Here is a 72,089-nt window from a genome sequence, read left to right on the forward strand (position 1 = left end):
AAGAATTAAAGTGAGAAATTAAAGACTTCCTAATATTCAATGAAAATGACCATACAATACTCACATTTATGGGACACAATGAAAAGCAGTGTTAAGAGCAAAGTTCATAGCACATTTTAAATGCCTACATAAAGAAGCTAGAAAAATCCCACACTAGTGAATTAACAGAACATTTGAAAACTTTAAAACAAAAAAAAGCAAACTCACCTAAGAGAACTAACTAGATGGCATGAAATAATCAAATTGAGAGCTGAAATCAACAAAATAGAAACAAAAAAAAATACAAAGAATCAATGAGCCAAAAAGTTGGTTCTTCTGGAAAATCAACAAGACAGACAAATGTTTATCCAAACTAAAGGCAGAGAGAGAATATCCAAATTAACAAAATCAGAAATGAAAACAAGGACATAACAGATATATAGGAAATCTAGGGAAATCATCAGGTCACATTTTGTAAACCTGTACTCCACAAAATTGGAAAACCTAAAGGAAATGGACAACTTTCTGAATAAATACCACTTAAAATTAAATCAAGACTAGATAAGCAAATTAAATAGACCTATAACTGTTAAAGAAAGAGAAACAGCCATCAACAATCTCCCAACCAAAAAAAAAAAAAAAAAAAAAAAAAAAAAAACCCTCAGGACCAGATGGTTTTAGCTCAGAATTTTACAAGATTGTCAAAGAAGAATTCATATCAATACTCCTCAAATTGTTTTATACAATAGAAAGAGAAGGAACTTCGCCAAACTCTTTTTAGGAGGCTACAATTACCCTGATATCAAACCACATAAAGACATTAATAAGAAAGAGAATTAAAGATCAATCTCAGCCATGAACATTGATGCAAAAATACTAAATAGAATACTGGCAATTTGAAACCGAGAACATGTCAGAATCATCATCTACCTTAAACAATTTGGTTTCATCCCAGAGATGTAGGGATGGTTCAAAATATGAAAATCTGTCAACATAATCCATTATATAAGCAAACTGAAAAATAAAAACCACATGATTATCTCATTAGATTCTGAAAAAACTTTGACAAAATACAATATCCCTTCATGATAAATGTCTTGGAGAGATCAGGGATACAAGAAACATACCTAAACATAATAAAGGTAATACATAGCAAACCAAATGCCAATATCAAACTAAACAGACAGAAACACCCAGCGATCCCACTGAAATAAGGAAAAGATAAGGTTGTCCTCTCTCTCCATTTCTATTCAATATAGATTCTGAGGTCCTAGCTAGAGTAATAAGACAACGAAAGGAGATCAAGGGAATACAAATTAGAAAAGAAGTCAAACTCTCACTATTTGCTGATGATATGATAGTTTACATTAGCAATCCCCAAGATTCTACCAAGAAACTTCTGAATCTCAGAAACACTTTCAGTAATGTAGTAGGATACAAGATGAACTAAAAAAATTAGTAGTCCTCCTTTACACAGATGATAGATGGACTGAGAAAGAAATCAGAGAAATATCACCCTTCACAATAACCACAAATAGCAAAATATCATGGAGTAACTCTAACCAAATGAGTGGAAGACTTGCATGACAAGAACTTTAAATCTCTGAAGAAAGAAAATGAAGAAGACACCAGAAAGTAGAAAGATCTCCAATGCTCTTGGTCAGGTAGAAATAACAGTAAAAATGGCAATCTTATCTAAAGCAATCTACAGATTAATGCAATGCCCATCAAAATTCCAGCAAAATTCTTCACAGACCTTGAAAGAACAGTACTCAACATCATACAGAAAAGCAAAAACCAAGGATAGCCAAAACAATCATGTACAATAAAAGAACTTCTAGAGGCATCACAATCCTTGACTTCAAACTCTACTACAAAGGTACAGTAGTGAAAACAGCCTAATACTGGCATAAAAACAGACAGGAGGACCAATGGAACCAAATCAAAGGCCCAGATATTAATTCACACAGCTATGAACACCTGATTTTTGACAAAGAAGCAAAAAATATAAAGTGGAAAAAGGAAAGCATATTCAACAAATGGTGCTGGCATAACTGGATATCAAGATGTAGAAGAATGAAAATAGATCCACATCTATCACCATGCATGAAACTCAAGTCCAAATGGATCAAAGACCTTAACATAAAGGCAGTTACACTGAACCTTGAAGAAGAGAAAGTGGGAAGTATCCTTGAACACATTGCCACAGGAGACCACTTCCTAAATATAACTCTGGTAGCACAGACACTGAGAGAAACAATTAATAAATGGGACCTCCTGAACCTGAAAAGCTTCTGTAGAACAAAGGACATGGTCAACAAGACAAAACAGTGTTCCCTAGAATGGGAAAATATCTTCACCAACTCCACATCAGACAGAGGTCTGATCTCCAAAATATACAAAGAACTCAAGAAATTGGTCATCAAAAGAACAAATAAGCCAATAAAAGAATATGGAGTGGAGACCTAAACAAAGAACTCTTAACAGAGGTATCTAAAATGACTGAAAGACACTGAAGGAAATGCTCAACAGCTTTAGTCATCAGAGAAATGCAGACCAAAACAACTCTGAGATTCTTACACCTGTAAGAATGGCTAAGATCAAAAACACTGATGACAACTTATGCTGGAGAGGTATATGGTAAAGGGAATAATCCTGCATTGCTGGTGGGAGTGCAAGCTGGTACAGTCTCTTTGAATATCAGTATGGTGATTTTTTTAGAAAATTAGAACACAACCTTCTTCAAGACCCAAAATTACTACTTTTGTGTATATATCCAAAGGATGCTCAATAGTACCACAAGGACATGTGCTCAAATATGTTTACAACAGCATTGTTTCATAACCAGAACCTGAAAATAACTTAGATCCCCTTGACCAAAGAATGGATAAAGAAAATGAGGTACATTTACACAATGGAGTACTACACCACAGGGAAAAAAAATAATGACATCTTGAAATTTGCAGACAAATGGATGGAGCTAGAAAACATCATATTTACTGAGGTAACCCAGATCCAGAAAGACAAATATCTTATATACTGACTCATAAGAAAACCAGCCTACAAATCACAATCCCAGAGAGCCTAGACCACAATGAAGATCCTAAGAGAGGCATACATGAATCTAATCTACATGGGAAGTAGTAAAAGACAAAATTTCCTGAGTAAATTTGGAGCATGATTACCATGTGAGAGTGTTGAAGGAGAGGGGAGAGGCAGAAAGGGGAGCAGAGAAAAATGTATTGCTCAATAAAGTCAATAGAAAAATATTTTTAACAACGAGAATGTCTAAATGTCCTAAGATGACTTGTTGAATAAATCGCAATTACTATCTACTGATAGAATATTAGTTTGTGTGTGTGTGTGTGTGTGTGTGTGTGTGCGCACGCACATGCATGCACACACACCAAAGCCCCATACTGAGTGTCTTCCTCAATCATTCTCCATCTTGTTTTTTGTTTCATTGAACCTGAAACTCAACAATTGGTTCTTTGTGTCCAATTTATGCAACAGTCCAGGCAAGAGCAGTTTCTTGCCCAAATGGCTATCAAACTCCATAAGAAGCCTCTTTTAATGCCCATCTTCCTCAGGAAGTAGCTTAGTGCTGCCAGGAGCAGATGTGTCTCATTGTCATGAAAACCCCTAAGTTAATAAAACATTTTAAATGCCATATTCTGTAGTCTTTGAAAGATATGAAGAATGCCTATCTGAAATATATCTATGCACATCTAGAAAATCTAAGTAATATGACTTCAAACTTGACTATTACATGATTATCTATTAACTTATATTTCTTAATTATACATTATATTTTTAAATGAACTATATAATCACAATACCTTAATCAAGAGCAGAAATATAAATATAACAAGATTAACCTTAAATTTATACCAATAAAGCAAAATCCATAAAAATGCAAATTATTCATATCTATATCATATTCCCCTTTAAATGTAAAAGAACATTTATAAACAATATTTGAGAATATGGGCATAGTTTTTTCTCTTCAAACTGCTTTGTGCTGTATGGGAGCACTGTTAATCAGGTCTTTCATGGTATATCCTGTATGCTAGATTCATCTCAGTCAGCAGTTGAGTAAAAAAGTAATTTTTGAGGGTGTTTACGGCAACCTTTCAGGAGGGTGTGGTCTATCAAACCATATTTGTCTAGAAGGAATCCACAGGGTCTCATCCTCTATAAAAACAAATGAAGAACCTCTTTTTCAAAGCATCATATCCTTAGACCCAAAGTCTGAAGTCAAGATACCTTTATAACACACATGTTGGTTTAGTTTAGCAGCACATACAATGAAAAGTCTCTCTGTACTTAGCTCCTTCATAGTCAAAAAAATTAAAGAAAACACAATAATACAAACTGTGAATTTTCCATTTTTATGTGGCTTATTTTTCTTTTTTTAAAAAATCTATGACTATCTGTACTCTGTCCCTTTAAAGACTTTACCCTTTCTTTTAAAGCATTAACTTTATTTTATCATTCTTTATACTCTTTTTCTTTTCTCTCCCAAGCCTAAGTACACCCATCCAACACTGTGACCCATTTAGAGGTCGTTTATCTCTGAATTTGTCCTATTGTGAATCTGTAATTCTTTACTGTCCAGGAACAGTTTTGTTTTGTGCTTTTAAAATGCTAAGCTCTTAAGAATCTAATCTGTGACAATCCCAGGTCTAATAAGGTACTGCCTGCTTGTCCCACCCACTCCAACATGATGGAGCCGCTTGTGCCTCTGGGCTGTGTACTGTACCGCTAGCATGGCAGAGCTGCTTGCACCTCTGAGTCACGTGTGCCTCTGAGCTGTGGCGTGCGATGCCCCCTTTGTAGGCACATCATACCAATTTACTCACAAACCCCATCTAAATGCTTTGTCTCCCACAAGAGACAGAGGTCACACTAGGAGCATAGCCCAGAAAGCCAGCATTTTAAAACTGCACTGATTTTTTTTTTTTTACTGCTGAGTCAGGAAATTCTCTCTGCAGCACACCACCAGCAAACAACAAAAACTTGTGTTAAACTCTCTCTCTCTTTCTCTCTCTCTCCCTCCTTTTTAAGCCCTCTCAGGTTTTTAAGTGGATTTAGTCCACCACATTGGGTACCAATCTGTTGTAGGGAGAGCAGGTCCTTTTGTTTCATCCCACCCAGCTAGCTTACACCCGAAATAACTACACAGAAATTGTATTCATTTAAACGTTGCCTGGCCCATTATTTCTAGCCTCTTATTGGCTAACTCTCACATATTAGTTTAACCCATCTCCATTAATGTGTATTGCCACTTGACTGTGGCTTACTGGCATGAGTCTAACTAGCGTCTGTCTCAGGCAGGAGAACCATGGCATCTGTCATACTGCCCTTCTTACCAGCATTATGTTCTGTCTTCTCCACCTATCTAAGCTCTGCCCTATCAAAAGGCCAAGGCAGTTTCTTTATTCAACCAATGAAAGCAACACATAAACAGAAGGACCTCTTACACAAGGCTGGCAGCTGATGTTAGTTGTCTTCATGATTGTTTTCTACTATATTTACTGGGACATGGTCTCTCTTCTGGTTAAATTTGCTAGCCAGCTAGCTTATTCTAGGGAAAATTTATGGTCACCACACCATCTATGGTTTTTATGTGGCTTCTGGGGATCCAGATTCTGGTTCTCATACTTACAGAGAAAGTGCTCAATGCACTGAGTCATCCTCTCAGCCCTGGAAGTATTTTATTTTATATTGAAAGAGATATTTTCTTCACCTCACTCTATTAAATCCATTCTCCTAGTACAATGCTCATCTCAGGAAAAGAGACATCAGTAGAGCATCAAGATTAGCCATTCTCAACCTGTGGGTCATGACCCTTTTGGGGATTGAAAGATATTTTCACGGTGGTCACCTATGAGCATTGGAAAACACAGATACCTATTTATGATTTATAAGAGTAACAAAATTATAATCATGAAGTAGCAACAAAAATAATTTTATGGTTGGGATCATTAGCACAATATGAGGAACTGTATTAAAGTATTGAACCATTAGGAGGACTGAGAACCACTAGCTACAGCCTTCCATTGTGGAGAAGAAACTTTTGTTGAGCAGCTTACTGTATCCCAAAAGGCAGGATGGTCTGCAGCTCACATCCTTGTGGAAGCACAAGCTTGGATACACAGAGGAAACTGAAGCTGAAAAAAAAAACAAATTCTTTTAGATCTTTCTTAGAGTTCCAGGGAATTTGTGATAAACGCCGGCTGTCAAACATTTTTAAAATAACAGAAAATCCTTGTAGGATGTTCAATATTCTACCCAAAGTCAGCAAGCAGAGAGGGCACAGAATAGAAGGGAAGTGAGTGAAATCTTCAAATGGTCCAAAGGCTCTTCTATGTCTGAGAACAGCTGCTTAATCAGTCATTTTAAGGAAAGCACAGAAGCCCTATGAAGAAACAGGAAGGAAGCTGACTTCCTGGAAGTACTCAGCTTAAGGGAAACAGATTGATGACCTTCATATGTCTCCCGTCCCATGTTTATCCTTCCAATTATGAGATTCACATACACATACACCAAATAAATCCTGGAATCCATTTTAACCTGAAAGAAACAACAAAACACAGGTTATAGAATCAAGTACTTTCTAGGTCCTTCCTATAAAACTTGTTTAGAAATTGCTCTTTTCCAGAAAGTGTTTAAAATGAAGATCTTGAGCATTATTTCAACATGAATGTCTTGAATTAAGTTAATATTTCTTCCCTTTGGTCCTCAGGCTGGCTTGAGAGTCCAAGCGTAAGTACTGGGTTTGAAAAGATGGTTGCTTGTGAAGTGCTCACCACACAAAATGAAGACAGATCCCCAGCACTAACACAGGTACTGGATATGCAGCTTTTGTCTGTAACACTAGCACTGGAGAGACAGAGACAGGAGGTCACTGGAGCTCACTGGTCAGCCTAGCTAGCTAAATTATTGAATTACTGAACAAGGTTCAGGAAAAGACCTTGCCTCAAAATAAATAAATAAATAAATAAATAAATAAATAAATAAATAAATAGAGGCACACTGGGAAACATATCTGTTATTGGACTCTCGCCTCCACATATGCCTGCACACTTGTGCACACACACACACACACATCATACACACGCAAACAATCAATATGACTCAGTGTCTGCAACTGGCCAGAAAGCCCCTGAGATATGCCGGTCTCTACCTCCTCAGTATTGGGCTGACAATAGTGTCACCACAACTACATTTTTTAAAATATTTATTTATTTATTATGGATACAATATTCTGTTTCCATATATGCCTGCTAGAAGAGGAAAGCAGATCTCATTATAGATGGTTGTGAGCCACCATGTGGTTGCTGGGAATCGAACTCAGGTCCTTTGGAAGAACACGCAATGCTCTTAACCCCTGAGCCATCTCTCCAGCCCCCCACAACTACATTTTTTATATGGTTCTTGGGATAGAACTCAGGTCTTTGTAATTGTGTAACAAGCACTTTACTGACTGACCAATCTACCCAACTCCTTTCAGTTTTAAAACACAGACTATGCGTACAAACCCATCACTGCCCTTGGTAAGTCACTTTTACGTTGTAATCATAGGGCACAAGAAAGAAAGCAGTGCTTGTACTAGCATAAAAGCACTAAATCTAGAGGCTATCTTAAGTCAAAGGGATAGTCAGTGCTTCGTTCCTGGCTTCTCTTAAGTTACATTTGAGATGAAAGACTCAAGTAAGCCCTTTAAGATTTAGGACTGTAAATGGAGGAGAAATCTAATGGTTTTAATAAAATGCACAATAGACAAGGAGAAGAGAGAAAGCCATTTTATTGGTTCAATTAAAATGGAGAGAGGAGAAAGGGAAATCCCTTAATTGTGATTTTCTTATGAAATATTCCACAGAGAGACATTAGTCACAGTGCTTGTTTAGAGATTACAATCAGCAAGCTTATGGATTATCTGCATTAACACCAGGAATTAAAATGAATGGCTTTTAGCTTTATGGATTAAATTTGCAGGTATGCTGTCTTGTTAGCATAGGAATAACTTTGTTTCTTAACATTGATTACTGTACTGGGTGATGTCTGCAGAGGGACTGGTTCCTGATGGAGGATTCCTCCCTGCCGGGTCTCAAAATGAGGCTGTCACTGTTCTGCCCTTCAGGGGCTGGGTTGGACGGTGGTTGCTCAGAATAGGAACATCTGCCTCTCCCTCTGCATTTGAAAGAACACTGCGGAGCTGTGCCAGCTGTGGGGTGAGACATTTAAAGGATGAAAAGCTGTTAAAGTCCAAGAAAGCACTTTGTTTCCAGAGAAGTTAATGCATTGTTAAAGACAGTGGTGGTTCTTTTGGTGGGCAGGAAGGAGGCTGCAGTAATGTCCCCGCCTCTGCACCAGGTATTAACTGAGGCACAGTTAGCTCTGTCAGAAAATCAGCTTTCACTCTGTTACTTGGGAGCTTCTGCAATTGATTTGTCAGTTCAGCACCCCTTGATTTCTCACAGCATTCCTTTTGGGAGTTGTTCAGATTAAGTGGGTGACAAAGGGCCTGTAGGAGTGCTTGGTGTACAATGCCTCTGCTCCACAAGCATCAGTAAATGGCAGGGCACAAGGCTGTGAGAAACACAAAACAGTTCGGGAAAGGAGCTCTTCCATCCAACAGCAGCAGCATCTTTAGAAACAATAAGCCAGAAGGTGCTTTAATCGATATTTTAATTTTAACTTTAGCTAGAAAAACTGAGACGATTTGACCAACTGTTAAGTTGGGCCACCTGAGAGCCATTGTGGAAGTTCCAAGGAGAATTCACTGTCTGTTCCTGACATTCGGAGAAGCCACCTAACAAGTTTTGACTTTTCTTTATGAAGAACATCAGGAATTTGGAACCTCATAAGTCTATTCTCTACATAGAGTAAAAATAATTATTGGAAGGACTTTATCTATCTATCTATTTATTTGTTTGTTTGTTTGTTTAGAAAACTCAGGGATCCTTCACTAGAAATAAATTCATTTTAATTGATACCTGCTCAGGGCTGGCAGTGATGCTCTCCTTGAGGATGAACCAGGTCACACTTTCATGAAGAGGAGGGTGAGTCAGAGAGCCAAAATAAGTCCAGTAATCCCGGGATGAAGGAAGGAGACAGGATGGATCAAAATTTGTGAATGGGGCTCGTTTTCCCTGAGAACAAAAGCAGTATATATTATGCTATAAAATGTATCAATCTATGCCCCTTTATATATTACCTAGAGATTTTTGGTGCATTTAATTTTGACTTTTCTTCTATACTTGTTTAATGTCTGATATGTTTGTGAATATGAACAACACAAATAACATAAAAATACTATGTGGAAGTTTTGGACATTAAATCTTCCTCTTCATTGGTGGATGATGAAAAAAATCTAAAAATTTTCTGTAATTTATATTTATCAAAAGATACTTAATATTCATTAGGAAACATCTTAATTTCTTTGGATAATGCTCTGTCCTGGTCTAGGGGCAAAGGCATTCAGAACAAGCCCATCAGTTACATTTTATTCTTATTTATTCCCATAAGTATTCCTGATCAGTTATTATTTGTATAAAGAAAATTAACTGATATTTGTAAGGTAATTTTTATACAACTAGTTTTACCAGACTGTTTTTTTAGTCAATCTAATTTTTTATTTGACTCCTTTAAATTTTCCAGGTAGATATATCATCGACACATAATTTTGTCTTAGTTTTCCCAATATTTAGCTTTATGTTTTGTTCTTTATTTGTTTAATAGTTAAAGTTTTAATTATGTCAATTGTGATGGTGGTAGACACTCTACTATTCTTTTTCTTGACTGCATTAGAACAAAGTCAGCTGGAGAAACTGATGATATGAATTTTCATGTTTAATCCGATAATATAATGATCTAATCAAAGATTAGTTTTAACACTATCCACATCTAGAGTGAACTCTACTTGGTCAAAAATATGACTCCATCAATAACGCTGTTGCAAATGATTTGCTGTAATTTCAGAGTTATTTCAGCCATACTACTAGGAAAGGCTGTGCTACCCGCTGAGCCATCTTGCCAGTCCCTCTAGTAACATTTGGTGTTTGTCCCAGCTTTTTTTTTTACCAAAACTGCTCAAAAGATTCATTTTTGTCATTGTTTATTCTATAAAGTAAATTCTTCATTTATTGATAAAAGTGTTTTGTATTCATCTGTAATTTTATTTCTTTTTTTTTTTACTATTTTCTGCTTTTATCCTCACTATTCCTTCTATTTTATTTTCATATATTTTTGACATCCTTGAGTAGAATTTAAAGAACATTCCACCTCACTTAATTATATGCTCATTCAAAGTTCTTTTCTGAACTCAGCATAAAACAAACTTATTTTTCATAAAATACAATTATTCTACTCACGGTGAAAATAATGATAATTACTTTGACCTTCAAAATAAGGTCAAACAGTGTTAAGACAGTGGTGCTAAGAATGAATATTTCAGAAAATCCATTAAGGGTTTTAAGTTTGGTTCAGAATCAGAGTTCTCAAATAGGCTCTTCAGGCCCATGTTTCATGTTCCTAAAGAATTCAAGATGTTCCTCTTCATGAAACAGAAAGCTCTCACTAGAGTGTGATTGGTTTTTAGCAGATCAAGAAGTGTCTGATCAAAAAGTCACTTTTTTGATTGGTTTTATCAGATCAAAAAGTGTTCTACTAGGAACAAGCACCAGGAAAACAAAACAAAACCAACTCCTACATCAATTTCTCCAGGACAAGAAAGGTTTCTACGGCACCTTGTGTCTGCTATGCTTCTATACCTGTCTTCCTGTTTCTCATTTCAAACAGGCAACTGGATGATTTATGTACTTCTGTGTGTTCTTGTCTTCAGAATTCAATTAACTTACTTAGCTTATTTACCTTAGTTTTAACTGAGTTTAGGGCATCGAGTACTTTCTGCAGGTTTGGGTTGGTTGGACCAACCTAGAGAATTAAAAGATAAAGAAGGTGTGAGTTGTATACTGATACTTATAAAATATTCTGTAGTCAAAATTTATTTTTTTCAAGTAACATCAATAACTGGAGAGTGACAATTATGTAACTCTTATGACTCACCTTCACCAAGACACCAATGATTGCTAGCCCATCAGCCTTTGAGATGGCTTCAGCAGCACTGGAGTACTTTGCTGAATTCCAGTGAACTATGTGAAGCTAGAAGGGGCAACATGTAAATAATTCACTATTAATATTGTTGCAAAGGAAAAGACAGAAGATGAATTACATCTTAATTTGTTATATTTGAGATATTTCATGGTAGTGGTAGACAAACTCCATGTGAACCCTCATCTTGTGGGCAACTAGCTTTAGGATAAAAGGTGAAATAATTTTCTCTTCCATGAGAGAACTTTGTCAGAAGGTTCTTGACTGCTTGGAAGTTTGGGCATATCAGTGCTTTTCCCAGGATCCCCTCAGTCAAATTCTGCAGTCTAAACTCTTGGTGAAATTTTAGGCTCACACATCCACATGTGCCTGGATGGATATTGCCTTTATATCTCCATATGATGTCTAACAGATGTCTGAGGAGTCATATGGCTGAGGAAAAGCTTGAGTCCTCATATTATACCTGTCATTTTCTCCTCTTAGGAAAGGTAACAATATTCTCCTAACTGCTCTATCAAAAACTACCACAGTTATATAAAAAAAATCTCATGTTTTACACATTTATCAGCCTCCGTGCCTAGCAGAGTATACTTCTTCACTTGGTCATAGCTTGGGTTTTGTTTTTTGTTTTTTTTGTTTTTTTTTTTTGTATTAACTGCTGACTTCCTGGAATTTTCTTTGTCTCTATTGTTAGGACTGAACTCAAATACCACACCTCAATGAGTAGATTACCCAATATAAAGTGGCCACCATAACTCAAATCTATTGTTTTCATGCATTTATCTGATCTCTTCTTTCTCTCTACCCCCTCTCTTTCCTTCTTAACTTACCTCACTTTTTAAAAAAGCTTTTTATTTCCCTACAAAATGTAGATTCTTCTCAGTTACTTTAAAAACAAAAATCTAGCATACTATAACAACTTAATAAATAGTTGATAAATAGAGTAATTAGAACACTAATGTTGAGAGCAATCACTCCCCAGGCCTAGTTGAAGGGTCATCTCATTGTCATTTATACTTCTCACTCACTGACAATTCTCTGTATGCACTCACACCGCCATTTAGTACTGTTTACTTAATTCTCACCATTGACTCATGTGTTATCTCCTCTACAGAACTGCAGGTAATGTTACTGATCACTTATGATGTGGAAGCTGGCTTGAACATATAAGGATATTAATGCTATAGTACCTAACTATAGAAGAAAAGAATCACATAGCCAATACGGCTCAGCTTTGACTCCATGGAGGTCAACGGAGGAGCTTGCACATGTCACACATTACCTATATCACCTGGTGTGTCCTCCACACAAGCTTTCGAGATGAATATTAAATAACATGTTGAACTTTGTGACTAAATGTTTCTCATCATTGGCTTAGATTATTTTTCTCAATTTATTTGAGTAAATATAATCCCTGATTTAGATGCCATGAATATTTACAAGTATCCTTCCTAAAGCCTAATATTTTAGACTTCTATTCCACTTTAGTCAACCTTCAGTTTTGCAGAAAGGAAACTAGGAATAAGTTTTTATAGCCGTCTGAAACACTGAAAGTTATTATTTAAAAATTATAAAATAAAACAAGTTATAGCTGTATTCAATCCCCTAGCACCTAATTCTATCACAATAAACTGCATATATTTTAAAACCTCTTCTGTGAGAAATTTCTCTTACATAGTTACTTCAATAGGTACCTCAGATACAGGCATAATGTAGTCATTGAAGGATTATCTGATAAAAACAACAACAACAAAACTCAGTGGAATATAATAACAAGTAGATATTGTAACTGTCTATCAAGAAGGCTAGTTAAATAAATTCTGATATTTATACAATGAAATACAGAGCAGTTATTTTTAAAAGAGATAAAATTAAACCCCTTCTGACTTGTAAAATAGTGATAATACATTGGCAAGTGGGGAAAAGCAAGTTTCAAAATCATATGCGTTATAGAGTTCATTTTAGCAAATTAAAACGAAAATGGAATCATAATTATGTACACACACCTCTCTCCTCCCCCCTTCCACCCTCCCCCAAGGTGTCAAGATGTTTTTCATGAACTCTTACCTATAAGTTTGGGCATTTCTTTAGATAAATATCTAAAATATCCCTCTATTGCAATAATAGTGTGCCAGTGTTTGATTTTAATGGATTTATGCATCTGTCCTACAAAGACCAGCAAGCTCTCCTCTTTGATGTCATTCAGAGATGCTTTGGAGGCATGCTCATGAGCTGTCTCTCGTTAATATAATACATTACCTCTCCAGAATATTTGACTCCATCCACGGTGTGCTCAGATCCATGGTCGTTGGAGTTGCCCCAGTGAAAATGGAACTGGACAAGCCGATAGGTATCAGAGAGAGGGCCCCCTTTCAGAACTAGAAGGAAAGAGAGGTACTCTCAGCCACATAATTTCTAGTTCATATTTAATATAAATCAATGCTACTTTATGTTATGTGAAATTGTCAACATTTCATTGTGTTTCCACTCCATATGCCCGAGGATGACACTCATATACAGTGTCTTCCTGATTATGACAGCAACAATATAGCTCATGAAATATTTACAATTTCCAGCAGAGAAACAAGTTTACCTGTTTATGTTGCCAAGATAATATATTCCAAAGTGAATAAATTATATGATCACAGACTTTTCTTTGATCTCTATTAATTTACAAGTTTACTTCTTCATTCAACCTTACTGTGTGGCTAGTAAGTACAATTTCTATTAACTAAAAATTCACTGGCACTTGTTTTTTAAAAACAATTATTGAAGATATGACAATGTAGTTTAACTAATTTGTTGAAACCCTATGGCCAGGGACCAAGAGATACTGCTTGTGGGGCAAGATCACTTTTTAAACGTTTTCTCTGAATGACAGTCCAGCCTGGTGAATCTGTCCAATCATATGATTACCTAAGCAAAAGACCCTCTAGACCTAACCTATTATTAATAAGGGGCACACACCTAAGGTAGCTAACATTTAAAATTAGAATTTGGTGGGAAAGTAGGGCAAGAATGGCATTTCACATCGCTGGAACTCTTATAGAACAATTCGTTAAGAGCTTATTCAATAAATACTGATGGAGAGTTGACCATGTGGCAAGCAACATTCCAGATTCTCAGGTATGATGGGATGCACACCTGACTCCTTATTAAGCTCATCCACTCTCATCCTGTTTAGAATATTTCCTTTATGGCTTCATGTTTATTGTGATTTTTGTACTAGACTCTTTTGGGAAAAAAGTTTCCTCTTACAGAAATAATGATAAAGATCCTGGAATGGCCAGAATAGGAAAGATGGCTCAATAAGAAATAGAAGGATTGCAAGAAGAGCTGGGAGCTCTGCAAGCCATCTTCCAGGAGGCCACAATGCCTCCCAGTCATTGCAATTGTAAGATAAGAAATACATGTACAAAATACACAGGACGCTGTGCTGTTTCAGAAGCTACTCTGACTCTTGCCTGATCTTGAGACTGTTTTTCCTATTGGTTGCCTTATTTAGCCTCAATATGGTTGCCTTGGCATTTTTTTTTTTGTATCCTCTTTTGTTTTGTTTACCTGTTGTCTCTTAGACCTGCTCTTTTCTGAAGAGAAGTGGAAAAGTATCTCTACAGGAGAAGGGATGTGGGGAGGATCTGGGAAGAGTGGAGGGAGGCAAAACTGTGGTTGGAATGTATTATATGAGAGAAGAATCTGATTTCAACAGAAAATATATTTAGTAGACTCTAAGGAAACAAGTATCAAAATTGTCTTTAGGCTCACCAGATTGGTTACCACTGTCATCAAAAACTACTTGGAAGGAATGTCCCACGTTAACAATTTCTTTGGCAGTTGCAGGATTATAGGTGACACTGATAGGTTTCAGAGAGGTGTCATGTTTGACGTCACTGGTTTTGATATCAACTGGAGATTGGTTGTTTCCATTGGCAATGGGATACAGCTTGCTCCATTGGTCAGGACCTATGGGAACAAACATGTCCACGTAACTACAATTTTACAGAATGCTTCATTCCAAGTATCAGGACTTCAACTCTTTGTTTGTTAGATTATGATTTAGTCAGGTGTCTTAAATGGCATTCAGTATTTGAAAATGTACCTTTCATTACTATACTAATAAACAGTATATTTGGAAATATCATCAATACAGGCCTAATTATGCTATCTATACAGTTAGAGTATAGAAATAGTATGCACATACCAAATATATTTTTGTAGATCTTTATGCCCAAAGGCCAACTACTAAAACTACATACAAGGATACTGTAATTATTCAAAAGTGCATCAAGTCATTAATCTGTGACTATACAGTTAAGTTAACTGATTATTAAATTTAACAGAAGAAGTGGGAATGAAGTGTTATTTTGACAAAAGCAAAAGAAGTGCTCTTACCGTTTTTGGCATCATATCCCCAGTCTGCACTTGCCATGATCTCCTGTTTAGTTTTGGTTCCTGAAAAAAGAAATGATATGTAGAGTAACCAACTGCTCCTGTGACTGCCGCAGAGATCTTATGCGACACCACGGGTTTTTATAGAAACTTGTCTGCCTATAATAGTCCACTATTTCATAATCTCTGCGTATCAGGAAGTGTTATATCAAAATAAATGGTATTGTAAAAATGTCTCTTGGGATTAGGTCAGCTCTAATTGTTTTATTGTAATATAAAAATTAAATATCAAAATCATAGATGTTATTAAACTAGTCTTGTTCTCCTACGCTTGTGGAAGACATGGCTGAATATTGACTGATGTTTATCAAATTTTCTATAATAAAAAGTACTTTGTGCCCTTAGGATTTCTAGTGATGCCATAACTGGTTAACTAAACAATGTTAGCAACAGTAATTTAATAAGGAAATGAATGTGCATGATTATGAAATGAATGAGCATCATCCCTAGATCTTAGTAAGCATTAAGAAGCACAGCTTGAAAAGGAACTTAATTTTATTTAAATAACATTTTTAATCTGATGGTGCTCCATGGATTTTTCACATACAACATCATTTTAAAGAGCACATGTGCATTATAAAACATTAAATTCAGTTAATGGTCACATTACTTAGAGTTGATTTCGTGACAATAGTACTCAATGTCCACTCTCTTCATTTAAAAGAATACAATCAGGACAGGAACCAAAAACTATGGAGAAACCCTGTCTCGAAAATCCAAAAAAAAAAAAAAAAAAAGAATACAATCCATCACCATTAACTATAGTTAACTTGCTCTACAATTCCTGTCTAACTGTAATTACTATGTTTTAGTCATCTCCTTAAATCTTACATTGAATTACTATATTAATCAATGCATTTAGAACAACATCCTTGCATTATTACATGATGATTCACTATAGGAATGTCTTATATGGTATGGTAATACATTTAAAGTTTTAGGGGCAACTCCCACAAAGAAAGAATTAGAGGGAGAGCTGTAAAGTTTAATGAGGGTCCAACCCTCACACGGCTCTCACAACGGGCTCTCTCATTTTTATGTCTAAGCTAAAGGAACGGTGTTTAATGCTTTTGTCCATTCATAGGTCTCTTCCACTATACTTCCTGAAGATTATAACATTTGCTTTGCTTTTACCCCTAAGAAGATGCTCAATCAATACAGGCTTTGCTCTTCTAAACAGCTTATTTCTTAAAACCATCAAAGGTATAAATGGAAAAAAGCTTTTTGCTTTTACTGATAGACTGTTTTGAAAGAAGCCATATACCCCTGAAACTTAATCACAAATCACCAATATTAATACAATCATTTCCACTTATGAATTTCAACGTATCTCCAGAACAAAGGACCATTTCTGACCTGAATGGTTATTACTGACTGGTCCACTATCTGCTATTATGAACAAAGAAATACAAGAATTATGTTACAAAATAAACAAAGTTTATTTGAGCTCATTGTTCAGGAGGTTTCAGGTCAAGATAGACTGTCCCAGCTCATTTGATCTGATAAGGTGTGTCATGGGTAGAATGCATTCTAAGAGGCAGAAAGACAAGAGGCAGAGATCCAGTGGTTTTCAGCAATCCTCCTCTGTGTTGTGCCCCCAATGCGTGGTTAGTATTTTCTGAAGCCAAACCTCTTAAGGATTTGTCCTACCTCTCAATAGGTGCCTCTCTGAGGACCAAACTTTGATACATGGACTTTTGGGGGTGTTCAATATCCTAACAGACATGGTTTTGCCTGAAATGGCACATACATTTCCCAAATCAAGGGCTATTAAGTTTGACATTAATCTCACAAAGCTTCCTAAATTTCATGTCCTTGCAGAAATGGTAGTTTTGGTGCTGTTGTGACAAAATCAGCCTTATTTTCAGGGAATAATTTAGTCATAGAACATAGTAATACTAGCCAGGTCATTTCTGCATTAAGATAGATAAAACTATGATAAGCCAATTTAAATGGTTTATCTGAATTTTATACATACCACTTCCACCATTTTGATCTTTCTCTTCACTTACATTGAAGACATGTGGATACCTTTGTTCTTCTCGTGTCCATCTCAGTGCTTTGTTCCTGTGGACCTGCCTCCTGGAGTCAGAGCTTGCTAAGGCTCATTGTTACCCTCTCACATATGACTTCCAAACCCTCCACTGTGTCTCTCCATTCCCAGCCTCTCTGCTATACCATTCTATATTATTTAGTTTATAATCTTGGTTACATTAGAAATTATTTTTGGTCACATCATGAAATTAGCAGATTCACTATAATTTCAGATTTTGGAGCAGGATTGGTTTCAGATCAATGATATTCATCTCATATACGAGCAAATGCTCCAAACACTTGAAAAACTCAAAAACTGTAAATCCTTTTTCCATTCCCTTTCAGTCTGTTCTTCTTTTACTTGCTTAGCATCTGCAATAGTCTCTGTAAGAGTACCCCTGGAAGGATAAGACCTGGGCCAGGTAGCTTTCCACCACCGTGTTCTCTCTCTTTAACTTCTGGAAAAATTGGTGCTATATATTGGTAGACAGAACAGCTGAAAAGTCTCTTTAAGCTGCATTTCTTTTGTTTTCATGAGAACACTATGGGCAAGCTGCTCAGCAGGGTTGTCTAATCTAAACTCTATGGTGTGTGGAGAGTGGATGTGTGAGCGTGTGAATGGGCTTTATAGAAGGTGAACTCATGACCACATTTGGACTGAGCAGAAAGAATCTTTCCCTCACACTTCTATTAATGGGATGGTGAAGTGACCAACTGCCCCTGTCAATCATTTCTGGGAGTGTGAAAACTTTGGTTCTTAGAAGTGTCAAATAGTTTGACACGTTGTGTGGCAAAATTTAACTGCTCAATTTTTATGTGAATTTTTATTGTGCTAAGCTGAAAAAAAATCCAAGATTCTTAAGGCTACTATTGCTATGATTAGTTTTTAACTCCCCCACCCGCCACATGTCTTAGAGCATATTAACTTTGAAGGCAAATTTTAAATCAGTAACCAACTCAGCTCTACACAAATAATGACTTTAATTCACAGTTTCAGGGAATTTATAGTGTCTTGTAATTTGGCATGTTTGAAAAACTTTAAATTGTAAACATATTTAGTTACTGTCTTGTTTACTAAAATAACCCCGCTGGAAAATCCTTTTGAGAATAGGAATATATAAACATTTATTAAGATAATAGTCCATACATCCTTCGTTGCCGATTGGAACACCCTCATATTTATCTTTAAAGCTGAGGAATATTATTTGTATCTTACCTTCTATAACTGGTTAAGGAATGTGCTCCCCCCCCCAACCAAATGACCTAAACAAGAAACATTTTCACATGAAAGCAAGGTATGTACAATACTTCATAAGCCATAAAATGAATTTAAACCCAAGTGAGGGCTCGAGAACAGAGTTTGATTTTTAACTCCCAGGCAAATAGACAATTACATAAAGCAAGAGAATTGAAATGATTGCATGAGGCCTCAAATCCAAACAATTGCATAACAGATCTGCTCACCACAGCTTAAACTAAACACCACAAGTTAATCTAAAAGGAGATAAGTTTTCAAGTGTAAATATCAAGGAAGGTGAAGGACATTTTTATCAGTGATCTTGTGATAAAATCTTTCATGTACCTTTTTGAGGTTTCCATCTAAAATCATCTTGAAATTAAAAGTTCTGCTGTCCCCCATTGCCTTTATTAACTCCTAAACTCTTTTATTCTATCATAGTAGATTTTTAAAATACACTTGCAGTTAAATATGTCCTTTCTTAAATCCCATGTTTCTTAATGCATTATTTACAGAAGATATGCCTTGGATTGACCTGGTAGTGATTAAAAGGTGCTCATGTGTGAGGCTTATTCTTCCATTACTTCTATAATATGATAGTATCTAGACTGGGTGATCAACAAATATCAAGTGTGTTTCCTAAGCATTGGTAGCCCCATTAGCTATAACTGGGAGCTATATGAATTATCCCCCCATCTAATTTCCAAGAGTTATATTTAAGTGAAACAAGTTTCTGACCAATTTCTGACTGTGCATATATTATTAACAATACATAAGCATATATGATTAAATATGCATAATATATCATATTACAAATGTATTAATAACATATTATTAATATGGAATACATACCACTCTTTGTGTACTTTTACATATGTTGTTTAAGTGAAGTTTTCACATATAGCAAGAGCTATAGACTATCTAACAAAACCCCAAACACCAGGCATTAAAAGCCCTCCTTTGAGTTGTTGGACATAGTTGTCCATGATACTCTGAAAACATTCTAGGCAATAAATACTTGCCCTTGTTTGTCTCCCAGAGATGAAAGGCTAAGTTCCTATAGTTGAAGACACCAAGTACTTAGCACAAAGGACCCAGGGGATTCTGAGATGGATCTGACCTGAAAGCTCCTCAACTGAGCTTTCATGGTACCAGAAAGCTCTATGCAAGCTTCCAAAGGACTGAGCAACCAACAGTTCTACTCAGTCTATACCCTGAACCACAGCAACAATCAACATGGCACAGAAACTCTTAGAATGCAGTAGTGGCACACATACCTTAATGTTAACCAGCAGCTCTCTAATTGGATGTAAGGACAGCTCAAAAAAGGAAAATTGGGCCTGATATTGGAAACTTGGCAGACTACCCAGGGTTATTGAAGTCATAGATCTTGAAAGAGAACCTACAATCTCTACTTTAATAAACCAGCATAATCCCTAACTAGATTTTAAATATTTATCCTTATACCCAGAGTCTTTTATGTATGACTATAACCAATCATCAAGAAAACTTCATTTTGAAACAAATGAAGGTCAATATAGAAGACCACAATGTTGTGAAGATTTATGAAGACTGTTTTATCTACAACACAACTCCTGTACCTAAGGCTCATGGATCATTTTGAAAGAGCGGGCAGAAAGACTGTAACAACCTGATGATCAGGAAGTTTGCTGTGAAACTCTCCTAGAGATGTCAGAGAAGTTACACCTATGAAGTCTCAGTAAAGTGGCTACCTAAGCAAAACCTGACCAAGACAATACCAACAGACATGCTAATTGTGGAAGGGGGAAAGCTGAGGAGGCCTCAACCCTAGACAAAACTACAGATGACTGAGGAATGTTGAGAGCTGGACAAACAGTCTTCCTCAGAGAAAACCCATCAACCAGTAATCCAATACCAAATTATCAGCCCTGCAAATATACATAAAACAACATGATTTAAACCAATCAGGTTATGTTTATATATTTTGGAATACACATGTATGCACATGTGCACACACACATACAAATAACAAAAACTAAAGAAGAAGGGGCCATGCATTTTTGAAAGAGAGTAAGGGGAGGATGCATAGAAGGGACTGGATGAGGAAAGGGGAGGGGGAGTAATGTAACTATATTATAATAATTAAAAATATTGTGAGAGTGAATGCAAAGTGACGAGCTGCTTAAGGTTACTGCTTCCTCCATTTCTCTGTTGTGATAGAATTTATTCTTGAGCTCTGATCCAGAAAAACACATTCTTACCTTTAAAAAGAACAAGAAGGGAATTATTACAGGTGCTTTTCAAAGAAGAAATATTTTCTTTTATGCAGTCCCATGAAAAGACACTTTGAGTCACTATAGCTTTACTTGTATGACCTCCTTTGCAATTTTCAGTATTCTGTGTGGTGAAAGAACAAGTATCTGTATTTTCATTTCAAAATGAAGGAAGAGTCCTTCATAGTTGGGGGGATTGTCCTACTTGTCCAAAGTGGGTGATACACATCAGACGTAGAACCTCATCTTCAAACTATGTCAAGAATTTTTCACTAGTATGAATTAACTGAAAAAAATTACCCAACAACAGCCTTTCTCCCATTACACTTATTTCATTATTATCAAAATGTTCATTTAAACAAGGATCTACCTTACAATGGTCACTGTACTTCCCTGGAGTATAGATGACAGAGTTGACACATTCTCTTGACTCCTGCTTGGAGCTTGGTGTCTTTCATGGTGCTGTCTATGATTGTGAGTCACTCTCTTCCCCAAAGGAGCATAGACTGTAACTCTGCACACATCCATAGCCAGTGTACACAGATCCAGAGAGCTGAGCTATTGTTTACTTTTCTACCGAGGTTCCCTAAGTGCTCACACATCCTATGCTTTTGTGTAGAAACCAAGCAATGCATGGCTTACACCACCAGACCCCAGTGTAGCTTGCGAGGACATTTCTCTACATTTCCACAGACATTTTCTCTATCTCTTCCAGGTGTAGAGGTGAAGGATAGATACTTCCCTTATGTTTCTTCATCAGGGAGGCAAAACACCATTGCATTTATAGTTGAATCACTACAAAAGACATCAGGAAAGTTTTCTGTTCTCTTAGCGGAGGGCAAAGTAAACAAGTTTAAATGAACGCACTTTTTTAAGCCTGTCTTCATTAGGTAAAAGTTTATTTGAAGGAATTAATTTAGTTGATAATGGTTATCTCTTGTTTTGAACTTCCCGTTTTTCTTTCTATTATTTTTTGCAAGTTGTTCCAGGCAAACATATATAGCATAAATATTTTGCTTCAAAAAATATTTAAATACTGGTTTAAGGAATGTCATAGCTCTTGGAGCTTTCTTATGTGTGTGACTCCTCAGTACAGAGTATATACAGTATTTCCTTCTCTTTTTTTTCCAGAGTCAAGTGTTCTGATTAGGCCATGTAAGCAAGCGTTCTCAAATGTGACTTACAGGCACTGACTTTCTGAACTCCAGGGTTCTGGGAAATGTATCAAAGGACAAGATCCCTGCTGCATCCCCTGGGAACAGTATTTGGCCTGTCCCAGAGTTCCTTAATGTGCAGTACTTTGAAATTGCAGTAATATCTTTAAGACTGCTCCCAACTTTGCCTCTAATGAGTTGGCAAAGTTCCACAGAACCTTTGTGCAACTTCGCAAGGTTTACAAAAGCAGGGACGGAAGCTGGCCAGCGCTTTCATTTTCCATCATCATCCAGGAGGCAGCCAGAACCAGTTTGGTGAGAAAGAACTCCAGGAAAAACACCTCTCAGGTTCACGTCAACATTTTAAAAATGGGCACCCATACAACCCAAAAGAATCCTAAGAGCCCAAGTTGCTAAAAAGCCATGTTCCAGTTAAGGCAAATCCTATAACTGTGGATCTCTTGGGACACAAAGGGCTGGAGTGATTTGATCTGCAAGATAGATTCCTGGCTATGTTCTCCGTACCTCCAGCTGGTAATCCCCAGGGGAGCTGCAGAGCCAGTGCTCACATGGACATTCTTACAATGAGGTCTTTTGTTGTTCCTGTGCAGAGCTCTGAGAATTCTCATAAATTCCTCTGCAGAGCAGGATAAGATTTGATTGCGTGGCTCCTCACAGATGGCACCAGCTGTAGCTGCTCTTTTCTGTCTTATTTTTTGTTTTAAGAATTTTCTCTGTAGTTCTCATTCAGTTTCCAGTTGCCGATGCACATGGTATTGTTAGCAGAGGCCAGTTGTTCCCTCCAAGGCAGCACCGACTAGTTAGATGAAATCACCCCTAGGCACAGTCTGACTCAATCATTTATTCTAGTTAATAGAATGTTCTTAAAAGAATCATCATAATTTTATAGCCAGAGGCAAACATCACAATTTCAATGAATTATCCAGGGCTTAAAATGTAAGGGTAAAGTAGCAAGGAAAAAAAGTGATCATTATTTAGCAGTAGCTAGACAGACTGAATTTGAAGGAAAGGGTGATATTGTGTCTTTTATTAGATCAAATACTGACAGCAACATTCTGGCATGATGGACGTGCCTTCTGCATGAGATGACTATGACATCCTCTCAAACTACAGTCCTGAGGCTACATGCCAAACATAATAGATGTGACCTTTCAGTACCGTGGCTGCTGGCATGGCACTGGTGTAATCCTAGATCACTCATTTTTCCATTTGGATGTAGTTGAGACTGACAGGGCAGGTGTGAAGCCCAAAGTAACTGATTTATAGTCAGCTTTTAGACTCTTTCCTCCTTGCCTCTTCCAAAATAAGCTTGAAAATCTACTTCTCTTCACCACTTCTGTGGATAACCTGGAGACAAGAGTTGTGATATTCCTGATGCTTCTGCTAAGCTGATATAACTTGGAACATTTATCAGCACTGCTATCAAACGTTACAAGACTAAGCTGCAGCTTCTTCCTACAGAGGACATGGACTGCAGTGAGCAGACAAGCAAAGTTTGCCGTGCTACAGATGGCAGCATGGCTGTGGGCACTGCCTCGAGCACTGCAGCTTTTAGGAGTTGATTTTATAATTCAGTGACATATTGTCATTGATGCTAGCTAGGACACCTGTCTGCAGAGATGTCCCCAAATCACTCAGCACAACATCTAGGACTGGGTGGAGAAAGCTTGTTTGAAACTCAATGGCCCATGTCTTCCTAGGGTAAAAACCTGGGATAGATATTAGTGAAAATGGAGAGGGAGAGAACCATATTTGCTGTACTACTTATTGTAAGCAAGAAAAATGCTTAAAGCAGTGTAGGTCATATTTCAGGGATAGATATGTCTTTTCTTGAAACTGGCTTCAAGTTAACTTGAACACTGAACCCACACACTTATACTTGGTCTCATTTTTGTTTTGGACCACCAGAGATTTCCGGACCTTAGCCCTGGTCCTTCAGCCATGACTCTGACCTTCCCTTTCGTTGACTTATGTCACAGCTCTTACTGCTATATGGCTTAAGCCCCGCCTGTCTGCTGCTTGCCGGGTCAACCCATCGCTGAGGCCAGGACCCCTTATTTTTTGTGTCCCAGGACCTGTTACTGACTGTAGTTGAGTTCAGACAGCCTAGGCAACTGTTGACAAATGATGCTGAATTTATGCCAAGGAAGAAAACTGTGCACAGGGACAGGGGGAAGAAAGCAAGGCAACTTGTGCTAGGAACAGAGGGCATATTGAGTTCTCCAGTGGGTAAAAGCAAGCAATCAATCAGCAAGCAATCAAACAAAACAACAAAACCTCAGGGATCTCTGATCTTTGGCTCTTAAAAGGCATGGTTCAGAGAAGGGAATTAGATCTGAGAGACAAATGGCTTCCAGCAGCTTTGCTTTGTGCTTGCTCACCTACACTTGCTCAGATTACACTAATAATCTTATCAGGGATCTAAGAGAGACAGAGGGATCTTTTTGTGTTCCAGGAAAACCATGTTTAAGGGGAAGTGATTCAGTAGCTTTTTCCAATAACAAGACTGGACAGAAACTCATCTTCTGTAGTCACACCCAAATTTCACTTTTTAGTGAAAAAATCCATTCTAATTTCCAGAAAGGGTGCTAAAATGGAAATGTTGAGATAATCTTCCATTCTTTAAAAAAACACCTGCTTCCTTCAACATGCACAGAATAAAAAAGAGCTAATTGCAGTAGAAGAAGAGGGAGGCATTTTAAGTCATTGAGAATAGATCCAAGTCGCCATTTGCAGAGACAATAGAGAAACTGATTGGAGAAATCAGAGAGATTTGGTTTCCAATCACATATTCGGTGATGAGGGAAGCAGGAGACAGGAACACTGCTGTTGCATTGCTGAGGAACACTCTAAAACTGCTTCCCTGACTAGCATGAAGAGAGAAAATGAGCATTCTGAGTGGAAGGCATGCGGTGAATCATGGCATCCTGACCCTCAGATCTGTAGTCAAGGACACTGACACCCACTCCAGAAAAGCTTCCCTCTGACTGAAGTACCAGATAAGTCATCAGAAGAAAAAAAAAAGGGCCAATTTGCAGATGACCAAACACATTTTGTGTGCCTATTTCTTTGTAGAGGTTTAACTTTCTGTACTTTAAAAAATATGTGTGAAGCTGGTTGAACTGCTTAAGAGCCCTGGTTGTTCTATCAGCCAACCCAAATTCACTTCGCCACCCCATGTCCAGTAGCTCATAACTACCTGTAGCTCCTGTTCTAGGGAATCTGATAGTCCCTTCTAGCACCTAAAGGCAGATGCATTCATGTTCTCATACACAGCCCCAAACACACATACACATAACTAAAAATAAAATAAGTCTTTAAAGCTAAGAAAAAATACATAATCTGGACTGGTAAATTGGGTCAAGGGTAATGACACTTGCTGCTAAACATGATGGTCCTAGTGTAACCCACAAGGCCCCACATGGTGGAAGGAGAGAAAATTGTCCTCTGGCCTTCACTTTTGCACATGGTGAACATGCATGCACACGAGTGTATACACACACACACACATTCAATTTTAAAACAAAAATCAAAAGTACATGTTTTCAATTTAAGCAATAATAAAACACACCTTATTTTTCATAGTAGCTTAAAACTAAACATATAGTTGGAACCTAGGCATTTTTATCAATGGCAATTGTGATAAATTTCCTTTTCTGGTATGAAGGATCAAGAGTGTCGGTATGCAGTGGCTTCTTGTAATGCATTATACTTCCAGCATTTGACACAATTCCCATGACAACATGTGAACCCACTATAGTGACAATCACTTTTGAGGGTGGGCAAGAATACCTGATATTACATTTCAGGACTAGAGAGATAAGATTTGATTCCATAAAAAGGGACTAAGTCCAACTGTGTCTTTCCCCACAATTAGGAATCTTAAGACCACATTGAAAAATACCACACTTGTAAGAATAAAAGTTCTTTCTGAGTTAATCCACAGGATGAGTTGGCCTACAGAAAGATTCCTAACACCTTAATTGTGCAAATAGAAACAAATATTTTAACCTGATTGGACCTCAGTTTTGTTACTTGGAGGGATTTGTGATGGATTTGTGATGAAGTATAAAGGGGTGGTGTAAATTCTTTTGAGTGCTGACCAGTCAGTTTTCTGGAGATGTTTAAGAAGTGTATAGACAGTTTTCTGGAGTGTTTAGAAGTGTACACTTTATTGTACACTTATACAAGAATGCAAGAGCAGTTTGTTGCATACTGTGGCAACTTCTCTGAAGGGAATATCAAGGCTGAAGAAGGCCGACAACTATAGGGGCAGAACAAAGAGGCAACTCACAGAAACGAACGTGGAAGGAGGTGGGGCTGGTGGAAGTGACCTGGCAGAAGAGAGGTTTCTCCTGCCTGAGACCCTCCTCCTTTATAACACCCCATGGCTAGCTCATTTCATCTTTCAGATTTTAGGTCCAATGAAATCCCTCCAAATATCTTATTGACCTCATTGTCTCTCCATTTTTTCTAGATATTCCCTATCTATTACTTCAATTTGTTTCTTCAGACCATCTTACGATTGTTAAAATAATCTAGATTTCTTTTTGCAACTTCTTTATTATGTGCTTTTCCTTTTGGAAAAGAAGATTAAACCTTTATGTATTTTATCCACTTATATAGCTTTAAAAATAAAGAAATGAGACCATGTAAAGATCTGTAAAGAGAAAAGAACATGGAACATTAAGCATGGTGAGGTGTTGTGGTTTGCGGTGACCCCTCCTGAATCCTGTCTCCTGGGCTTTACTATACCAACTACTTCTAATGTTGACTCTGGGGTTGGCTAATGGGACAGCAGCAAACCTTAGAAAAAGGAATCATGCGGGGAAAACAGCCCTGGTTCCATCTCTTCTCAATATGAAATACTGCTAGGAGATCAAGCATCCCAGACGTGTAAGTAAAGCTTAGAATCTTCCCTTCCTCCAAGATCTTCTACTTAAGTTTAGCTGCATAAGTAAGTCCAGTTAAAACCAGGGGAGTGATCCCCTCATCTTACAGAACAATGATAAAAACATTTTTTGCCACTTAAGGTGATGAGGTTTCAGGTGATGTAGTACATGCAAAGAACTGGAAAGTGGCTAAGACAGAGAAGAGGGGAAAGTACAGAGTTCAGAGAAGTCAATCGGAACCTTGCCCATGCAAACTCATTTCATATTACACATGATGGGAAATGATTAACAGATTTAAAAGGAAAGTGTTCAGAATCAAAGAAGCTAGTTAGGAGACTATTTTAGTTACCTGTTGACTAACGGAGGGAGAAGATCCCAGCACCAAGCTGCAGGATCAGGACTTTAATGACTTTAGAGAATCTCCAATGTCTTTTCTAGAAACATTCTTTTGGGAGCCTAAGCCTCCATTTTTTTTAAGCCTCCATTTTAAATTTTAATGGCTTCTGGTGACTTAACCCATGTCTGTACATGTTAGATAAGTGCTCTACAACTGGGATACATCTCCAGCCATCAAACCTTCATCTAGAAAACTGGGAGAACAGCAGACCCCACACAATTTGAGAATAGGAGGCACATTCATCTCACTATGGGAAGAGACCGAATTGTCACCTAGTGCCACAGATATAATCTCTGAATAAGTAATACAGTACAATTACACATGAGCCTTTACAGGTCAGAAAGGTGAACTCAAGATGAACTGACATATATTCAAGGACTTACAAAGAAAAGGGCGACAAACTAATTTAGACTGCCTAATTGGGGAACAGGATATGACCAATGTAAGAGACTGAATTGAAAATATGTGAGAATGTTCATGATATGGGACATACATGACATGAAATATGATATTATAGTCAAAAGAAGCAAATGAGAGGAAAGAAATGTCTATTATTGGAACACACCTTAGCCCCTTCTCCTATGCTATGTCCTACCACAAGAAATGTTACCTTCTGTGATAATCATAACCAAATGTTCATTCAAAAAATGAGAACTCCCTAGTCTATTTTTATACTTACTGTTTCTTGATTTGCTTAAAAGAAAAAAATTAATATATTTTTATTGTAGTTTATGGCTCTTTATGTGTTTTAAGTTATCAACCAGTAGCAAAATGAAGAAAGGTATTGTGGCATAGTTATATTGTTGAGTATAAATGGAATCATCTGTATCAACATAGAAAATCCACAAAATGTATTAAATAAGCAAAGAAAGTTACATTGGAGAAATGCATATTCTATAATACTAATTGCATGAAGTTTAAAAAATCTTAGCAATAAACAGACAGCTTATAGACCACACAAACAATGTACTTGAGCAATTAACCACCAAGTAAAGACTGCAATGACTGTATTTATATGCAAAAAAATGGAAAGAATATGGAAGATTCTCACAGACTTTACCCTAGCTGGGAATGACATCCCCCGTGGCAATTATAGGTCACAACTGAAAGAAAGTCCACATGAAAGAGAAAGATTTCAAAGGACTAACAAGAACATCAGTGGAGAGAACATGTCCAGAGTTGTCTCTGAGTACATGAACATTCTGAATGATTTTCAGAGCCAGCCAAGTAAAGATCTGTGGGGCAGGGAGTGAGGATAATCTGGTTTACAGGCTGATGCTATCAATCAGTGACTTCACTGGGTAGGCAAGGCCTAGGGAATTGAAGGAACATTTAAAAATAGAACAGTCTAGGTAAGCTAACTCATACTAAACATAAGATTCCATGAAATTAAAATGATCATAGCAGGACCTTTCTTATTTTACATGGTGGAGAAAATTGAGAAAAAGAAGATGCCAAGCCTAAACATCAAAGAGGGATTGTCATGGAGCTAGAATAGAAGAAGGAAAGGAAGCTGAAGAAAGAGACTGACTTTATTTAGTCATCTTGTTTTCTTTATGTGTTTAAGAGTCTGATAGAAGCAGTTGCAATGGAATGTCACACACTTCTGTGATAGCCTGATGGACAGCAAGGTCTTTTCATCATCTGAACTCCTTGGGATAGTCTGGGCACACATATACTTTGAAAACTGAGTTCTATCTGGTTACAACCTTTTTGCTGGTATGGTACATATACACCAATGAGGAGACCAAATTCCTTGGAGGAACATGGAGAACGAATGCTGATATTTCATGAAGATTTTGTTTCTACATATCATTTGGTGGAAAGAAATTAAGTAAGCAAACAGAAAGTATAAAGGTACGGGAAGCATCATTTGAGTCCTAATAAATACTTGTCAGTCTTCTCCAGTTCTCTAAATATTTCCTGAAACATAAATCATGAGATTTTCATCCTTTTACTTCCATTCGCCCTACTTATTTGACATATTCACTAACTTTTCCTATTTAATAGAAAATTAAGCTCAGATAGACCTTGGTCATGAGGTGATAAATTAATAAGTATATGTGAATATGAAATAAAGACAGTACTGATCTTTATTAATCTACAAAGTAATCAAAATTGTTCTGTTCACTCAGCGTTGCACTTCAAAGCAATAAAAGTAGAAGATATCAAAGTTGTTACAACCAGGTGTAAAATGCAAGGTTTGGTTCCCATCCCCCTACGTTTCCTCTCGATTTTACTTTTGTAAATGGCATTCATAGCATTCTTCTTTCTTGAAAAAGAAATCTCATTTCTTTTTGAAGATTTTGTTTCACAAAACCTATATATCTAAGAGCCAGCAAGCTTAATGGCTTAAACCCATCTCCTTTCCATTACCTTCTACATCTGCCATGTCCCTTCTGCAGATCCATCCGACTCTGGGTAGGATTTATAAAACTATGAGAGAGATTGGATGTGGGAATAGATAGGGTATCCTTTTGAAAATAAACCAAAGAGGGGACAAGAGTTTAAAATGTTTGGATGGTATATTTAGGGTATGATACTCAAAGGAATTAGCTAAATTTTGTATGAAAAAGACCTAGATATTTTACTCTTAAACATGGAGATAAGACTGAGGGCTTGATTCAAAATTAGTATGTCCCTAGAATATGAAAGGCTCTGGGTTCAACCCTGGCAACCAACCACTTGACTACCTTAATGGTTAAATGGAATGTGAGTATAATTGTGAGAAGTGAGAATTGAAATAAAATGATGAACAAACAATTTTATTACCACCATGAATAAGATTCTGATCTTTTTTTCAAGTGATTATAGTTGGTATAACATGTCTATTCATTACTCTATAAGATATTTTAGGCAACTAAAAATATGTCATACTAGTTGAGGAAAATATCAGTGCTAATGTCAGCAACTGAAGCCTAAGAAATGACTAAGAACTGAAAATGTTTGTTTTGTCAAAATCATTGCCAATAAAACCATTCATGTGCATTATCCACCTTAATCCCTCTGTAACACAATAGCACAGAGGTGAGTCAGGTTGATTTTGTTACGAGTTTTATTTTATAGGGGCTATTATGACTGCAGAGCTTTGCTTAGTTACCAGGGTCACTATTCTGTCACAAATCCATTACTATAGTTTGAGGATACAACAAATGAAACGCCCCCTCACCTAAACACTTGTTTCATTCAGGGCAGAGATTCACTACTAATGAGAAAAACTCTAGTTTTCAAAGTTAATTTCAACATAAACCTTTGTCCTTCTAAGTCCTGGGGCATTATGAACTGCAGAGGAGCAGAGGAGCAGAGTAAATATCTGTTCACATGGCTTAAGAGTGATGCCAAGAGCAACACCAGCCAATCATCATAAACCATGCAGAATCACATTCAAAGGGCATCTGTAAAAATGTCTTTAAGATCTCCTCAGTCTTTCTGTGTAAAGGTCAGCATGATGGAAATGACTTGTCTGTACTCAGTCCTCCTATCTCCAAGGGGATATGTGGTTCTTTCCTTCAGTCTTTGTCTTCTCTATGAATGGAATCACCATGATGGAGATCTAGGTCCAGACTCACTGTCTTGGTGTTCCCTGTCTTCTTCCTCCTTTTTTGGCTCTCAAACGTGAAGACTGTCAATTTTATCTTCACAGGCCCTCTGGAACTCTTTTTGCTCCCTTCATTCTTCGTTGTTGACATTGCCACTTACCTGCTGATATAAATTCACATCCTAACTGGCTATGCTGCCTGCTGAGCCTTTGTTCTTTCTTAACAGATTCAAGTCCTACTGAGAATAGTCATCCTGAATCTCAATTCTAATTACCACATTAATGGTTTCCTTGCAAAAATGGAGAACAGCATCTCTGACAAGCACCTTAAATCCATTCTTCCAGAATACTTTGGGAGTTCCTTTCTATGCTTCAATTTTTAGTAAAACAGGACTTTCTGTTATCTCTAAATCTAGTCCGCATGCTTCCTGCCACCTTCAGGCTTTGTTACACATTTTACTCTTGTGTAAACTTCCATCTTAAACACATATTCACATAGGAAAATCCAAGAACCTCTTACATAGCAGGTACAGTAGTGCCCTATTATTTATGAGGTACTTCCAAGGTCCTCTAAAAACACATGTCTGAAAACACATGAATGGCACAAAAATCTGTAAATACTGTTTCCTCCTATAATATGTGCATAATAATATTTACAGATTACATTAAGCATGAAGTTACACTAGGCATGAAGTTAGTAAAAATCTAATAGCAAACTAAAATTTCAAGTTTTCATAAAATTATGCAGATACTGTACTTTCCTCATTAATTTTTCTCCTTGAGGTGATATATATGATACAGTATCTACATGATGTGCTGCTCTGCAAGCTTAGGTCACTATGATAGAGATACTTGAGGACAAGTTTTGCAATTCCAAGTAGCCAATTTGATACCAAGAAGCCTACTAAGTGGATTATGTCAACAACATGGATACACACAGACCACAGGGTGAGTCCCATTCCAGGAAGAATGAAGGGGGAAGGAACAAGAGCTTTTGATTTTTACAACACTGAAAAGAGTATGTGACTTAAAACTTATCAATTATTCATTTCTGCAAATTTCTATTTAATAATTTGGGACTGCAATTGGCCACGGGTAACTTAACAGTTATAAGATAGGAAGAGCTGATAAGGGAACCATACAGTATTTGCTTAGTGAAGGTATTCATGAAATTTATACTGTCTCAGATTGAAAGACATTGCCACATTGCCACTGAATTTGTTTTGTATCTTTTTGACACTTTTCTCATTGAAATTACTTTCATGCATGTACTTCTCTCTCCTACACATAGCAAAGTTTTTGAGGTTAGAAGCTGAATCTTATCCCTCTTACATATTTTGCATTATTCTTCATTTATACTCTGTGTTAGCATGAATGAAACAGTAATTTTTTCATTTATTTCATAGGAGATTAGTGAAAATATGAACAAACCCTTTAAGCCCACTCAAGAATAAGAGATCTATAATAGTGGATTTTTCAGGTAAATAAGATGGTACTTGGATACAGGAAGCCAAGAAAAAACTCTGGAAACCAGTATCTTAATAGACCATTTTCAGGAAAGACATACCATCTCACGGTCTAAGACTTAGTCTAATCTTAGAACCAGAAAGCTGAATCCTCCTCTCTGGAGAATAAATACGTTTCAGTTTTTAATAGATGACAAACTGTCACAGAGCTGAGGGTATCAAATTAGCCCAAACATTAGCCACTCTCAAGAGCCAGCAAAGAGGCATGTGGAGAGATGTGCTGTGGTTGGGACTAGTACTTGCTCTCCAGTCATGGTATTGGCAGCAACAACTGTTCATGTCTCTGAAGGCAGCCCTTGCTTTCCCCAGTCAGACAAGAGACAGATGTGACAAGCTAAAAGCTATCAGATGAGCTGGTGAGGTGGGTAGTCATCTGGGCAGGGCATCAGAAAAGGACTCCACTCTCCTCTGGAGATAATGTTGAAAGGGTATAGAGCAAGATGATGAGATGGGTCATTGTTGATCTATAAATAGACTAGGAAATTTCAGACCAAATTACAACATTGAATAGAGAGACAATATTGCATCTTTTATGAAAAAAGAAGAGGCCTTCATGGGGGTAAATTTGCATGTGCTACATTTCAGAGCGCTATGAACAAATTATAGGCACATAAATCTAGAAGGAGCTAGGTTGGGCTCACATAAGAGATGATGAAAGGTGAGGTTACATGATGCTGAAACTTTGCCTGACCTGATAAACCTCTGAGACTTAAGAAAGAGAACCTGACTGCACTCAGCCTCACTAGCTTTATTATGGGAAAAGGAATTTCTCACATTGCAGGCTGGGGACACCAAATATGGGCTTCATGCAGCATCATCTACACTTGATCTTACACAGAGCTTTTTCTTCCAGTGTCCTTCAGAGAACTGGGAGATCGATCGCTTTGTGTATTTTGCTTGTATTTTATTATAGATAAATTTGTAGAAAGTTGATATATTTTAAGTATTATTTTAAATTCCTCATCTCTTTGCTTTCAGTATCATATTATTAATGTGTTTCTAAGCAGAGGGTGAAGAACTAAAACCATATAGTTGAGAATGACTAAGATATTGGGAAGGATGGCAGCTTGATTGTACACCCACTGACTTCTCCTGGTCAGTATTACACCCAAAAGATTCAGACAGTAGTATAACAAAATCAGTGAGCCTCTGAGATACAGTCTCAATACCAAACAGGTGTGCACCTCATTGTTTGAGACTCAGGCAGAAGACAGGAGCTCCTCAATGAGTGGAGAGCTAATCTATTAGTTTTGATTGCAACTCTGAGCCCCAACTTCATGAGTGGGTCCAAACACTTAAACTAAGACTATCCTTCAGTCTGGGAAAATTCACCTTTCAGTTTCTAGTGAGAACACCAGCAGCTCTTGAGAGGAACTGTGACCCTGAGTTGAACTGCTGTTTGACCACATACTGAGAACTGGAAGAGCCCACTATACCCTTCCTTATCAGTAACATCAGGGTATTAGTCTCTTTCCCACAGACTCATGGAGGTCTTCTGACTCTTTGGTAAAAATTTTCAATGGTAATAACGGGAGAAAAGATGACCTGAAGGAACAGTGGGTCAGAAAATGCAAAATGAAACCCTGGGAGACACAGAGATGGAGAAACCAGGAAATTGATATTTTTCCATGTAGAACTATAAAGAGCACAAACAATTACTTTATAGACTATTTATAAATTATGAATTGACATAGAGTAGTACCTTACACTTCAGTTTTCCAAACCCACTAAGAACTTAAAAGGAGTAAATGGAGATAAATATGTTAGAATGCTAACTGAAGAACAGGTGTTCAAAAATCTAATAGGGGATGGATGATATAAGGTAACTGTACTTCTGTTATTTTATCTGTAAAGGCTTAGTTTCTGAACAGTAGCATACAATGATCCTGATTCTGTATATGAAGTTTTCTGCACATACAATTTTATACCCTCAGTGACATAAGAGTTCACGGGTAGACACAGTCAGGGGCTGTGACCCTGAAAGGCCCATGATTGGAAGGAAGGAAAGGCTACCAAACTTTACTTCATTCATATCTGAGTTATTTGGTGATTACAATGAACATAGACTTAAAAATATTCATTTATTTTTTCAAAAGTCTTATATTTTAAAACACAAGAGAAAAATAGGTTTCTATAGTTTTTTTGACCTATTGACAGTTAAGATGCTATGCAATTTTTAAATACTACTTTGCTGTCTCATATAAGTAAAAAAAAAATTCCCAACCAGATAAACACACGGAAAAGACATTTTATTTTATTGTTTTTGCATGATGATGATACTCTTGGGAGATAAAGGAGTACTTGTTTGGAGAAAAATCTGAGGTTTGGAGAAACCAAGTAATCAATATTAGTGAACTCCATGGCATAAGAAATTAAAACTAAGTGATTGGAAAAGAAAATCTCAGGATAATCTTTGGAGAATGATACTCTTTACCACGTGCCTTTCAACCACTGGCTCTGAGACAGCAGTATGCATTAGAACTATCTGGAATGTTGTGAAAGGTTACTGCCCTACTTCACCACCAGTGTAAGTAGGTCTGGGTGAAAGCTGGGGTGGTGTACTCGTTCTTAGTATCCAAGTGAAGTTGGTGATGTTGGCCTAAGGATTGTACTTACATAACCACTGCTTTACATTATTTTTATTCCTTTTCTCAAACATGGCTGAAATTTCCAGACAGTCTTCTATTGTAAATATGATCCCAAAGATAAGTGTTCAAGACATGAGGCTCCAGATTTGTCACTATCATCTGCCCACGGGGCTTCTCTCTCAGAAACCAAATCTGCCCTTCTATGTGGACCAGTACCATCCCCCTGGAGTGAGCTTCAGAGAAAGGATCTTTTAGGTCTTAAGGTGTCTACAGGAAGGCTCAGCAAAGCTTTTCTTTCAGTTTGGGTTTGTTGCTGCTGCTTGATGCCATTTCAGGAGACCTAAGAACATTTCTAAGCAAAGTAGCCTCCCCCTCCACACCCCCATTGCCTCAAACCCTATCTTTGTGCTCTTTCCATCTCATTATATTGTACAACGTAATTGTATGGCCATTGCAGATATACTTTCAAATTGTATGTTTACTTTGTAAAAGCAATTGCTTTAGGGAAACCAGAGGTCAGAATGGCAGTTGGGTGCCAGATCTAAGAAAATGAGGCTTTGCTCTCATCGCTCCTTGCTTGCATCAGATATCATCTTCCTTGTTCCACGCTCACTGTTTTCTGATGCTATCCCTTGGCTATTCTACTCTGGAGAGTATCTAGCTTGCCTTGGATGTATCTGACTCTTGTCCCCAAACTAAACCTCCCTGAATTTGAATACTTAACAATCTTGATACAATTTTACAGTAGGTTGTGAAGGGGAATATAGCTTAAAAAGAAAGTTTCTTCCAATTTAACCTGTGCTTTACATGAAAATTTTAAGCTCAAAAACCATTACATAGGGGAATACATTTCCCTCAGTGGACTGTCTCAATCAGTTTCAGTCCAGGGAGAGACAGAGAGAGAGAGACAGAGACAGAGACAGAGAGACAGAGACAGAGAGACAGACAGAGAGAGACAGAGAGAGAGAGAGAAAATTGGAGCAGTTCCCCAGTGTTTCTCACATCACAGCACATCAGCTTAAGATGAGGTGAGGGTTGTGTTTGTGAGGATGCGAGCAATATTCTCCTTTGAAAGACCCCAAGAAATCCCTAAGAAGGAGGTGAATGTGACCCTACACAGTAAAATACATCCTTACGTTGTTGCCCCAAGAGCTGGACCCATGCTAACCTATTTTTTACAGACTAGAAGTAACATTTAATTATGGTTAAGAAACCCTTTGGTTCTAGCTCTGTAAGTAGAGAGCAGGATAAAAGTTCAACAAATAGCCAAGCATAGTATGGCAAAGTTAGGTTCTGAGGATTTGCGGCTAGATCAGGGGTAGGAGTCTAGCAGACCAGTTTTTACAGAGAAATAACAGGGTACCACTCTTTTGTAATCAGGACTGGAAGTGACAGTGTGGGGGATGGATGATGAACCAGCTGCCTGAACTGGCTATGTTGTTTTATAAAACAAGCTATTTTATCTATACAACCTATAATTCATAAGCCAATCAGGTTTTGTTTTTCTTATATTTATCTAAATGTCTGTCATATGGCAGTGTGGAAAGATGAGAAATAATCCCCCTTCCCCCTCGCCCTTACCACCTGTAACAGATGAGAGAGGTTACCCCCCCACACCAGCTGAGGACTCAGGAAACAGGCCCTACCCCTCGTCTAGGCAGCACAGCAGACCTGCCCAGTGGTCTGAGGTAAGCGTGACCTAGCCATGATATTATGAGCAAAGGAGAGCTGTGCCCGATTACTCATCAGACACGTGGTAGCTTAGACAGAGGAGAGGTGCCCTCTCCCCAGCCTCCCAGCCATCAACACTAGAAACAGGTGGAGGATCTGGTCCTGGGGTCGTAAGAGCAGGAGGGCTGTTTCTGTCCCTCACCAGCTGTGGCACTTCGAAGAGTGGCACCTGTATGTCACCTGGACTATACAACAGAGCTGGCCCTAAAGGTATAGGTGTGGGAGAGCTGACTATGAGGGTGTGAAAAGTGAACCTGCCCCACTTCCTGCTCATTGCTGTAAGAGGTGAATTAGCTGGGGCAATGCTGGAGAGCTCACCCTGGCGGGGAGAGCTGGTTGGTGGACCAACTCTACAGCACCCGGACCCAGAACCAGGATTATGTCTTGGTCTGTCCCAACATGCACCCTTTTTATGACATGCTGGAGCACGTGAAGGGATCTGACGTGCAGACCCAAAGCTGAAGGATATTTACAACGCAGGCAACAACAGGATATCCAAGAAATACCCTAGTGAAGGCCCCGCACCAATGGTGCAATAGAAACCAGAGGCCTCGAATGACTCCTTGAAATGAACACTTGCAAGTAAAGATGTATGGATAAAGTATGCATGACTCACTGTATCATACTACAGCTTCCATTATGATATTTTAAATTTCTTTTCTTTTTTCTCTTAAATTTTGTTTTGTTTTTGGCAGTGCAGGGCAGAGAGTGGATACGAAGGGATGGTGAAATGAATGGATTAGAATGCATGATGTAGAAGACAAATAGAATAAAAAATACACATAAAAACGTTTATACTGATTCTCTTGCCTTTGAAAAATTCAAGACCCTCTTAGCTTGGTAATGGAAATCATGGCTATTAGCTTTGCTCAGACTGCATTAGCCATCTGGAGATAAGAAAGGAAGTGACCATGACCACCAGGGGACAGTAAGTCAGGGGAAGTCACACCAAGCCTCTATACTCAGAAATATCTTTAGTAGGACTAAAACTTTCACAATCTTGAAAATACAATTTCAAGGCAGTGTTCTATTTTAACTTTGTAAATGAAAGGATCTGGAGCTCCTTCAGTCACCTTTGGCAGCTGCTTCAGACAGGAAGTAAAATATTCTGCCTCACTTATAGAAGCAAAGAACTCAGTTACAACTTCTTGACCTTCTTGACCTAGGAAAGTAGGGGAGATTTTTATACATATAGACTAACTAGAAAGTAATCTCAATTTCCAGGAAATGACAATTACTGTCAACATTGATGACAATTGGGCTGGTGAGATGGCTTAGTGGGTAAAAGTAGCTGCCACCAAGCCTTGACAACCTAAGTTTGATTCCTCGGGCCCACATGGTAGTTGGAGAGAACAAACTCTTGCAAGTTGTTCTCTGACCTCTACTTATTCTCCATAGCATGTGTACACACCACAAAACATACATAAAATAAATACATGCAAAAAATTTATAAATGAATGATAGTTTGCACTACTATATATAGGAATACATTGTCACTCCTTTGCTTTCTTTTCTCAGCTAATATTTCTTTTTATTGTTTTTCTTAAATGATTTTAACCTGACCTACATGGAAAATACATCATTTCAAATTTTTATTATTATATAAAAACACAAAGGCAGATTAAAGTATAAATGAAATATAAATAAAAACCTTTGCTGTGTTCATGTAGATCTATGATTAAATTTATGTTTTTCTTATTAATTGAGGTACTTTGGGGACTTTTCATTTGAGGTCATAATTCTATCATCTTTGCATGCCTTGATCTAGATCCATCTAGAATGAAAGCAGTTTTTAGACATTGAAGGCTTCCATGGCACATGTCACAAGTCACCAGATTCTGTGGCACTGCTCAGGTAGATTTTGCCCACTGCAAATATTTGTCTAGACCCACACCCACAGAGATACTGCAATTTATAACTTTATGAGAAAAATAAAATCATTTTCTGAGCACAGTGAAGCTGTTTTAAGGAATGAGAACAATAAAGGTTTTAACATTGATAAAGATTTCATTGCATTCAGTGGGTTATAGAGCAGTAAGGCTCTTATAATGACCTTTGGTTCCTTAATGAGAAGTGCCTCAGGGATCACTATGGTCAAAACAGTTTGCCCTGGGTTTCACAGATTATTTTGTGTACGACAGCAGTAAAAAAAAAAAATACTGACTGTGTGTTAGACTATGAGCTATTGAAGAGAAAATTATGCAAGAGAGAGATGTGAAAACAAGTAAAAGTGAAAGGCGGGTTGATGTGCGATTCCACTCTGTACGCTGCGTGTTTTATTACCATTGATTAATAAAAAAAAGTGGCTTTGGACCTGTGGCAGTGCAGAATAGGGCTAGGCAGGAAAACTAAAATGAATTCTGGGAGGAAGGAGACAGAGTCAGGGAGACACCATGTAGTTGCTGAAGGAGAAAGATACCCTGGAACCTTAACAGTAAAATATAAAATAATATAATGGGTTAATTTAAGATATAATAGTTAGCTAGCAATATGCCTTAGTGATTGGTTGGCCAATCACTGTTGTAATTAATACAGTTTTTGTGTGATTAATTCATGTCTGAGCTGCTGGGAACGAAGAAGCAGCCTCTGCCTACGGCATATCTTTCTAAACATGGACTAACAGCTTCGCAAGCACTCTTTCCAAAGACCTTCAAGAGAAGCCTAAAGACACACCTGCCATTTTCCTTGTTTTACAAGACTGAAAAAGAAAACAGGAAGTAGAGTTGATTGTGATTGACCTTTTTTTCCATAGTAGAACTTCAGTGCCCATGTGAATTCAATAAATGCACAGGATTATTTTGGGTGGTTATCTTTAAAGTACATCTGCCTGCAATTATAGTTATTAAGCAAACAAACAAGCAAACAAACACATGCATTCTGGAAAATAGAAGATATTGTCTATGATGTGGAAACATAAAAAATCCTGTTCATTCTAGCAGGGATAAAATGGCATAGCCATAATGCAAATTGAAAGGCAATTCCTTACAAACTTTTAATACAATATTATCACCTTGCAGTTGCCATTCTACTTTTGGAAATGTACCTAAAATGAGTGAGAGTGGAGACTTGAGAGATTAATGCACACACACCCATAGCACAGTGGAACAACTGTGTGACTGTTGTCAGATACGTGGGTAAGTGAAGTGTGGTATATCTCTAAAGAAGGCATTTAAAAGAGTAAAATTACTTTAGCATATGCTAAGTAAAATAAGCCAGACCCCAAAGGACAAACACTGACACTGCTCACATGAAGAGTTAGAATAATCACTCAGTTTTTTCTATTGGATCTTGGCAATATCTGTACAATTCCATCTGACACAGGAAATTCAGCAGTTGGTAGACAAGATGGAATGATAATAACCTTGACTGTCTCTGGGTATATTTTATAAATTTGATAGAAGCATATACTAATATACATGCATGTGTAGGTCCCTCTAGGACTATGGTTGTAGACCAATTAAATAGTCCTCATGCTTAAACATTGTATTCAGAATAACAGCATCCTGCCAAAGTCTGTTTGCTTTTGGCATGCCATTGTTCTACCTTAAATAATCATGACCAATCGAGGTAAGGTAAGGAGGAACAGTAATTAGACAGAAAAGAACACAGGCAGCTGTGCCAAGGAGGCTGGAGAGTAAAGCACTCATCTCGCTCACCCTGGCCTTCATTGAAAGGCATAGTCTTGTTTTGTGCTTTTATTAGCACTTTCAGAAAGTTAACACAGTCTCCTCTGCCTCCCAACACAGGTACTTCTGTGCCTGGCCCATCTGCCTACATTGACCAGTGCTGACGTAAAAGATTTATTTTTACCTCCCCCCATTCCTTCCTCCTTTTTATGTCCTCCCTTCTTTACTTTCTTCTTTTTTTTCCTTCTTTCCTTACTTTTTTCTTCTGAAGAGAATATTTGCAACAAATGTTTTGAGCAAATAGAAAAATTAAACTAGACATTGGCAAGAATGGACCTGAAAATAAAATAGGGTGTTAGACAGATGGCTCAGTGGTTAATAACACTTGTTTTTACAGAGGACCAAGGTTTGATTCCCAGCACCCACAAAGTTGGCTTATAACTGTCCATAATTCAGTTCCAGGTGATCTAAGGTCCTCTATAAGAATCAGGCATACATTGCATACCACCATAGAACCTTCATCTGGCGATGGATGGAGATAGAGACAGAGACCCACATTGGAGCACCAGAATGACCTCCCAAGGTCCCAGTGAGGAGCAGAAGGAGGGAGAACATGAGCAAGGAAGTCAGGACCGCGAGGGGTGCACCCACCCACTGAGACAGAGGGACTGATCTATTGGGAGCTCACCAAGGCCAGCTAGACTGGAACTGAAAAAGCATGGGATAAAACCGGACTCTCTGAACACAGCGGACAATGAGGGCTGATGAGAAACCAAGGACAATGACACTGGGTTTTGATCCTACTTCATGTTCTGGCTTTGTGGGAGCCTAGCCAGTTTGGATGCTCACCTTCTTAGACCTAGATGGAGCCGGGAGGACCTTGGACTTTCCACAGTGCAGGGAACCCTGACTGCTCTTTGGACTGGAGAGGGAGGGGAAAAGGAGTGGGTAGAGGGGGAGAAGAGTGGGAGGAGGGGGAGGGAAATGGGAGGCTGGGAGGAGGCGGAAATTTTTTTTTTCAATTAAAAAAAAAGAATCAGGCATACATACAAACATACATACATACATACAGGCAAAATCTTCACATACATAAAATAAATCTAAAATATTAAAAGAGGTCAAAATATTTTCATGGAAATCTTACATGCTCTAAATGGGCACCCATGTTCTCTCTGAAAGAGTAGGAAGAATGTTCAGGCAAGATGCAGGTTCTAAGATTGGCTGAGAGGCCCTGTGGAGTCTTTGCAGAGCTATTGTGCAGGCACATACAAAACCAAATTTCAAAACAGGATGGTAGCAGGCAGTTAGCTGCAAAGCAGTGAACTTGGTGAACTTAATGTACATTTACATAATACTGTAAAAATAAAACATCCATAGGATAGTGCTTATTGTGCAGGAAACGGTCAATAAAATATGATTGCTATACCAGTTTGAAAGATATAAAAAGCTTACAGAGTCCAATAATAAAAAAATAAATTAGTCAAATTTAAGTGTATTAGAATGTAAATAGATCTGAATTGACTAGGTCAGGGTGTGACTTAAAAATTGGGTAAAAGTCTACAAGATGTGTAAAGTTGTTACCACATGCCGACCTTCGTCTCAGGCCAGTCACCCTGCACATTCATGGTCTCAGTTAGGTCTCTGATCCTCTCTAAGATCTTTTATTGACACTTTACCCTGAGTCATGATTCTCAGTACAGTAACCTCAACTTTAGGGTTATAAGTCCCTTCCCTTCATTCGAGTGAAGTGAAAAAGTGACTTTACAATCCTAGAAGAAGGAATAGATGCTTAAAAAAATGTTAAATCCATAGAATTTGTGTGAGTGTTAAACTCAAGAATTTAATGTTTATAATCATTGAAGTATGCTATTAAAGTTTTTGGAAGCCTGGTATATAAAAAAGAACCTAACATGTTAGAAATTAGATGAATGACAGCCGGTGAGTTGGCTCAACAGGTTAAGGAACTTGCCTCCAAGCCCTGAGGACTTGATTTTGATAATACACAGGAGGACCCTCATCACAGAATACCTTTAAGTTATCCGTTGACCTCCACATATGTGCCAAGGCTCCACTCCTTGTATACATAATATAAAAATAAAAGCAATTTGAAAAGAAAATTAGATGCACAAACTATATAGTTTTAGGTTTTAAGAAGCAATACTTTTTTATGTTGAGAATCCAGGATAATGAACATACTGATCTTGTTTTCTTTTGACTTGTTGACACAAGGCCTCACTATGTATTCTAGGCTAGCTTTGAACTTGAACTTCTGCCTCGCTTCCTGAATGTTAGGATCATGTAAGTGCTGCATCATGCTGAAATTGGTCTATTTTTACCAACATTGCCTTAACTATTAACATTCCTTTGCCAATTTCAAGGTTGTGAAATACTAACTTGCAAAACATTTGGGATGCTTAAAAGATTGTGATAGACTAAGTTTGTAATTCGTATAGCATATAGTATTTAAAGAAACAATCAAGTCTATTTACAACATAGAGTAGGGAAATGAATGTTGAAATAATCAAAGAATTGGTGTAACTAATCAATCATATTCCTACCCCCCAAATTTCAATATTTATTAAGATTTACTTGTTAAACATAAAGCTTTGGAAAAGCTTGAGTTTAAACTTTGTAACTTTAATATATTGAGAAACAAGTAGAACTCTGTTCATAAGATCTTTTTAATGGCTAGGTTCATAAGAATACATGTCTAGGTGAAAGATAGTTCCCCATGTCACTTACAGCTGCAGAGAAGGCTGCTGGCCAGGTCACACAGTGGATCCTTCCTGAGGATGGGTACAGCTATGTGGAGGGATAGGAAACAAGTTATATACAGTAGGCAGGGTGGGGTTAGCTACAGGCCCAGGTTGGATGATTTAAATAATTCTAGTGGGCTGTAGGGCTCAGGGACTGCCCCCAAATTGTCTGTTGTCTGACCTTAGGATGATTAGGGTAGATTCATAAGGGGCCTCAGAACATGAGACCCTGATAAGGGAAGTAGTTGGGGTGTGGACTTAATCAACTGTTCAAGAAAGTAAACTGGCCAGCCACTGACTGGGTCTCAAAAACCACTTCAAGACAGTACAGGAAAAAGAAAAAAGAAAAAGAAAAGCACACATAGCCTTATGTTATTGTTGAATTATGAATATCTTGTTATCAGTTTCAAACTCATCTACTTGGGAGATAGTTGAACGGTTTGAATGGAAGAGACTCCTAGAGAATTTGGAAACAGTTTCTAGGAGGAGGAGAGAGAGTCACTTTTATAAGGATTGAGTAGATGAGTACAGAGAGTATACTATTATGATAGTATAAGAAAACCAAGTAAAAACATGAAGTGACTGAAGCTTAACAGGCAGGTGGTTTTAACGGCGAGGGGTGCACCCACACACTGAGGCAATGGGGATGATCTATCGGGAACTCACCAAGGCCAGCTGGCCGGGGACTGAAAAAGCATGGGACAAAACCGGTCTCGCTGAACATAATGGACAATGAGGACTACTGAGAACTGAAGAACAATGGCAATGGGTTCTTGATCCTATTGCATGTAATGGCTTTGTGGGAGCCCAGGTAGTTTGGATGCTCACCTTAATAGACCTGGATGGAGGTGGGTGGTCCTTGGACCTCCCACAGGGCAGAGAAACCTGCTTGCTCTTTGGGCTGAGGAGGAAGAAAGACTTGATTGGGGGAGGGGGAGGGAATGGGAGGTGGTGGCGGGGAAGAGGCAGAAATCTTTAATAATTAAATTAATTAATTAATAAAAAAATCAGCAAGAAAAAAAAATAAAAATAATTTATTTAAAAAAATAATAATAATTGTTTGGTATTGGGCAGACAAGCACATCCAGTGAGACTTCACCAGCATTTTGTCTAAATTACAGATTTTTGCTTAGAATTATAGGGTATGACTAATGATGCTAGTTTTGTTCAAGTTTTGTTAGAGTGAAGCCTTCATTGGAGGTGTTATTCAAAAACAAGAACAATGAATGGTACATATACCAGCTGAACTAGCTAATAGAGATTTGATGACAAATTTATTGTCAACTCTATATTTGTTGAGTTTTCTGACTTTCACAAAGCAGGCCTAGTATGTGTCTTACTTTAGAAAATTGAAATAGTGGAGTTTGGGGGAACTTGTAGGTTAGCACTGATGGCTTTCAATGCTGGGTTAGAGCAATGGTTGCTGTGGCCACTCTGGCATGTCTCCACACAGCAATAAGGAACATGGTAACATGTATGGGACATTGGTGACATCTGTCCAGGTGGGAGAGGGGATGATTGGTATTATATGGGAGAAGGCAGGAGATACGAGAGTGTTTCCACATGGCTTTAGGTTTGAAGGTACTGGAAGGAAAAAAGTAAAGGAATGTGAAACTCTGTTGTGGAGCCACAGTATAGTGTGCTACCACCTTTAGGTTGGATGGTTGTATCTCATAAAAATTGGGCATGAAGGATGGAAATGGAGGAGCACAAAATTTCTGTGAATCTTGAGAGAGCAAAGGCATGTCTGTTGTAGGAAACATGAGGGCCACTTGTCATGAGGGGGAACCCCAGATTCAGGGAGGTGGTGGTATGAAAGAAGTTTTAATTACTCCATATATTGTGTCTTCTAGGGTAATTTTACCAGCTTGGTGTCTGTGTGGTGTGTGAGATAAGGCCACAGGATGATTAACATATCTAACAGCCTTATAGGAGATAACTTCAGACAGATGTGTGTGTAGTTTGGATATCTGTTTAAATGTCCAAGGTCTATGACAATAAGTTTGGATTTTATTGTCTGTGTAGTTTTTTAGAATACAAGACGCCAAGGTGCGTTTAATAGAGAGTGGGGTAGGGGTAGGAGACATAAAACAAGACACCTAAGGTCATGCTCAACCTCCTTAGCGATAAGGGAAATGCAAATTAAAACAACTTTGAGATACCATCTTACACCTGTCAGAATGGCTAAAATCAAAAACACCAATGATAGCCTTTGCTGGAGAGGTTGTGGAGAAAGAGGCACACTCATTCATTGCTGGTGGGAATGCAAACTTGTGCAACCACTTTGGAAATCAGTGTGGCGATTTCTCAGGAAATTAGGGATCAACCTACCCCAAGATCCAGTAATACCACTATTGGGAATATACCCAAGAGATGCCACATCAAATGACAAAAGTATCTGTTCAACTATGTTCATAGCAGCATTGTTTGTAATAGCCAAAACCTGGAAACAACCTAGATGCCCTTCAATGGAGGAATGGATGAAGAAAGTGTGGAATATATACATATTAGAGTACTACTCAGCAGTAAAAAACAATGACTTCTCGAATTTTGCGTGCAAATGGATGGAAATAGAAAACACTATCCTGAGTGAGGTATCCCAGACCCAAAAAGAGGAACATGGGATGTACTCACTCATAATCGGTTTCTAGCCATAAGTAAAAGACATTAAGCATATAATGTGCGATCCTATAGAAGTTAAATAAGAAAGTGAACCCAAAGAAAATCATATAGTCATCCGCATGGAGAGGGGGAAGTAGACAAGATTGCAGGGCAAAAAATGGGAACTTGCGGGTGAGGTGGCATGGGGCAAAGGGGAAATGGGATGAGAAATATGAGAAGGGGAGGATGGGAGGAGCTCGGGGGATTGGGATGGTTGGGATATAGGAAGGATGGATACGGGAGCAGCGAAGTATATATCCTATCTAAGGGAGCCATCTTAGGGTTGGCAAGAGACTTGACTCTAGAGGGGTTCGCAGGTGTCCAGGAATATGTCCCCAGCTGGTACCTTGGGCAACTAAGGAGAGGGAACCTGAAATGACCCTATCCTATACTGATGAATATCTTGCATATCACCTTAGAACCTTCATCTGGCGATGGATCAAGGTAGAGACAGAGTCTCAATTTGGAGCAACGGTCTGAGCTCTTAAGGTCCAAATGAGGAGCAGAAGGAGGGAGAACAAGAGCAAAAAATCAGGACCACGAGGGATGCACCCACCCACTGTGACAGTGGAACTGATTTATTAGGAGCCCACCAAGGCCAGCTGGTCTGGGACTGAATAAGCATGGGTTGATTCCGGACTCTCTGAGCATGGCGGTCAACGAAGACTGATGAGAAGCCAAGGACAATGGCACTAGGTTTCAATCCTAATACATGAACTGGCTTTGTGGGAGCTTAGCCTGTTTAGAAGCTCACCTTCCTGGACGTAGATAGAAGACCTTCGTCTTCCCGCAGGGCAGAGAATTTGGACTGCTCTTCAGTATCGAGAGGGAGGGGGAATGGTGTGGGGGGAGGAGAAGAGGAGTGGGGATAGGGGGAGGGGAGTGGGGGGAGGGGGCAATATTTGGGAGGAGGGGAGGGAAATGGGAAACGGGGAGCAGGTGGAAATTTTAATTAAAAAAGAATAAAAAAAAAAAAAAAAAATAAAAAAAAAAAAAAAAAAAAAAAAAAAAAAAAAAAAAAAAAAAAAAAAAAAAAAAAAACTGAGGAAGTCAAGGAAGGAAAAAGGAGACTGAATGACTTGAACAATTAAAGACAGGTAGAATTGCACTGGGGCACCAGGGGAGCACATAGTCTGTGGCCTTTGGTGTACATATTCATTAGGTAAAAGAAAGAGGTGATAGCAGCACCTTAGAAGTTCATGGGAACAATAGATGTGGTCCCATGGAGGCTTAACCTTACTGTGGCATATAGTCAAATTGTGATAACAGAGAAAAGAACTTAGATGTATAAAGAATCATAAGACAGAGTTAATTTGCTTGGCAAATAAATTGAAATGTCTTGAAAGTTACCCGGCTTGGTGAGTCCCACCTTTTAAATAAAACAGGACTCAGTAATCTAATGAGTCACTGACAATTTAGGGTTTCCTGTGGTGGTGAGGCTTCCCAAAGCATGGTGAAGTTTACTCTCCTGGAGTTGGAGATATAACAAATTCATCTCTAAAGGTAAGTCCTTGGTCTGGATAATGTGGTACTAGGTATGCATTCCCACATAGCAACCATGTATGATATAGTATTGTGGCTTATGTCATTACATCAGTCATTATATAGAGGTAGAACCATTTGTAGAATCCAAATGCAGTACTGAGACCTAGAAATTTGATTTGACCTTTCAGCTGTAGACTTGTGGGTACTCAGCATTGTTACAACTGTAAGTGGATCAAATGCCAGAGTCTGACTGATATTTAGTCTCAGTCAAGAGTAGGTGTATCTGAATGCTCTCAACAATGCAAGGTCTTTTGTGAATGAGTGAGGAGACATTAGTGTTGTAATATGAGCGGCGGGGCTGCGTCCCCGGCACCCAGCCGCCCGCATGGCTAGCTTATGCCCCGAAATAATTACACGGAAACTGTATTCTTTTAAACACTGCTTGGCCCATTAGCTCCAGCATCTTATTGGCTAGCTCTTATATATTGATCTAACCCATTTCTAATATTCTGTGTAGCCCCACGAGCTGGCTTACCAGGGAGGATCTTAACCTGCGTCTGTCTGGAGTGGGAGAATCATGGCGACTCCTTTACTCGGCTTCTTTCTCCCAGCATTCTATCTGTTTACTCCACCCACCTAATTTTCTGTCCTATTAAAGGGGCCAAGGCAGTTTCTTTATTACTTAACCAATGAAACAACAGATAGAAAGATGACCCACCTCCATCACATTAGGCTGTATTCAAAATTTTAAATTACGTAGTATGATTTGTGTGTGTATGGTCAGTAGGTGTTAGGAAGTTTGCTTGTTAAAATATATCTCTGGATGACTCGGGATTTCTTATACAAGCTTATATGTGACTTCATTCTATCAGTCACTTAGGCCTTTCATCTCAGGTATTGCTTAGTAGTGATAGACAAGTCTTGAAGACATTCTGGTTTCAGGGCTTACAAAAGCTAAATGAAGAGGCCATGGAATTTGCTATATCACATTGAAACAAGGGTTTATTTGGAAATTTTGAGCCTCTAAATCATATAACAATGAAAACATCCAAACCAATAACAGAATCAAGCCTGTGTGTCTAAATCTAACAAACTCTTAACACAAAACATCCAGGAAATTTTGAACAACATAAAAAGACCAAACCTAAAAATAATAGGGATAGAAGCAGGAAATGAACTCCAACTCATAGTAACATAAAATATATTCAATAAAAATGTAGCAGAAAAACTTTACAACCTAAAGAAAGCTATCCCTATGAAGATACAAGACACTTAAAGAACACCAAATAGACTGGATCAAAAAAAGGTCTCCTTGCCATATAATAATCAAAATGCAAATCATACAGAATAAAAAAAGAATATTAAGAGCTGCAAAGGAAGAAGGTCAAGTAACATATAAAGGCAGACCTATCAGAATTACACCTGATATCTCAATTAAACCCATTAAAGCCAGATGGTATGGGTGGTCGTTCTGTATATGTGTTGTTTTTATTGGTTAATGAATAAAGAAACTGCCTTGGCCTGTTGATAGGGCAGAGTAGAACTAGGTGAAGAAAACTAAACTGAATGCTGGGAGAAGTCAGAGAGAAGTCATGTAGCTCCACCAGAGACAAATGCCGGCTTACTTTACCTGGTAAGCCACAGCCTCATGGTGATTAATTGAGATGGGTTAAATTAATATGTAAAAGTTAGCTAATAAGAATCTAGAGCTAATGGGCCAAGCAGTGATTTAATTGATACAGTTTCTGTGTGGTTATTTTAGGTTTGAGCTGCCAGGAGGCTGGGAAACAAACAAGCAGTCACCAACTACAAAAGTTGCTCCAACCTGATCAACTGTATCCACATAAAACCTGAGAGGGCTTGGAAAGAAATTCTACACACTAAAAAAGAAAGTTAAGCTACAGTTTTTTTGTTTTGGTTTGGTTTTTGGTTTTTTTTTGTTTTGTTTTGTTTTTTGTTTTTTGTTTTTGTTTTTTTGTTTTTTCCAGAATGGGCTTTGATTGCTGGCAGCTTTTCGTGGCTCCTTTAAAAGAGGTCTTTCTGATTCAGCGGTAGCAGAAAAACAGGTACACAGTTTTGGAATGCTAGTTTCCTGGGCCTGGGCTGTTTATAAATATTTGTCTGCATTGAAAGGGAGATATGCTATAGAGATTTTCATTGGTATTGATCTTGGTTTATTGATACAAATTTTAGGTCAATTTTGTTATATGTGTATTTCTGCTCTTGATTAAGTTATTGTGTTTGTGCAGTTCATTTAAAAATGTAGTGTATAATTAAGAAATATAGGTTAATAGATGGTATCTATAATAGTCAAGCTTGTACTCATGTTTGTTAGGTTTTCTAGATATATAGAGATATATTTCAGTTAAATAGGTGTTCTTCAAATCTTTTAGAGACCTTCAGAATATGGTATTTAAGATGTTTTTAAAACTTAGGACTTTTCATGACAATGAGACACATCTGTTCCTGGCAGCACCAATAACTTCAAGAGAAAAAATGGGCACCAAAGAAGCTCCTCATGGAATTTGTTAGCTATTTGGGCAAGAAACTGTTCTTTCCTGGGCTGCTTGATGGTACACTGTGTGACTGGACATGCAGGATCCACAGAGAAATGACTGCTATACTTGCCTAAAGATGAGATGGTCCTTTGGGGTTCCTGCTTCATGAAAGAGTCTGCCAGACATTCTGCAGGACACAGAAGAAAGTGACTGACAAACTGCCAATAAAGGCAAAATAGTATTTGAAGCTTCCTACTTCATGGAAAAGTCTGCTGGATACTATGGGGCTGTAGGCTGAAGATGGATGTCCCAATGATACAGAAGAACTTTGGGTGACTGTTCAGGCAGTGAGATGTTTCTGTCAATTCTAGAGCTTTGGAAGTTGCCTACAATGCACTTCCTGTTTACTTAGGTAATATTATATCCTTCTGGATTCTTTGATGGAGTTGGAGAATAGATAGCTACAGTTATAGTTTTCTTTATTTATGATAAAAGATAAAATAGATATAAATATTGTAACTGTAACTCTTTCTCGATAACTGTTATATGTAATTTTGCTATATTGCAGTTAAAACCTTCCTTTTTATTCAAAAAGAAAAAAGAAAATAGTATGGGAGGTCCTTTTGTATATGTGTTGCCTTTATTGGTTAATGAATAAAGAAACTGCCTTGGCTTGTTGATAGGGCAGAGTAGAACTATGTGGGGAAAACTATACCAAATGCTGGGAGAAGAAGGCAGAGTCAGAGAGAAGCCATGTAACTCCACTGGAGACAAATGCTGGAATTTTACTGGTAAGCAATGACCCCGTGGTAATGCACAGATTAATGAAGATGGGATAAATTAATATATAAGAGATAGCTATTAAGAAGCTAGAATTAATAGGCCAAGCAGTGATTTAATTAATACAGTTTCTGTGTGGCTATTTTGTGTCTGAGCTGCTTGATGGCCGGGAAACAAACAAGTGTTCTCATACTACAAAGAAGGTCCTGGGCAGATTGCTGCAGACAATAAAAGACCATGGCTGCAAGCCCAACTACTATACCCAGCAAAGCTTTCTATCACCATCAATGGAAAAAAACAAGATATTCCATGGCAAAACCAGATTTAAACAAAACCTATTCACAAATCCAGCCACACAGAAAGTACTAGAAGAAAAATCCCAACCCAAGGAAGCTAACTGCACCCACAAGAACACTGAAAACAGATAACCTCACACCAACAAAACATAAAGAAGGGAAACACACACACTAACGCCTATAAAAAGACACAGAGCTTGAGGGAATGGGATGGTTGGGATGGAGGAGAGGTGGATTTGGGAGCAGGGAATAGATATCTTAATTAAGGGAGCCATTTTAGGGTTGGTAAGAGACTTGACTCTAGAGGGGTTCCCAGGTGTCCAAGGAGATGTCCCCAGCTTGTTCCTTGGGCAGCAGAGGAGAGGGTGCCTGAACTGACCATATCCCATAGCCATACTGATGAATATCTTGCATATCACCATAGAACCTTCATCTGGCGATGTATGGAGATAGAGACAGAGACCCACATTGGAGCACTGGACTGAGCTCCCAAGGTCGAAATGAGGAGCAGAAGGAAGGAGGACATGAGCAAGGAAGTCAGGACGGCAAGGGGTGCGTCCACCCACTGAGATGGTGGGACTGATCTAATGGGAGATCACCAAGGCCAGTTGGACTGGGACTGATGGATAATGTGATGAAAACGGACTTTCTGAATGTGGCTGACAGTGGAGACTGACTGAGAAGCCAAGGACAATGACACTGAGTTTTGATTCTACTGCATGGACGGGCTTTGTGGGAGCCTTGTCAGTTTGGATGCTCACCTTCCTGGACCTGGGGAGAGTGAGGAGGACCTTGGACTTCCCATAGGGTAGGGAACCTTGACTGCTCTTTGGCCTGGAGAGGAAGGGGGAGGGGGGAAGGAGAGGGAAGTGGGAGGAGGGGAGGAGGTGGAAATTTTTAATAAAAATATATAAAAAAATCAGAGAGGAAAAAGTAGAAATATCTTTATTTGCAGATGATATAATGGTATGTGTAAATAAAGCTAAAATGATACAAAAAAAGACACACACTAAGAGAATGGATATGAAATCTGGATCCAGCTTTCTGCTGTATACAAGAAACATGCCTCAACCTCAAAGACAGACATTACCTCAGAGAAAAAAGGTTGGGAAAAGATTTTCCAATCAAATGGACCTAAGAAACAAGCAAGTATAGCTATTCTAATTTCTAACAAAAAGAGACTTCAAACTAAAATCAATAAAAAGAGACAGAGAAGGACACTTTATTTTGTAACAGGAACAATCCATCAAGATGAAGTCTCAATCCTGAACCTCTATATACCAAATAAAAGAGCACTCACACATATAAAAGAAACATTGCAAAAGCTTAAATCACACCTCAAACCCCACACACTAATCATAGGAGACTTCAAGAGTCCACACTCCCAAATGGACAGGAAACCAGACAGAAACATAAGAGAGAAATATGAGAATTAACAGATATCATGACTCTACAGACATCTATAGAACATTTCATCCAAACACAATAGAATATATGTTCTTCTCAGCACCTCATGGAACCTTCTCTAAAATTGACCACATATTCAGTAACAAAGCAAACCTCAAAGACACACACACATACATACACCAAAAAAAAATTGAATAACATCTTGTATCTTATCAGATCACTATGGTTTAAAATTAAAATTCAACAGCAACACTAATTTCAGAAAACTCAAAAACACATGGAAATTCAGCAGTGCTCTATTGAACCACCACTGGGTCAAGTAAGAAATGAAGAAAGAAGTCAATGGTTTCATAGAAGTCAGTGAAAATGAAGGCACAATGTACTCAATCCTATGAAAGCAGTGCTAAGAGGAAAGTCCATAACACTAAGTTTCTGCATAAATGAAGTGGAGAAAGCTCACACTAGTGACTTAACAGCACACCTGAAAACTCTAGAATAAAAAGAAGCAGACTCGACCAGGCGTCCATGTTTAGGTGCTGAGGAGTTTCATCTGGACGGGTGAGTGTGTGCTATCCAGGGGCGGACTGTCCCGGAAGAGAGCACAAACCCCCCTCCCCCAGCTCCTGCTGTAAGGCCCCTTTTCTTACATACGACCCAGCCCCCCAGCTTCCCCCCCCCAAGCCTGCCCTGCTGTCTGCTAGGTCTTCTGCTCAAGAACAATTTTCCTGCTCCTGCACTAAGGCTACCCACCCAGAGCGGTGAGTGCCTGCCTACTGGGCAGGCCTCAAGGTCCCCCACAAGGGAGCGCAGGCACCTTCAGCTTGGGGCTGCAGGGTCTCCTGTGCTCTACTGGAACCCGCCCTGCCTGCAACGTTCTTCCTTTTGTCCCTGGCTCATTGGGCTACCAGGAGTCCCTGTTTAGGTGCTGAAGAGTTCCATCTGGACGTGTGAGTGTGTGCTATCCAGGGGCGGACGATCCCAGAAGAGAGCACAAACCTCCCTCCCCCAGCTCCTGCTGCAGGGCTTTCTTTCCTACACACAACCCCCCCCCCCAAGCCTGCCTTGTCTGCAAGGTACTTTGCTGAGGAACAGTTTCCTGCTCCTACACTAAGGCTACCCACTCAGAGTGGTGAGTGCCTGCCTACCAGGCACGCCTCAAGGACCCCCGAAAGGGAGCGCAGGCACCTTCAGCTTGTGCTGCAGGGTCTCCTGTGTTCTACTCGACCCTGCCCTACCCCCTGCATTTGCCCTTTTGTCCACGGGTCATTGGGCTACCAGGCATCCATGTTTTGGTGCTGAGGAGTCCATCTGGAAGGGAACGGTTTCTGCTCCTACACTGAGGAGATACACCCAGGGAGTCAGTCACAGCAAAGACTGGACCAAGACACCAGGCCTCTCCTGGCTCCATTTTAAGGAAGAGATGGGCAGGCACCAATGCAAGAATTCCTCCAACAACCTGAAAGGCAACATGATATCAACAGAATCCAGGAATCCTGAAATAAGAAGAATTGTACACCCTACTCCGGAAGAATCAGAAGAATTCGACTAAAAAGTGAAATATATGAAAATAATAGAGGACCTAAAACAGGAGGTGAAAAACTACCATAAACAATTAGAGATTACAAACAAAAAGGTAGAGGAAATGAATAAATCTCTCAAAGATACCCAAGAAAACCAAGAGAAACAAGAAAAAGCAATCAAACAGGTTAGGGAAATGGTTGAAGACTTGAAGAATGAAATGGAAGTAATGAAGAAAACACAAACCGAGGGAAGATGGAGATGGAAAATCTGGGTAAATGAACAGGAACTACAGAGACAAGTACTACCAACAGATTACAGGAGATAGAAGAAAGAATCTCAGACACTGAAGATACCATAGAGAAAACACTGATCAAAGAAAACAACAAAACCAACAAATTCTCATCACAAAACATTCAGGAAATCTGGGACACAATAAAAAGACCAAACCTAAGAATAATGGGGATAGAAGAAGGAGAAGTACAGCTCAATGGTCCAGAAAATATATTTAATAAAATTATAGAAGAAAACTTAACTTTCCCAACCTTAAGAAAGATATTCCTTTGAAGGTCCAAGAAGCACACAGAACACCAAATAGAGTGGATCAAAAAAAAAGTCTCCTAGCCATGTAATAATCAAAACACAAAACATACAGAATAAAGAAAGAATATTAAGAGCTACAAAGGAAAAAGGTCAAGTTACTTATAAAGTTAAACCCATCAGACTTACACCTGACTTCTCTATGGAAACCATGAAAGCCAGAAGGTCCTGGATAGATGTACTGCAGAAACTAAGAGACAATGGATGCAAGCCCAGACTACTATACCCAGCCAAGCTTTCGTTCACTATCAATGGAGAAATAAAATTTTCCAGGATGAAAACAAATTCCAGCCTTACAGAAAGGAATTGAAGGAAATCACAACCCAAGGAGTCCAACAATGCCCACAATAACTCAGACAACTAATGACCCTTCATCAGCACAACTCAAAGAAGGGAAACACACAAACTCTACTACAAAAAAAAAGAAAAGAAAAGAAAAGAAAAGAAAAGAAAAGAAAGAAAGGATATTGGCGGTTACTGCGTTTGCCTCAGCGACATTTTCTTCTGGATTGTGCCTGTGGCGTAGCTGATTACTGTCTCCTAGTTTTGAAGCCATCAGCCAGGCAGATGCAAGCTGCGGACACCAGCGCATGCAGACACAAGCGGCGGACACCAGTGCACGCACACGTGGCAGATGCAGGATAGTCCAGGCATGAAACAGTGAAGCCCACACTGAGAGCAGATCGCCCCACTACAATTAAATCAAGTAGGTTTTTTGGGGCCTGGCCTGCAGAGTGGGAGGCCTTTTATTGGTGAGGTTCACGAGCGAACAGGGAGCCTGGTCCTGTTCCTGAAGACCCTCCTGAGAGGGGAGAGTGTTATGGGCCCGCAGCGAGACACAGGAAACAGAGCTGCGGCATTCCATGACCACCTTGACCCCCCCCCCCCGTTAGCCTAAGAGGGCTGGTACCCGCTGCTGGGGCTACTCCTCCTCTGCTGCGACCTCTCTCTCCATAGCTTGTGCCCAGGGCCCTCCTTCACTCCCCTTCCCTTCTGCAGGGCCACGGGATCATCCAGTATCGCCCGTTTGGTCACTGGGTCAGGAGCTCAGGGCAGAGGGCAGCGGGAGTTTCTCTGTTTTGAAGGCTGGCATGCAGAGGGGTAGGCCTTTTGTTGGTGAGGTCCCTGATGAACAGGGAGCCTGGTCCTGGTCTTGAAGACCTTTCTGAGTGGTGAGAGGGATCTTGACCAGCGGTGGGAGACAGGAAACGGAGCGAGGGCACTTTGTAAACAGGGCCCTTGACCAGCAGGGAAACCTGTTCCTGATTTAAAAGACACTTTAGATAGCATCAATAGGAGGAGATGGGCAGGCGCCAAGGCAAGAATTCACCAACAATCTGAAAAACAACATGAAAACACCAGAACCCAATGATCTTACAACAGAAGGACTTGAACACCCTAACACAGAAGAAGTGGAAAAAATTGACTTTATGAAAGCAATAGAGTCCCTTAAACAACATGTAAAAAACGCCCTTATAGAAATGGATGAGAAGTATAACAAAAAGTTTGAAGAAATGAGTAAATACGTAAATGATACCTTGGGAAACCAAGAAAAAGATGATCAAACAGGTAATGGAAACAGATCAAGAATTGAAAACTGAAATTGAAGCAAGGAAGAAAACTCAAACTGAGGACCAGCTGGACATGGAAAATCTAGGTCAACAAGCAGAGACTACAGAAACAAGCATAATCAATAGAATACAAGAGATAGAAGAAAGAATCTCAGATTCTGAAGACAACATAGAGAAAATAAACGCACTGATCAAAGAAAACAGCAAAACCAACAAATTCTCATCACAAAACATTCAGGAAATATAGGACACAATAAAAAGACCAAACCTAAGAATAATAGGGATAGAAGAAGGAGAAGAGGCACAGCTCAAAGGTCCACAAAATATTTTTAACAAAATTATGGAAGAAAACTTTCCCAACATAAAGAAAGATATTCCTTTGAATATTCAAGAAGCATACAGAACACCAAACAGACTGGAACAAAAAAAAAGTCCCCTCTCCATGTAATAATCAAAACACAAAATATACAGATTAAAGAAAGAATATTAAGAGCTGCAAGGAAAAAGGCCAAGTAACTTATAAGGTAAACCGATCAGACTTACACCTGACTTCTCTATGGAAACCATGAAAGCCAGAAGGTCCTGGATAGAGGTACTACAGAAACTAAGAGACCATGGATGCAAACCCAAACTACTATACCCAGCCAAGCTATCGTTCACTATCAATGGAGAAAACAAGACATTCCAGGATAAGAACAAATTTAAACAATATGTTGCCACAAATCCAGCCCTACAGAAAGTATTAGAAGAAAAATCACAACCCAAGGAATCCAACATTGCCAACACTGCCTACAATAACGCAGGCATCTAGCGACCCTTCAATAGCACATCTCAAAGAAGGGAGACACACAAACTCTTCTACCAAAAGCAATAAGAATAACCGGAGTTAACATCCACTGGTCATTAATATCACTTAATATTAATGGTCTCTAATACCTATACTCCTTAATGTATTTCACAATATTGAAACAGAGAAGTCATTGCCAAATTCCTTTTATGAAGCTGAAGTTACTCTGATACCAAAACCACACAAAGACACAACCAAGAAAGAGAACTACAGGCCAATCTCACTCATGAACATCGACGCAAAAATACTCAATAAAATACTGGCAAACCGAATCCAAGAACACATCAGAAAAATTATCCATTATGATCAAGTAGGCTTCATCCCAGAGATGCAGGGCTGGTTCAACATACGAAAATCTATCAATGTAATCCATCATATAAATAATCTGAAAGAAAAAAACCATATGATCATTTCATTAGATGCTGAAAAAGCATTTGACAAAATTCAACATCCCTTTATGATAAAGGTCTTAGAGAGATTAGGAATACAAGGGTCGTTCCTAACTATAATAAAAGCTATTTATAGCAAGCCGTCAGCTAACATCAAATTAAATGGAGAGAAACTCAAAGCTATTCCACTAAAATCAGGAACACGACAAGGTTGTCCACTCTCTCCATACCTCTTTAATATAGTGCTTGAAATTCTAGCAATAGCAATAAGACAACATAAGGGGATCAAAGGGATTCAAATCGGAAAGGAAGAAGTTAAACTTTCATTATTTGCAGACGATACGATAGTGTACATAAGCGACCCCAAAAACTCCAGCAAAGAACTCCTTCAGCTGATAAACACCTTTAGTAGCGTTGCAGGATACAAGATCAATTCCAAAAAATCAGTTGCCCTCCTATACACAAAGGATAAGGAAGCAGAGATGGAAATCAGAGAAGCATCACCCTTCACGATAGCCACAAATAGCATAAAATATCTTGGGGTAACCCTAACCAAGGAAGTAAAGGATCTATTTGACAAGAACTTTAAGTCAATGAAGAAAGAAATTGAGGAGGATACCAGAAAATGGAAGGATCTCCCTTGCTCTTGGATAGGGAGGATCAACATAGTAAAAATGGCAATTCTACCAAGGGCAATTTATAGATTCAATGCAATCCCCATTAAAATCCCATCAAAATTCTTCACAGATCTTGAGAGGACAATAATCAACTTTATACGGAGAAACAAAAAACCCAGGATAGCCAAAACAATCTTATATAATAAAGGATCGTCTGGAGGCATTACCATCCCTGACCTCAAACTCTATTACAGAGCCTCAGTATTGAAAACAGTTTGGTATTGGCATAAAAACAGAGAAGTCGACCAATGGAACCGAGTAGAAGACCCTGATTTTAACCCACAAACTTATGAACACCTAATTTTTGATAAAGGAGCTAAAAGTATTCAATGGAAAAAAGAGAGTATCTTCAACAAATGGTGCTGGCAGAACTGGTTGTCAACGTGTAGAAGAATGAAAATAGATCCATATCTATCACCATGCACAAAACTCAAGTCCAAATGGATTAAAGACCTCAATATTAGTCTGAACACACTGAACCTGATAGAAGAAAAAGTTGGAAGTACTCTACAACATATGGGTACAGGAGATCACTTCCTACGTTTATCCCCAGCAGCACAGACATTAAGGGCAACATTGAATAAATGGGACCTCCTGAAACTGAGTAGCTTCTGTAAAGCAAAGGACACTGTCACTAAGACAAAAAGGCAACCCACTGACTGGGAGAAGATCTTCACCAACCCTGCAACAGACAAAGGTCTGATCACCAAAATATATAAAGAACTCAAGAAACTAAACTTTAAAATGCTAATGAACCCAATAAAAAAATGGGGCACTGATCTGAACAGAGAATTCTCAACAGAAGAAATTCAAATGGCCAAAAGACACCTAAGGTCATGCTCAACCTCCTTAGCGATAAGGGAAATGCAAATTAAAACAACTTTGAGATACCATCTTACACCTGTCAGAATGGCTAAAATCAAGAACACCAATGATAGCCTTTGCTGGAGAGGTTGTGGAGAAAGAGGCACACTCATTCATTGCTGGTGGGAATGCAAACTTGTGCAACCACTTTGGAAATCAGTGTGGCGATTTCTCAGGAAATTTGGGATCAACCTACCCCAAGATCCAGTAATACCACTATTGGGAATATACCCAAGAGATGCCACATCAAATGACAAAAGTATCTGTTCAACTATGTTCATAGCAGCATTGTTTGTAATAGCCAAAACCTGGAAACAACCTAGATGCCCTTCAATGGAGGAATGGATGAAGAAAGTGTGGAATATATACATATTAGAGTACTACTCAGCAGTAAAAAACAATGACTTCTCGAATTTTGCGTGCAAATGGATGGAAATAGAAAACACTATCCTGAGTGAGGTATCCCAGACTCAAAAAGAGGAACATGGGATGTACTCACTCATAATCGGTTTCTAGCCATAAAATAAAAGACATTAAGCATATAATGTGTGATCCTATAGAAGCTAAATAAGAAAGTGAACCCAAAGAAAATCATATAGTCATCCGCATGGAGAGGGGGAAGTAGACAAGATTCCAGGGCAAAAACTGGGAACTTGCGGGTGAGGTGGCATGGGGCAAAGGGGAAATGGGATGAGAAATATGAGAAGGGGAGGATGGGAGGAGCTCGGAGGATTGGGATGGTTGGGACATAGGAAGGATGGATACGGGAGCAGCGAAGTATATATCCTATCTAAGGGAGCCATCTTAGGGTTGGCAAGAGACTTGACTCTTGAGGGGTTCGCAGGTGTCCAGGAATATGTCCCCAGCTGGTACCTTGGGCAACTAAGGAGAGGGAACCTGAAATGACCCTATCCTATACTGATGAATATCTTGCATATCACCTTAGAACCTTCATCTGGCGATGGATCGAGGTAGAGACAGAGTCTCAATTTGGAGCAACGGTCTGAGCTCTTAAGGTCCAAATGAGGAGCATAAGGAGGGAGAACATGAGCAAAAAATCAGGACCACGAGGGATGCACCCACCCACTGTGACAGTGGAACTGATTTATTGGGAGCCCACCAAGGCCAGCTGGTCTGGGACTGAATAAGCATGGGTTGATTCCGGACTCTCTGAGCATGGCGGTCAATGAAGACTGATGAGAAGCCAAGGACAATGGCACTAGGTTTCGATCCTAATACATGAACTGGCTTTGTGGGAGCTTAGCCTGTTTGGACGCTCACCTTTCTGGACGTAGATAGAAGGACCTTGGTCTTCCCGCAGGGCAGGGAATTTGGACTGCTCTTCAGTATCGTGAGGGAGGGGGAATGGAGTGGGGGGAGGAGAAGAGGAGTGGGGATAGGGGGAGGGAAGTGGGGGGAGGGCAATATTTGGGAGGAGGGGAGGGAAATGGGAAATGGGGAGCAGGTGGAAATTTTAATTAAAAAAGAATAAAAATAAATAAATAAGTAAAAAAAATATTAATGGTCTCAATTCACCAATAAAAAGGCACAGGCTAAGAGATTGGATACGAAAATAGGATCCAACATTCTGCTGTTTGCAAGAAACTCATCTCAACCACAAAGACAGGCATCTACTCAGAGTAAAGGTTGGGAAAAGGTTTTTCAAGCAAATGGTCCTAAGAAAAAAGCAGGTGTGGCCTTACTAATTTCTAACAAAACTGACTTCAAACTAAAATCAATCAGAAGAGATCGAGAGGGACAATTTATACTCATAACAGGAACAATTTATCAGGATGAAGTCTCAATCCTGAATATCTATGCCCCTAATATAAAAGCACCCACTTATGTAAAAGAAATATTGCTAAAACTCAAGGCAGACATCAAATCACACACACTAGTAGTAGGAGACTTCAACACACCTCTCTCACCAAAGAACAGGTCAATCAGACAGAAAACTAATAGAGAATTAAGAGAATTGTTAAGAGAATTGTTAAGAGAATCAAATGGACTTAACAGACATCTATAGAACACTCCACCCAAATAAAAAAGAATACACCTTCTTCTCTGCAGCTCATGGAACCTTCTCGAAAATTGACCACATACTTGGAAACAAAGGAAACCTCCACAGATACAAAAAAATATCAGTGTCCATCCATGTCTTATCAGATCACCACGGATTAAAGTTAGAAGGCACCAACAATACTACCCCCAGAAAGCTGACAAACTCATGGAAACTGAACAGTCAACTACTGAACCACACATGGGTAAAGGAAGAAATTAAGAAAGAAATAAAATTCTTCCTTGAATTTAATGAAAACAAAGAGACAACATACTCAAACCTATGGGACACGATGAAAGCAGTGCTAAGAGGAAAGTTCATAGCACTAAGTGCCCGCTTAAAGAAAACGGAGAAAGCATACATTGGGGACTTAACAGCACACCTGAAAGCTCTAGAAAAAAAAGAAGCAGACGCGCCCAGGAGGAGTAGAAGACTGGAAATAATCAAACTGAGGGCAGAAATCAACAAAATAGAAACACAGAAAACAGTCCAAAGAATCAATGAAACAAAAAGTTGGTTCTTGGACAAAATCAACAAGATCGACAAACCCCTATCCAAACTAATTAAATGACAGAGAGAGAACACGCAAATAAATAAGATCAGAAATGAAAAGGGGGACATAACCACAGACACAGAGGAAATTCAGAGAATCATTAGATCTTACTACAAAAGCCTGTATGCCACAAAACTGGAAAATGCAAAAGAAATGGATACTTTTTTAGATAAGTACCATATACCAAACCTAAACCAAGACCAGGTGAACAATCTAAATAGACCTGTTAGTCGTGAAGAATTAGAAACAGTTATCAAAAATCTCCCTTCCAAAAAAGCCCAGGACCAGATGGTTTCAATGCAGAATTCTACCAGAACTTCCAAGAAGAGCTAATACCTATACTCCTTAATGTATTTCGCAATATAGAAATAGAAGAGTCATTGCCAAATTTCTTTTATGAAGCTACAGTTACCCTGATACCAAAACCACACAAACACCCAACCAAGAAAGAGAATTTCAGGCCTATCTCACTCATGAACATCGATGCAAAAATTCTCAATAAAATACTGGCAAACCGAATCCAAGAACACATTAGAAAAGTTATCCATTATGATCAAGTAGGCTTCATTCCAGAGATGCACTGCTGGTTCAACATATGCAAATCTATCAATGTAATCAACCATATAAATAAATTGAAAGAAAAAAACCATATGATCATTTCATTAGATGCTGAAAAAGCATTCAACAAAATTCAACACCCCTTTATGATAAAGGTCCTGGAGAGATTAGGGATACAAGGGTCATACCTAAATATAATAAAAGCTATTTACAGCAAGCCAACAGCTAACATTAAATTAAATGGAGAAAAACTTAAAGCCATCCCACTAAAATCAGGAACACGACAAGGATGTCCACTCTCTCCATACCTCTTCAAATTAGTGCTTGAAGTTCTAGCAATAGCAATAATACAACATAAGGGGATCAAGGGAATCCATATTGAAAAGGAAAAGTTAAGCTTACATTATTTGCAGATGATATGATAGTATACATAAGCGACCCCAAAAACTCTACCAAAGAACTCCTACAGCTGATAAACACCTTTGGTAATGTGGCAGGTTACAAAATCAACTCCAAAAAATCAGTTGCCTTCTTATACACTAAGGATAAGGAAGCAGAGAGGGAAATCAGAGAAGCATCACCTTTCACGATAGCCACAAATAGCATAAAATATCTTGGGGTAACTCTGACAAGGAAGTGAAAGATCTATTTGGCAAGAACTTTAAGTCTTTGAAGAAAGAAATAGAAGAAGACACCAGAAAATGGAAGGATCTCCCTTGCTCTTGGATTGGGAGGATCAACATAGTAAAAATGGCAATTCTACCAAAAGAAATCTATAGATTCAATGCAATCCCCATCAAAATCCGAGAAGACAATAATCAACTTTATATGGAAAAACAAAAAAACCAGGATAGCCAAAACAATCTTATACAATAAAGGATCGTCTGGAGGCATTACCATCCCTGACTTCAAACTCTATTACAGAGCTACAGTATTGAAAACAGCTTGGTACTGGCATAAAAACAGAGAAGTCGACCAATGGAATCGAATAGAATACCCTGACTTTAGCCCACAAACCTATGAACACCTGATTTTCGATAAAGGAGCTAAAAGTATACAATGGAAAAAAGAGAGCATCTTCAACAAATTGTGCTGGCAAAACGGGATGTCAATCTGTAGAAGAATGAAAATAGATCCATATCTATCACCATGCACAAAACTCAAGTCCAAATGGATTAAAGACCTTAATATCAGTCCAAACACACTGAACCTGATAGAAGAGAAAGTGGGAAGTACTATACAACACATGGGCACAGGAGAACACTTCCTACGTATAAACCCAGCAGCACAAACACTGAGGACATCATTGAAAAAATGGGACCTCCTGAGACTGAGAAGCTTCTGTAAAGCAAAGGACACTGTCACTAAGACAGGAAGGCAACCCACTGACTGGGAGAAGATCTTCACCAACCCCGCAACTGACAAAGGTCTCATATCTAAAATATATAAAGAACTCAAGAAATTAGACCATAAAAGGTTAAACAATCCAATTATAAAATGGGGCACTGAGCTGAACAGAGACTTTTCAACAGAAGAAGTTCAAAAGGCCAAAAGACACTTAAGATCCTGCTCAACTTCCTTAGCAATCAGGAAAATGCAAATCAAGACAACATTAAGATACCATCTTACACCTGTCAGAATGGCTAAAATCAAAATCACCAATGATAGCCTCTGCTGGAGAGGTTGTGGAGAAAGGGGCACACTCATCCATTGCTGGTGGGAATGCAAACTTGTGCAACCACTTTGGAAAGCAGTGTGGCGGTTTCTCAGGAAAGTCGGGTTCAACCTACCTCTCGACCCAGCAATACCACTATTGGGAATATACCCAAGAGATGCCCTAACATACAACAACTATGCTCAACTATGTTCATAGCAGCATTGTTTGTAATAGCCAGAACCTGGAAACAACCTAGATGCCCTTCAATGGAAGAATGGATGAAGAAAGTATGGAATATATACATATTAGAGTACTACTTAGCGGTACAAAACAATGACTTCTTGAATTTTGCATACAAATGGACGGAAATTGAAAACACTATCCTGAGTGAGGTAAGCCAGACCCAAAAAGAGGAACATGGGATGTACTCACTCATATTTGGTTTCTAGCCATAAATAAAGGACATTGAGACTATAATTCGTGATTCTAGAGAAGCTAAATAAGGTGAACCCAAAGAAAAACATATAAGCATCCTCCTGAATATTAACCTTCATCAGGCGATGAAAGAAGACAGAGACAGAGACCAATATTGGAGCACTGGACTGAAGTCTCACGATCCAAAGGAGGAGCAGAAGGAGAGAGAGCACGAGCAGGAACTCAGGACCGCGAGGGGTGCACCCACACACTGAGGCAATGGGGATGTTCTATCGGGAACTCACCAAGGCCAGCTGGCCTGGGTCTGAAAAAGCATGGGACAAAACCGGTCTCGCTGAACATAATGGACAATGAGGACTACTGAGAACTGAAGAACAATGGCAATGGGTTCTTGATCCTATTGCACGTAATGGCTTAGTGGGAGCCTAGGTAGTTTGGATGCTCACCTTACTAGACCTGGATGGAGGTGGGTGGTCCTTGGACCTCCCACAGGGCAGAGAAACCTGCTTGCTCTATGGGCTGAGGATGGAGGAAGACTTGATTGGGGGAGGGGCAGAATGGGAGGTGGTGGCGGAGAAGAGGCAGAAATCTTTAATAATTAAATAAATAAATTAATTAATAAAAAAATAAAATATCAAAAAAAGATATGATTTTGTAAAATTTAAAAAAAAAATACATTTCAGGATAAGAACAAATTTAAATAATACGTAACCACAAATCCAGTCCTACAGAAAGAAATAGAAGGAAAATCACAACCCAAGAAATCCAACATACCCAACAATGCCTACAATAACTCAGGCATCCAGCAACCCTTCACCAGCATGACTCAAAGAAGGGAGACACACAAACTACTACCAAAAACAATAGGAATAACCAGAGTAAACATCCACTGGTCATTAATATCACTTAATATTAATGGTCTCAATTCACCTATAAAAAAGGTACAGGCTAAGAGATTGGATACGAAAACTGGATCCAACATTCTGTTGTTTGCAAGAAACACATCTCAACCACAAAGACAGGCATCTACTCAGAGTAAACGGTTGCGAAAGGTTTTACAAGCAAATGGTCCTAAGAAAAAAGCAGGTGTGGCCATACTAATTTCTAACAAAACAGACTTCAAACTAAAATCAATCAGAAGGGATCGAGATGGTCATTTATACTCATAACAGGAACAATTCATCAGGATGAAGTCTCAATCCTGAATATCTATGCCCCTAATATAAAAGCACCCACTTATGTAAAAGAGGTATTACTAAAACTCAATGCAGACATCAAACCACATACACTAGTAGTAGGAGACTTCAACACACCTCTCTCACCACTGGACAGGTCAATCAGACAGAAAACTAATAGAGAATTAAGAGAATTGTTGGAGGTAATGAAGCAAATGAACTTAACAGACATCCATAGAACATTCCACCCAAATAGGAAAGAATATACCTTCTTCTCTGCAGCTCATGGAACCTTCTTGAAAATTGACCACATACTCGGTAACAAAGCAAACTTACACAGTTATAAAATATATTAGTAACCACCTGTGACTTAGCATATCACCATGGATTAACATTAGAATTCAACAACAATGCTACCCCCAGAAAGCCGACAAACTCATGGAAACTGGACAGTCAACTACTGAACCACACCTGGATCAAGGAAGTAATAAAGAAAGAAATTAAAGTCTTTCTTGAATTCAATGAAAACAAAACTCAACATACTCAAACCTATGGGACACTATGAAAGCAGTGCTAAGAGAAAAGTTCATAGCACTAAGTGCCCACTTAGAGAAAAAGGAGAAAGCACACATTGGAGATTTAACAGCCCACCTGAAAGCTCTAGAAAAAAAAAGAAGCAGACTCACCCAGGAGGAGTAGAAGACTGGAAATAATCAAACTGAGGGCTGAAATCAACAAAATAGAAACACAGAAAACAATCCAAAGAATCAATGAAACAAAAGCTGGTTCTTTGAAAAAATCAACAAGATTGATAAACCCCTATCCAAACTAATCAAACGGCAGAGAGAGAATACGCAAATTAACAAGATCTGAAATGAAAAGGGGGACATAACCACAGATACAGAGGAAATTCAGAGAATCATTAGATCTTACTACAAAAGTCTGTATGCCACAAAACTGGAAGATATAAAAGAAATGGACACTTTTTTAGATAAGTACCATATACCAAAGTTAAACCAGGACCAGGTGAATATCTAAATAGACCTGTTAGGCGCGAAGAATTAGAAGTTGTTATAAAAAACCTCCCTACCAAAAAAGCACAGGTCCAGATGGCTTCAATGCAGAATTCTACCAGAACTTCCAAGATCTAATACCTATAATCCTTAATGTATTTCACAATATAGAAACAGAGAAGTTATTGCCAAATTTCTTTTATGAAGCTGCAGTTACTCTGATACCAAAACCACACAAAGACACAACCAACAAAGAAAACTATAGGCCAATCTCACTCATGAACATCGATGCGAAAATCCTCAATAAAATACTGGCAAACCGAATTCAAGAACACATTAGAAAAATTATCCATTATGATCAAGTAGGCTTCATCCCAGAGATGCAGGGCTGGTTCAACATACACAAATTTATTAATGTAATCCATAATATAAATAAACTGAAAGAAAAAAAAACCATATGATCATTTCATTAGATGCTGAAAAAGCATTTGACAAAATTCAACATCCTTTTATGATAAAGGTCTTAGAGAGATTAGGGATACAAGGGTCGTACCTAACTATAATAAAAGCTATTTACAGCAAGCCGTCAGCTAACATCAAATTAAATGGAGGGAAACTCAAAGCCATCCCACTAAAATCAGAAACTTGACAAGGCTGTCCACTCTCTCCATACCTCTTCAATATAGTGCTTGAAGTTCTAGTAATAGCAATAAGACAACATAAGGGGATCAAAGGGATTCAAATTGGAAAGGAAGAAGTTAAAATTTCATTATTTGCAGATGATATGATAGTGTACATAAGCGACCCCAAAAACTCCAACAAAGAACTCCTACAGCTGATAAACACCTTTAGTAGTGTGGCAGGATACAAGATCAATTCCAAAAATCAGTTGCCCTCCTATACACAAAGGATACGAAAGCAGAGAGGGAAATCAGAGAAGCATCGCCCTTCACCACAGGCACAAATAGCATAAAATATCTTGGGGTAACTCTAACCAAGGAAGAGAAGGATCTATTTGACAAGAACTTTAAGTCTTTGAAGAAAGAAATTGAGGAGGATACCAGAAAATGGAAGGATCTCCCTTGTTCTTGGATTGGGAGGATCAACATAGTGAAAATGGCAATTCTACCAAGGGTAATTTGTAGATTCAATGCAATCCCCATTAAAATCCCATCAAAATTCTTCACAGATCTTGAGAGGATATTAATCAACTTTATAGGGAAAAACAAAAAACCCAGGATAGCCAAAACAATCTTATACAATAAAGGATCGTCTGGAGGCATTACCATCCCTGACTTCAAACTCTATTACAGAGCTTCAGTATTGAAAGCAGCTTGGTATTGGCATAAAAACAGAGAAGTCGATCAATGGAATTGAGTAGAAGACCCTGATTTTAATCCACAAACCTATGAACATCTCATCTTTGATAAAGGAGCTAAAAGTATTCAATGGAAAAAAGAGAGCATCTTCAACAAATGGTGCTGGCAGAACTGGTTGTCAACCTGTAGAAGAATGAAAATAGATCCATATCTATCGCCATGCACAAAATTCAAGTCCAAATGGATTAAAGACCTCAATATCAGTCCAAACACACTGAACCTGATAGAAGAGAAAGTGGGAAGTACTCTACAACACATGGGCACAGGAGATCACTTCCTACGTAAACCTCCAGCAGCACAGACATTAAGGACAACATTGAATAAATGGGACCTCCTGGAACTGAGAAGTTTCTGTAAAGCAAAGGACACTGTCATTAAAACAAAAAGTCAACCCACTGACTGGGAGAAGATCTTCACCAACCCTGCAACAGACAAAGGTCTGATCTCCAAAATATATAAAGAACTCAAGAAACTAGACGTTAAAATGCTAATTAACCCAATTAAAAAATGGAGCACTGAACTGAACAGAGAATTCTCAACAGAAGAAATTCAAATGGCCAAAAGACCCTTAAGGTCATGCTCAACCTCCTTAGCGATAAGGGAAATGCAAATTAAAACAACTTTGAGATACCATCTTATACCTATCAGAATGGCTAAAATCAAGAACACCAATGATAGCCTTTGCTGGAGAGGTTGTGGAGGAAGGGGCACACTCATCCATTGCTGGTGGGAATGCAAACTTGTGCAACCACTTTGGAAATCAGTGTGGCGATTTCTCAGGAAATTTGGGATCAACTTACCCCAAGATCCAGTAATACCACTCTTGGGAATATACCCAAGAGATGCCCTATCATATGACAAAAACATTTGTTCAACTATGTTCATAGCAGCATTGTTTGTAATAGTCAGAACCTGGAAACAACCTAGGTGTCCTTCAATGGAAGAATGGATGAAGAAAGTGTGGAATATATACATATTAGAGTACTACTCAGCGGTACAAAACAATGACATCGTGAATTTTGCGTGCAAATGGATGAAAATAGGAAACACTATCCTGAGTGATGTATCCCAGACCCAAAAATAGGAACATGGGATGTACTCACTCATAATTGGTTTCTAGCCATAAATAAAGGACATTGATCCTATAATTCGTGATTCTAGAGAAGCTAAATAAGAAGGTGAACCCAAAGGAAAACGTATAGTCTTCCGCCTGGTTAGGGGAAGTAGACAAGATTGCCAGGCAAAAGCTGTTAACTTGCGGGTGAGGTGGCATGGGGCTAAGGGGAAATAGGGTGAGAAACGTGAGAAGGGGAGAATGGAAGGAGCTTGGGGGAATAGGATGGTTGGGATATATAAAATACTGACAAACTGAATTCAAGAACACATTATAAAAATATATAAAAAACACATTATAAAAAATATAAAAACCATGATCAAGTTGGCTTCATCCTATAGATGCAGAGATGAAGACTGATCTCCAAAATATATAAAAAACTCAAGAAACTAGACAGCAAAATATCAAATAATACAGTTAAAAATTGGGGTACAGATATAAACAGAGAATTCTCAACAGAAGAGTTTCAAATGGCTGAAAGACCTTTAAGGTAATGCTCAACATCCTTAGGCATCAGGGAAATGTAAATAAAAACAACTCTGAGATAACATCTTACAGCTGTTGGAATGGCTAAGATAAAAAACACTAATAATAGCTTATGCTGGAAAGGATGTGGAGTAAAGGGAACACTCATCTATTGCTTTTGAGAATACAAACTTATACACCCACTATGGAAACCAGTATGGGGGTTTGTCAGAAAATTTGGAATCAACCTACCTCGGGACCCATCAAATAATACCCACCAAAGGATACTCAACCATACTATAAGGACATTTGTTCAGCTATGTGCATAGCAGCATTGTTCATAATAGCCTGAACCTGGAAACCACCTAGATGCCCCTAAACTGAAGATTGGATAAAGAAAATGTGGTACATTTACACAATGGAATACCACTCAGTGGTAAAAAGCGATGGCATCTCGAAATTTGCATGCAAATGGATGGAACTAGACAAAAACAACCTGAGTGAGGTAACCCAGACCCAGAAAGATGAGCATGGTATGTACACACTCATAGGTGAATACTGGGTATAAAGCAAAGCATAAGGAGCCTATAGTCCATGGCCCCAGAGAAGTTAAGTAACAAGGAGAACCTATTAGAAACATATAAAGATCCCCCCTGGGAATGGGAAATAGACAAGATCTCCTGAGAAAATTGGGATTGTTGGCATGGGAGGAGAAGGGAATGTGAAAGGTAAGAAGAAGAGGAGAAAGGGAGGAGGGAGGAGAACTATAGAGAATGGGATGGTTGGGGAGGAGATGAAGAACAAGGAAAGAGATAACATGATTGAGGGAATCTTTATGGGACTAGCAAGAAACCTAGCACTAGAGAAATTTCCAGGAATTCACGAGGATGACACCAGCTAAGACCCTAAGCGATAGTGGAGAGGGTACTTGAACTGACTTTGCCGTGTAATCAGATTGATGACTATTTTAAATGTCATCAAAGTGCGTTCATCCAGCAACTGATAGAAGCAGATGCCACGAACCACAGAAGAGCCTTGGGCTGAGCTCCCAAAGTCAGTCGTAAAGAGGGAGGAGTGATAATATGAGCGAAGAGGTCAAGACCATGATGGGGATACTTACTAAAACAGCTTACCTGACCTGATGAAAGTCTTCCACCTCTGGCCTGATAGCAAGGGTACCAGCATAGGACCAAACTAGGCCCTCTGAGTGTGGGTGATAGTTATATGGCTAGGGCTGATTCTGGGACCACTGGCAGTGAAATTAGAATTTATTGTTACTGCTTATTCTGGCTTTTTAGAACCCATTCGCTCTGGAGGGATACCTTGCTCATCCTAGATACAGTGTGCTTGAATTTGTTGACTCCTGTGTGGGAAGCCTTACCATTTCTGAGGAGTGGATGGGGTGTGGAATGGGAGATAGATGGGAAAGGAGGAAGGTGGAGGGAGCTGGAGAAGTGGAGGGAGTGGGAAGTGGATTTGGCATGTAAAATGAGAAAAGATAGTTCTTTTTTAAAAAAATATACAAAACAAATAAATAAATAAAAATTGAATCTTGAAAAAAAAAAGATGCTGTTAGCTGTTACCCATGTGCTTATTCATTCAGTTACTTACTAGGTACCTGCTCTGAAGCCGATACTTAAAAGTGCAAACTGAATTGCAGGGCATTTGTGTTTTGCCTGAGATCACAGAATGAGAGTGGGTTGGATATAGTCTTTAATTGTAGACTTCACTAAGACCCTGCTCTTTCCCTTTCTTTTATCCTTCCCTGAGTGCTACTGATGGGCTCTTAAGATAGAGAGAGAGCTAGACTTACAAGGCTTGGAGATTGTGTTCCCCAAATGACATCACCGGAGTACTTTGAGCTTGCACATAATGCTTTGATGAACTCTGATACTCTTTGGCTGGTTCAGCTGTGACACCTGTCCACAGACACTTTAAAGACAGAGCAGTGGTTCTAATAAGTTTCTGAAAGAGATGAGCATTGAGTATCAGCTTCAAACATGCACAGGGAATGTTTTAAAAGCCCATTTGTGCAAATTCCAGGGCCTGGCTGGCTGAAGGTCACTGGAGAAGACATGATCAGGATTGAGAGTGCTTGACCTGAGCACTAAGTACCAGGACCATGTGTTCTCATCAGTAGTTGTGAGTAAGCATAGGTTGAGCACTGGGTAGACTATACAGGAGCAGAAAGATCCAATCCCAGACACCAGGAATGAACATATGGTTCCAAACTGTTGTAAGTTATATGAAGATCAAAGTCTCCTGTATGAGAAGCTTGATTACATCATTTTATCATCTGATGTATGATATTTTGATTTTATTCTGACATATAAAACTTGCCTGGAGACCAGAAGGCATAGCTAGCCACTAGTTAAATATAGAGGCCATAATCACAGTGGTAGCACATACCTTTAAACCCAGCATTTAGGAAAATGGAGTAGGAAAATTAGGAGTTCAAGGCCACCCTTGTCTATATACAATTGAACCAGTCTAAAAGAGAAACCGCCGGGAGGTGAGGCTCACACATTTAATCCGAACATGTGGGAGGCTCATGCCTTTAATCTCAGCACTAGGGATGTGGAGACAGAAATATGAGACAGGTGGAGACAAGATCTCACCTCCCCCCCTTCTTCAGTCTGAGAATTTGTAGAGACAGGACTGCCCCTTACCCCCAATATCCCCAATTCGGTCTGAGATTTTGCTGAGGTAAGAACTCTCTAGTGGCTGGCTGCTCTGCTTCTCTGATCTTTCAGCTTTCACCCCCTAATATCCAACTCCGAGATTTTA

General features: G+C 38.7%; 1 protein-coding gene across 1 annotated transcript; it reads right to left on the reverse strand.

Annotated features, from left to right (window-relative positions):
- Positions 1 to 7,800: 7,800 nt before the first annotated feature.
- Positions 7,801 to 43,373, reverse strand: Ca1 (carbonic anhydrase 1). The gene is made up of 8 exons (XM_057790888.1): positions 43,288 to 43,373; positions 15,490 to 15,549; positions 14,863 to 15,060; positions 13,357 to 13,475; positions 11,053 to 11,148; positions 10,858 to 10,920; positions 8,982 to 9,137; positions 7,801 to 8,209 (listed from the first exon to the last, which is right to left on the reverse strand). The coding sequence occupies exons 2-8, from the start codon at positions 15,524 to 15,526 to the stop codon at positions 8,093 to 8,095; spliced, it is 786 nt and encodes a 261-aa protein (XP_057646871.1). The 5' UTR covers positions 15,527 to 15,549; positions 43,288 to 43,373; the 3' UTR covers positions 7,801 to 8,092.
- Positions 43,374 to 72,089: the final 28,716 nt, after the last annotated feature.

This window comes from Chionomys nivalis, chromosome 16, assembly GCF_950005125.1.
Source record: "Chionomys nivalis chromosome 16, mChiNiv1.1, whole genome shotgun sequence".
NCBI classification, from domain to species: Eukaryota; Metazoa; Chordata; class Mammalia; order Rodentia; family Cricetidae; genus Chionomys; species Chionomys nivalis.

Excerpts from the sequence above, each read along its gene's own strand:
- Ca1 (XM_057790888.1), bottom strand. The coding sequence starts at position 15,526 with ATGGCAAGTGCAGACTGGGGATATGATGCCAAAAACG. Across the intron at positions 11,149-13,356 it reads GAGTCAAATATTCTGGAGAG|CTTCACATAGTTCACTGGAA; the intron begins GTAATGTATTAT and ends TGCCCCTTCTAG. Across the intron at positions 8,210-8,981 it reads TCACTGCCAGCCCTGAGCAG|CTGGCACAGCTCCGCAGTGT; the intron begins GTATCAATTAAA and ends CTCACCCCACAG.